Consider the following 72089-nt stretch of genomic DNA (forward strand, 5'->3'; position numbering starts at 1 on the left):
GAATTCACAACTATGATTTTTGTGAATTTTCTTGTGAGGAATAGTTTATTTTTTCTATCCGATTTACAAATATTGGAAGTATTCTGGTTAGGTAGAGCTCTTGGCCATGGTAATATCTTTGAGAAATAGGACTATATGTCTGAACTTTATCTATATTTCTCGACTTATTATGGTCAAAAACATTGAGGTTTTTTTTTTTGGGTGAAAACCGGTGGAACTGCAAAAATAATGGCAGAAGCTAGCCTCTTTCACTGATCCCAATTCAATAACAGGTCAACCCCTGGAATAGGTTTTAGGTATTACTCAAATTTTATTTTTGCTGGTGTAAATAGTATGGATAGAAATATGTGAATCACGTACATTGCTATAAGGACATATGAATCAAACGGCACGTTTATGTTATAGTTATATGTGTTTACAATCAGATTTAAGGGATGAACCGTGGCTGTAAATGTTAAAAACCGCTGGCCGTCTCAAAAATTTGGTAATCTATTGTGTCTATGAACATGAACAATTACCACTAAGGATAACTGCACTAAAGACAGTATGTTCCAAATTACATGAGAATGTGATCTTTACCTATCAAACATTGGATTCCATACTATAGAAATACAAGAATCACTAATATATATAGCCTGATCTAAATTTTGTTGAAGGAATTCTTATGAATATTACATACTAACATTTGGGATTTCACCTGATGTAATATAATTGAAATCAAGTCCTGACCCATTACAATTTCTCCTCCTTAAAACACGTAATCAAAACTGGGCTTTACAGTTCGGACTTAAGAGTAATGGACGGAAACACGAGTATTTATAAAGTGTAATGCGGTTTTCATATTTTTTTAAAGTAATAATTTCATGTTCGATAATGTTTGAGGAGGATCTGCTTCATGCAACAATTGTTAATACTATCAATGGAGTGAGTATATGGATAGGTAGTGATAAACTGCTGAACTTAAGAGGTAATATCTACTCAACAAGTTCATTTTAAAAGCGTTCTCATATATGACGTTAACAAAACTTAGTTTGTTTTCATTAAACATGGATGGTGCTGTTTGTTTTTTTGGCTTCATTTGGCTTGGTTTCATTTAATAATTTGTTAGAATTATTCTATCAACCGCATAGATGATCTGCTACACTTTTTACAGTTCCTGTGTATGCAACTACTGGCGCAATATCAAGCTTTAGCAGTATCTTCATTGTAGGGCAACTACTGGCGCAATATCAAGCTGTAGCAGTATCTTCATTGTAGGACATGCTAGAGGACATCCCACTAGGGTCTCTTGCCTCTACCTAATTCCCTTACAGACATGAGTACACATGTACAAATTAAATCTTTAAGACTACGTTGATTCATCCAGAGCATCCCGGTTTTCTGGTACGCATCTGTTTTTTTCTTTTTTTTGTCAGTACATCTGTTGTTTTTTTTTGTTAATTTGAACTCATTTTTAAGCAGGTTATTGTGTCACTGGAAAGACAGGCTCTCAACCCTGTCCATATTATGAAGGTACTCTCATTTTGTAGTTTCATTGATTGTCATTGTTGATAGTTTTAGTATTCTATGTTTCTTGAGTGACATATTCTTTAGTTACCACAATGATGTCAATTGTCAATAACAGCCAAAGAAGGTTATCTAAAGGGATGCCTACCGAAGTATAGTATAGTTTTATGACTTCGTTACATAGGTTTGCTATAATTTTTATTTTTATTTTCTCGATTTCTCGCTTACTTTGGCTGATTTTTTTTTGCTGATGTGAAGGTACCACTTACTCTTTGAAACAAGTATTCAATGAAAGAAGTCCAAGGTGCATCACAAAAGGGGAAAATGGTGTATCCCTGACATCCGAGGCAAGCATAAGTACGATAATGCTGTATTTTTATTAGTTCTTAGCGAACGGTTTTGCTTCTCTGATTGTTAGGCGTAGCACTCACCAATTCTACCTATAGGTTTGTTATTTGATTTTCTAGAAACTTTTTAGTAAGTACTGTTTTGGTTAATATAGTGAAGCTATAGGTTTAGAGGATTTGGTGTTCAGTCGTTTACTTAGAGTTGATAACGAAAATTCTATCGTTTATTAATTTACAAGTTCTTAGTTGAGATTAATTTGTTAGTAATTATTCGAAAATTTTGTAACTTTATTAGCATACTAAATTTGTAAGTCGAACTTAGTTTGTCACTAAAAGACTAAGTTTGTTGTTAAAATGTTTTAGGTTGGTTATTTTTGTATCTCGCTTCATATTAAATACTTCGACTAAGTTACTAGGTATTCTCAAAATGCTTTCTGTTTTGTGGTACCAGAGGCCAATATAAAAGAACCATGGATTACTGAGAGGGATTTGCTGATAGCTATTGAAGAAGTTTGAGTTGTATTGGACTACTGTAGCGTATGGGAATGTGTTCAGGTTCTTCAATATTTTTTGGGAATTTTAACAAACTGCCACACTTGCAAATCCCGATTCAAGAAATTGCCACCGTTTTTTTCATAGTTTATTTAATGCCACAACCGTTAGCACTAACGCCTTGGACCCACATGATTGGTCAAATTTTTTTGACTTCATCAAGATTACTTACACGTGTCTTATATGGACGGCTCAAGATGTCATGCACGAGATTATTACACGTAGCATAGGCTAAAGGACTACTTTATCCTTCGTGGGATTGAAAACAGTTTGTAATTCATTTTTCTTCTAGGGTTTGAGTCAGTTTTCAGCGGGATTTTGCTTAGGTTTAGTGTCTGAGTAAAGGGTTTTAGTAAAGATCGAGATTCAGAACAAGAAGGGGAAGGACAAGCAGCAGATATGGTATGATTGCAAACCCTAATTTCGTTTTTCTGGGTTGAATTAGGGGTCGAGAAGAAGGGATCCGTTTCTTCCCCAATTCTTTCTCCTCTTACGCATGTCTCTCTGCTGCTGTTATAGATCGATGAAGGAGGCAGATGGGGTTGTTACAGGATTGAGTTTGAGAACAACACAACATGTTAGACATGGGGCTTGGATTAAAACACGATTTTGAGTTCAAAAAGATAATTGAATCTGATTCTGTTGTTGAAGAAATGGAACTGAGATTCCAAGTTTACAAGGAATTGGAGAGATGGGTTATGTTGGCAGCAACAGATCATGTGTGAGAACACGGCAAAGCTTGAGTTGGCATCTGAATTTGATGAGAATATGGAGAAGATGAGTCTGCTGTTGATGAATTGGCAGAATTAGGTTATGTGAAGCTCAAGGGTTCGAACTAAGTGAAAATTGGATGGATGGAGGATGAGAAATAATGGGTTTTGGCTTGGGATTGAACTGAAACAAGAGAGAATGATGAACTCAGATGAAGATTTTGCTATACATGAAAGAGGGATGGAGTATGTGCTGGTGAAGGGTGGTTGTCTTATTGAGCAGCAGGAACCGTTAGATGCATGTGTTAGGAATTATAGGGATTTGAATGAGTTAATGGGTTTATGAATTGTTGGCTGGGTGAACTGATGCTGTTGGTATGAACTAGTGAATGGTTTCGAGCTGAGTTTGTGTGGTGATGTTGGTAGAATGGATGCAACAGTACTGCAATGGAGTGTTGGTCTTGGCTTGTGTTGTCTGTTATTCAAATGGGTTTGTCTCGGACTGGGGTTTTGTTTGTGTTGCTGAGGAGATGAATCTGGAATTCAAGAAGAGCATGTTGCAGATGATGGCAGTTAATAGAGGGCTTGAGACTGAAATAGTGCAGGTGGTACAAGTTGATACTGCATTTGGGAGACAATGTTGATGCTGCTTCTGCCATTCTGATGCTGTGAGCTGTAAGCTGAAGGGTTTGGCGACTACTGGCGAAGCAAGGGAATAAAGCTGGTGAAATGTTGTTGCTCCTTGAGTTCAAGATTGCAGGAGGTGGCAGCTGATGTTGGTTGTTGATGCAAAGAAAGCTAATACAAGAGCAGAATAAGCTACAGGTTGCTGCTGTTGGATTGGGGTTTGTTACAGCTGGTCAGATGGAATTGAAGTGATGCTGGTGAAGAGTGACTGGTGGTGGATTGAAGACAGAGTCTAGTGAGCTGTTTGTAGGCTTGTAGTAGTGATGCAGCTGAAACTGGGGTGCTGCTATGGAGTGAGCTTGAAGCAATGATGCAGTGTCTAGTGATGCAAAGAAGGGTACCAAGTGGTTGGTTCTGACAAATGCAATCCTATTCAGAACATGTGTAATATAGTATATCCTAATTGATAGTTCATTTTGATAGTACCCGGAGGTTGTTGCTTCATTTTTATTGTTTAATTCATAAATTGTGTCATGTTGTTGAGTGGAACTGATTTGTATTATCTATGATACAGGAAAGTGGAACTGAGAACCCAATAGTAGCATTTATTGCCGGTCTTACATCTCCACCCGGTCGTCGTATGGGTCATGATGGAGGTATGCCTGTTAGCTATAGATGAATTTCACTAAAAACGATAAGCTTTAACATAATCATGCATTTTTTGAGTTTGCATTATACGACTCTAATTTTGTTGTTGTTGCAAATGCAGCTATTGTGTCAGGAGGAAAGGGTACTTCCCAGGACAAAATCAAGACCCTGAGGGCAGCTGGGGTTACCGTGGTCGAGTCTCCAGCTAAGATTGGTGTTTCCATGCTAGAATGTTTCAAGCAGCGAGGCCTCTTGAAGGATTAGGTTCTGCACCCAATCTCTTTTTTCTTGTTACAACGGGGTGTACGGATTTCACAGAATTCTGGAAGCAGTTTTTGTTTCTGAATTTGCTTTGTCAATAATTGGAGTTGGTTTTGTAAACACACCTAGCGACAGTCCTTCAATTGCAAGCCTGTTCTGGAGGAAATTATACCATTTTTCATTTTTAGTATAGATTGTTTCTCTTAGATTGATCCCACGTGTATTCCGACCGTTAGCAAATCTTGCACGTGTATCTCACGTGCACCGAGTCGCGAGTTAACTCACTACTCTATAGCCGGTTAACTCAATCCCAGTTAACTGATTAACTCAATCCCTGTTAACTGATTCAGGGGCTTCTATGTAATTTTGTACGGGTTATTTAATGCCACGTATGCACTAACAGAGACTAACAGCCGTTAACCGTTATCTCAAAAAAAACGGGATGAAAAAAGTCAAGAGTATGTCATTTAATAAACTCTGAAAAACGGTGGCATTTTCAAAAACTGCATATTGGAAATGTGGCACTTTATTAAAATCCCCATATTTTTTCAAGTAAGGGATTTAGAGTTGATTTTTGGTCATATATGTACATGTACGTATAGTTATCCCATTTTAGCCTCATGGAATGTCAAATCTAAAGTTTTATTATGATGTTGATTCTATTTTCTGTAATCTCAGATTTCAATTTGTAAGCCATACTAATAAAAATGCAGGACATGAAATCTGATAACTGGTGAGAACATGAGCATATATGTTGGTAGATAATGAAGGATTTTAAACAGAAAGGTAAATTCTACCTACGACTGAACGGGTTCAATATAGTCTAATCTGATCAAAGTCCATTTGCTTGGTGCACAGACAAATCTTAATGAAATCTTAATAAATTAATTGAGGCCATATACAAAATCTTAATCAAATCTCGAGGCCATATGTAAAATCTGTCATTGGACTGTATGAAAGAATGCTCCAAAATACAAACGAAAAAATAACAGACAAGTAAAACAAGCGTGCATAGCTGATCACTCCCTGGTATTCTTGCTGCTGTCATAGACTCATAGAAACATGAGACATGTCTAAACAGGAAATCAGGCTCCAGTATATTACCTTCCACATGGTATTAAAATTTAGATGATTGTTACTATTATACAAATATAAAATAAAAAACGACTAACTTAAGAAGTTGTTTACACAAACATAATTCACTCTAAAATGTTGGAGTTGGCACTATCTTGCTTTTGCGCCTAATGAAATTCGCAATCTCTTCAAAAATACAAGTCATCATATATTCACTGAAGTCATGAAATACATTGAGCATTCTATGACTATTGACATGCGCGTGATATATGTACTAAGAGCCAAAGTTTAAAAAGTATTAAAAATTTGAAGGAAGGGGGGAAGACTTAACTTTTAATCGATTTAAGAAATTGGGTAACTACTATAGGCTTTGAAAGATGTTGGGCTGCATGCTAATGAGTTCTTAATTTTTCCTATCGCGTTAGTTTTTTGTTACTTTATCGAATATTTTGTGTGTTTCTACGGTCATGAGTAAGTTTTTATTAGTATTTTAGTAATATGATTTATTTTTAATGATGTTAATTTTTAAACATGCATCCCCATTTCATAAGAGGGAAGCAGACGATAAAATAATACTCGGGTTAGTGTTCACGGGTGATAATATAATACTCGGGTAAGAGGGAAGCAGACGATAATGATGATAATATAAACATGCATCCCCATTTTTAAACATGCTTCCCCATTAAACATGCATCCCCATTTCACGGGTGAAAAACTAGATAATATAATACTCGGGTTAGTGTTCTTTACTTTTAAATCCTGATAAAATAGCTACGTGTAATAAATAGTCAGGATTCTTTCTTTATGATTTTATGCTATAATAACACAGGTGATCAGATGTCGTTTGGATCTTTCATTCTCAATCTCGAGTAGTAGTTTCAGGTTACAATATCAATTCATCTATTCCTCAATTCCAACGGATCATGATTTTATTGAAGCTATTGCTATTGATGAATATCTGTGTTGTTACCTGTAATGGTTTCTCTATAAAAGAAGCAACTATCAATGATATCCAACAAGCGTTCAAGAGTAATACCTTGACATCTAGGAAACTCGTCGAGTTCTACATCAAAGAGATTCAAACCCACAATCTACTTACAAAGGCAGTTATTGAGGTGAATCCAGACGTGCTAATTCAGGATGACAGGGCTGCACTACACCAAAATAAGGATTTTATCACAGTGTAACCTGTCACAGTTTATTTTTCACTCACTGATACACATATAATAAATCCTGCAACAATTGTAATTGTTAATAAATTTATTATTCGTGGTAATGATTAAGAATATTAATTTTTTTTATTAATAACAATAATATTTGTTGACAATTTTACAGACAATCACAATTATAATTTAAAATGATGATTCTACCCAAATATTTCACCACATCTAAGGCTGGGTTTGGTAATGTTTTTTTTTTTACAAAAGCACTTTCAAAACCTATATATGTCAATAATTTTTTACATTAGTGTTTAGTAAAAGAAAATTAAAGCGCCTTTATCCAAAGCACTTCCAAAATTCTCCAAATTTTAAAAGCTGGGGTAGAGAAGCTTTTAAAAGCTACAAAAGCATAAGCTTTGGTTCCACCAAAATTTAATGCTTGATTTATTTTTTTTATCCCTATTTAATTTTATAAATAAAAAAAGTTACCCTTAAATTTATATACAATCAATTTTTATTTCTTATATTTTGTTTTCTAAATAATATTATTTTTTATTTTCAAACTATTTTATATGTCATTTCATTTAATTTTTCAATAATAAAAATAAAAACAAATATTAAATAATCACTTTATTTTAGTTTGATTTTTTATTTGAGAATTATATATATTAAAAAGTGGCTAAATAAAATAATTTTTTTAACGATCATAATAATAATGACAATTAGTAAATTTAATATTATATGTATTTATATTTAATAGTAAAAAAGTTAATTATAATAATCCTAATAACATTGAATAAAACTATTTTCAGAGAGGTGTCTGTTTTTGTCATTTACTACAACAACAATGGTTGAATATCATATTTTACCAAACACACTTTGATTTCTTTTTTAATCAGCTGCAACTTTAATTAATTTTTTAGCAAACGTTTAACTGTTTTTTCTCACAGCACAGCACAACAACGCACAACATAAAAGTGCTTTTATAAAAGCTGCAGCAACTAAGCCTAAAACAACCCCAAAATTACAACTCTTTGAATTTTACTTGTCACTACTTTTCCCACATTTGTACAAACTAACAATTATATTTCATTTCTATAAATCAAAATAACATTTTTTTTTTTTTTAATTTTCTTAATATTAGAAAACAGGATCAAGACCAAGTCAACAAGTCATGACTTTGTAGGAAATTTGACTTTGACAAATACCAACCTTTTTCTCTTGATTTTGTCGACAAAAGCACAACAGAAATATGTGCTTCTTCCGAAAATGGTGAAAATTACCAGACTACCCTTATCTGAATAAGTGCAGCAAAAATTCCGAAGATTGTGAAAATGACCAGACTACCCTTTTTCGGAAATAAGTAAAGTAAATATTACAGAATGTTAAAATGACCATATTACCCTTAATGGAAAAAAAATGCAACAAAATATTATGCAGACTATGAAAATGTCAAGACTACCTGTATCAGAAATAAGTGAAGTAAATATTACAGACTGTGAAAATGACCATATTACCCTTAATGGAAATTAGTGCAATAAATATTATGGAAACTGTGAAGATGACCAAACTACCATAATCGGAAATAAGTAAAGTAAATATTACAGACGTGAAAATGACCATACAACCCTTATCAGAAATAAGTAAAGTAAATATTACAGACTGTGAAACTGACCATCTTACCCTTACTGGAAATAAGTGCAAAAAATATTTTGGAGACTGTTAAAATGACCAGACTACCCTTAACGAAAATAAGTAAAAGAAATATTACACATTTTGAAAACGACCATATTACCCTTATTGTGAAAATGACCATATTACTCTTGCTAGAAATAAGTGCAATAAATATCATGGAGACTATGAAAAAGAACAAACTACCCTTATCAAAAATAAGTAAAGTAAATATTACAGACTGAAAATGACTATATTACCCTTACTAGAAATAAGTGCAATAAATATCATGGACACTATGAAAATGACTAAACTACCCTTATCAAAAATAAGTAAAGTAAATCTTACAGACTATCAAAATGACTATTTTACCCTTATTGGAAATAACTGTAATAAATATTCTGGAGACTGTGAAAATGACCAGACTACCCTTATAAGAAATCAGTAAAGTAATTATTATAGACTGCGAAAATGATCATATTACCCTTACTGGAAATAAGTGTAATAAATATCATGGAGACTATGAAAATGACCAAACTACTCTTATCAAAAATACGTAAAGTAAATATTACATACTGTGAAAAAATGACCATATTACCCTTACTGGAAATAAGTGCAATAAATATCTTGGAGACTATAAAAATTACCAAACTACCCTTATCAAAAATAAGTAAAGTAAATATTACAGACTATGAAAATGACCAGTTTTCCCTTATTGGAATATATGCAATAAATATTATGGAGACTGTGAAAATGACCAAACTACCCTTGTCGGAAATAAGTAAAGTAAATATTACAATATTACGTACTATGAAAATGATCATATTACCCTTACTGGAAACTAGTGTAACAAATATTATTGATAATGTGAAAATGACCAGACTACCCTTATAAAAAATAATTAAAGTAAATATTTCAGACTGTGAAAATGACCATATTACCCTTACTAGAAATTAGTGCAATAAATATCATGGAGACTATAAAAATGATCAAACTGCCCTTATCAAAAATAAGTAATGTAAATATTGTAGTATATGAAAATGACCATTTTACCCTTATTGGAATTAAGTGCAATAAATGTTATGGAGACTGTGAAAATAACCAGACTACCCGTATCGGAAATAAGTAAAGTAAATAGTACAAACTATGAAAATGACCATACTACCCTTAATGGAAATTAGTGCAATAAATATTATGGAGACTGTGAAAATGACCAGCTTATCCTTATCAAAAATAAGTAAAGTAAATATTACAAACTGTGAAAATGACCATATTACCCTTAATGAAAATTAGTGCAATACATATTATGGAGACTGTGAAAATGACCTAACTACCCTTATCAAAAATAATTAAAGAAAACATTTCAGACTGTGAAAATGACCATATTACCCATACTAGAAATTAGTCCAATAAATATCATGGAGTTTTTAAAAATGACTAAACTGCCCAAATCAAAAATAAAAAAGTAAATATTACAGTCTGTGAAAATGACCATTTTACCTTAGCGGAAATAAGTGTAATAAATGTTATGGAGACTATGAAAATGACCAGACCACCTTTATTGGAAATAAGTAAAGTAAATATTACAAACTGTGAAAATGACCATATTACCCTTACTGGAAATAAGTGTAGTAAATATTATGGAGACTGTGAAAATGTCTAGACTATGCTTATCGAAAATAAGTGAAGTAAATATTACAGACAGTGAAAATGACCATTTTACCCTTATAGTCTCCATAAGGGTAAAATGGTCATTTTCAATAAGGGTAAAATGATCATTTTCACAGTCTCTAATATTTACTTTACTTATTTCCGATAAGGGTGGTCTGATCATTTTCACTGTCACCATGATATTTATTGCATTAATTTCTAGTAAAGGTAATTTGGTCATTTTCACTGTCGGTAATATTTACTTTACTTATTTCCGATAAGGGTAGTCTGGTCATTTTCACATTCTCCAAAACATTTATTGCACTTATTTCCAGTTAGGATAAAATGGTCATTTTCACAGACTGTAATATTTATTGTACTCATATCCGATAAGGGTGGTATGGTTATTTTCACAGTCTCCATAATATTTAGTGCACTTATTTCCAGTAAGGGTAGTATGGTCATTTTCACTGTCTATAATATTTACTTTACTTATATCCGATAAGGGTAGTCTGATCATTTTCACTGTCACCATGATATTTACTGTATTAATTTCTAGTAAGGTTAATTTGGTCATTTTCACTGTCGGTAATATTTACTTTACTTATTTTCGATAAGGGTGGTCTGGTCATTTTCAAATTCTCCAAAATATTTATTGCACTTATTTCCAGTTAGGGTAAAATGGTCATTTTCACAGACTATAATATTTACTTTACTCATATCCGATAAGGGTGGTATGGTCATTTTCACAGTCTCCATAATATTTAATGCACTTATTTCCAGTAAGGGTAGTATGGTCATAACTCTGGTAATATATGAAACCTGAGATGATAAGATCAGATAGAATCCATCTTCAGTTCATCCGAATGAGAGACTCAGGTCTAACTCTAGTAATATATGAACCCGAGATGATAAGATCAGATAAAATCCTTCTTCGATTCCTCCAAATGAGAGACTCGGGTCTAACTCTAGTAATATATGAACCCAAGATGATAAGATCAGATAAAATCCATCTCCAGTTCATCTGAATGAGAGACTCAGGTCTAACTCTAGTAATATATAAATCGAGATGATAAGATCAGATAAAATCCATCCTCAGTTCATCCGAACGAGAAAATCAGGTTTATCTCTAGTAATCTCTGAACCAAAGATGATAAAATATGTTATTCCACATTTTCGGTTTATCGGAAAGAGGGACTGAAATCTATATCTATCGGTGTCAAGTTGATTTCTAAATATATTTTTGTATGTTTCAGAATTCATTTTTGTCTTAATGATTTCCAAACATATTTTTCATTCTTACTACTCATTTCTCATACTTCCCAAAGCTTTAAACAATATCACATGGTGCTCCACCTATTATTGAAACTATGAGAACCGTTTAATAAATTTTTCTTTTGACACATGGTAAGAAGCTAACCATTATATATTCTTGGACCAATTACATCGATGTCATAGGGAATTATCGTCTAGCTATACCACACAATAACTGAGTTAAGGTACTTGTGCGAAACGCACAAATAACAAACCGCGTCCCTACATCTACTTGATTAGTTACTCGAGGTAGGTTTTCTTATACTCCGTACACTAGTGGAAAATGAATTTTTATCCACTTCCTGGGATTCATAAAAGCCACTGTTATTGGGCAGATGTAACCATTGGTGCTGTGAGCCACAGTAGTTTTACTAAAACTTTCCTCTGAAACAGTTGTTTTCTTGGAGGGTATTTCCGTAAAAATACATAGCTCCCTAATAGCTTCTATCGGACTTGAAAAACGTCTGCAAGAGAAAGCAACTTCTATAATCCTCTCTCTTTATCTCTTTGACTTATCTTTATCTCGGTCTGCACTTCTTCTGCTTCCTTCACTTCTCTCTCGCCACCTATCTCTCACAACTTAATCACTCTCTATCTTTTGTCGATTTTTTCTCAATCGCAACAGTAAGTCGCTTGTGAATCAGTATTAGGTGTTGCTTTTCTTCTTCTTCAAAGAGATCCATCACAAATAAAATTCTTAGACCTATAGTTTTGAGATTTCTCTCAACCTATTTCTCTTAACCGAATCAGTATGAAGAAATCTAAGGTTTCTAAGGTTCTTAAAGAGATTTTTGGGAAAGAATTACATATGGGTATTATTAACTTTCTGTTTTGATTCTCAGATTTGGGTTTTAGGGTTTCTGATGCTGATAAGTTGATGTTTTTTCAGTTTGGTTGATGATGAAAAGGGTTTTGAATTAACGGCTTAATTAAACAACTTCATGAGAAATAACTTCTAAGGTATACAAAAACTTCCTCTGATTTCAATTTCTCAAATTAGGGTTTTTAATTTTAACATGTTTTTCTTATTTGGAGTTCAAATTCGTAGATTTGGGCATTTTTATTGATTTTAATTGTTTATGTAGTTGGTAGACATTCAATTTTGGTATTGGTTTTCATTTTTTCTCCTCTTTTTCAGTTCTGGGTTTTCTTGAATGGATAAAAGTTGTTCTTGAATGGGGTTTTCCGGCCATTTTATTTGTATGTTGTTGTTGTCGTGGTGGTGTTTCTTGTTAGGTGGTTGTTCTTCTCACTACATCAGTTTGTGTTGCTGGATTTTTATCGGCCTGCTGACTTTTGGATTGCTCTTCTAGGCAATGAGAACCACCTGTGGAGCACATCTGTTTCTTGCATCATTGAATGTAAGGTCTAATTAACTTCTATTTTGTTTTGCATTTGGTTTGGTGCTTGCGAGGTATCCCCTAACATGAAACTGTTTTGGATGTTTCAGCATATGCAGATGTAGTGATGTGTGATCTTGGACTAAGTTCAGAGCTGAAGGTGGCATGTAATTCTGCACTAAGGAAAGTCGCAGGGGGAGTGTAGACTCTGTTGGCCATGTTCGTATAGACTGTTTTGGTGATTTATCTAGAAATTTGGTGTTTCGGCTAATGGTCCGTTACAATTGATGTAACTACTGAAGTTGTTTAAATTACTGTGTCCTAGCTCTGAAGCAAGTATGTTGCACTTATAGTTACAAGAATTAACTGTAGTATATTGGTGTTGCTTACTGTGGTAAACTGTATGACAACTGATTGAATAATCTTACTTGTTTGTAGATTACGAGAATCAATCTTATACGCACTCCAAAATATCTGGGATTATCAAGGTAAATCAATGTATTTTTGTCTTAAGTGAGCTTATCTACTTGAGTTTTGCTGTGACATAAAAATCATTTGGAAGATTGAAATTTTGTGCAGATTGACAGTATACTTTACTTATAGCCATGTAGTTTTACAACTATGGTTTGATGCCGATCCTTTGGATATGCTTATGGCATGCAGGTACGGTGTATGATTCTCACATCTTGTCACCACCTCTCCTGTTTTGAGGACCTAATAATTTTAATTAAGCAGTTAAGTTTGTAATATTTTGCTTCTTTTGTATGCAGGATACTTGGTGCATCCGCCAAAGTTTCTCCAAAGCCTAAAGTCTCTTTAACAGAAAAGTAATATATCAGTAATAGACTAAGTGTGTAATTTCAGTGATTTTTGATAAGCTAACTGCTCATTCATGTAATTTAGATGCCACTATTATTGTTACTCTAGGATTTGATGGTCTCATCCTTGTAAGCATTACATTCTCTTGATAATTTTTTACAAGGGGCTAGAAATATGCAAAATGCTTCTAAGGAAGCAAATGAAGAGCATCACCAACCATCATCTGTGACGATCTATGTATCATACCATGAACCCTATTTTTCATTATGCCCTGTACCAATTCTATATGAGTAGCATGTTATAATTTTATACTTTGTTGCTGATTAACAATACAAGCTAGAATTAAGCATCATCATTTTTCTTCTTTTGTATGCAGGATAGTTGGTGCACTCGCCAAAGTTTCTCCAAAGCCTGAAGTCTCTCTGACCTTAAAGTAATATTCCAGTAATAAACTATGTTTGCAAGTTTAATTAATGACTTTCGATAAGCTAACTTCTCATTCTTGTAATTTAGATGCCAGTATTATTCTAACTTCGGGATTTGATGGTCTCAGCCTTCTAAGCATTACATTCTGTTGATAATGTTTTACAGGGGGCTAGGAATATGTGAAATTCTTCTAAGGAAGCAAATCAATAGCAGCACCAACCATCTCCTGTGGTTTTCCTTGTATCATCTCATGCACCCTATTTGATTGGTAACCAGCTCCACATAGTGAATTACTTTTCTGTTATGTTTAGGTACCGGGTAGATTTGCTTCTTCTTATAAAGCATGTATGGTTATGACAAGTTCTGTTTTATGTGGGAATGCTAGTGACAAAAATAAACAATTCAGTGGGGCAGGGTTAATGGACTTCAAAATTTTACTGAAGTAGTCTTTCTTGACAGCATGTTTAACCTTATTTTCCTTTCTTACGAAGCCTTATCACAACATCTTAGGATGGTTGACCTAACTACAAAATCCTAGGCTTGGTTTACTTCTGAAGCTTTTTCCTTCCTAAGCATATTTGACCTTGCAGGAAGCATGTTCTATTTGGAGGTGCTCGACGTGTGAATTTGCTGAAAGACTTTGTAGTTGACAGTAGTACCCATATTTAAATGATCAAAATAGGTTTATGTGAATCCTTTTTTTTGCATGTCCTTCTAATGGTTTATAAAGACCAGTAACTGATTGCTTTATAGTTTATACCACAGTACTTAGTAAGATAAATTACTGAGATTTCTTTATTGATTTTCAGGTTACAGAAAACAAGCTTTACCAATATATCTTAAGGTTGTCAAAAATTCCTAATCTAATAGCTGGCTCAAGTAAGGTAAATCTCTCCCAAAAATATATCTAGTACTAAATATGTATCTTAATTTTTGTCTTCATGAGTTTGAGAATGGAAAAAGTATTCCCCAGTTCATGATTTCAAAGTGATGGCATATACTGGACTATTGGATATTTGAAATAATGTCGAATCATATTATCTTTAGTACCCCTTGGCATCCAGTACAGCCTATATGTCTCTCACTCTTCATGATGCTATGTTGAGTATTATTCTGATCTAGTTCATATTGTTGAGCCATGTTGTTCGCTGTTTATTAACTGGCAGGTCCGGAAGAGTGTATAAAAATGATGCGATAAAAACGGGCCTACAGTAATACCGCAAGTGCACGGTCGTCGGTTGTAGCTCGTGCAAGTACGGGTCGATCCACAGAGATCGGGTGTGTTTTGGAGTGTTTAGCTAATTGGGTTCCTAGATTTGCTTTGGGCTTAGAAGCCTTTTGGCTTAAATTGGGCTTGAGTACTAATGGGTTTGAATGCCCTTTGAATGAATTGGGCTTAGTGGGTTTGTTAAAAATAAAATGAACTGAGCTTGGGCTCAGTTATCTTTGAAGTGCAAATGGGCTTTGGTTCTGGAAACTGGTTTGAGCGTTAGGCTTAACAATTCACTTGTGAGTTGGGCTTAGTAGTGAACTAGGCTTTGGCCTTAACTGGGCTTCAGAGGCTTTTGGGAGTGAACTGAGCTTTGGGCTCAGTTGGTTGGGCCTTTAGCCTTTGGTTTCACTGAATTGGACTTGGGCTCAGGAGTGAAGTGAGCCTTGGAGAGCAAAGCAAGCAGCAGGAGTGCAAGAGAGGCAGCAGCAGCTGAAGAAGCTACAGCAGCAACAGAAAATGCACAGCAAGTGCAGTAGCAACAGAGCTGTAGCAGCATTGCAGTAAATGCAAAGCAGAAATGCAACAGAGTTGCAGGTCAAACAAGTAAAGAAAGTGCAAAACAGAAATGCAAGTAGTAATGCAGCAGTGCAGGTAAAGCAAATGAGAAGTGAAAGTAAAACAAATGAAAGAAAACAAGAAAGCAAAGTTAAACAGTAGAAGATGGAATTGTGGATGAGAATGAAGGTTGATGGCAAACTAGGGCATTGATTCCACCTCTTAACCTAGACTAAGTCGGATATTCCAATTGCAACCAAATTATCCTCCCAAGGTACTAGCTATCTGATTAGAGCATAACTAGTCTGAGGTTTGGACCATAATCAATTAACATGGGCTGCTGCACTTTCAATCACAGGGGTATCCTAACTACAATGTATGCCTGACATACAATGTGAGAGCAAAGTGATGAGAGGCCAAAATTGTAGTCTCCTACACAGTGGCATTAAGGTTTCATCTTCACCCTAGTGGTGAATTAGAACATGCTAACACCTAGAACTAAACAGGAACAATTACAAATGAACAGGAGCATTAAACTAACAACACATCAACAATTACACAACATCAAACACAACACAGTGAACAAGAAGAAAAATATGCAAATGATGAAAATTGACAATGAAATTAAAATCAAACCTAACCCAATTAGGGGGAAACTTGGCTAGTCCAAGAACAAGTTTTTCATTCATCACACACCTCCTTTTATACCCAAATTAGCAAATTAGGGTTTACACATTTTCCCCAAATCACTACACAGTACAATTAGGGTTTAATTATTACAAAATTTGCTTCAATCTCCAAAATTTGCTCGACCCATGCTTCTTGATGTCCCTCTGATGCTCTTCCTGCTCCTATTGTCCCCTAATTTCTAGCTATTTTACTCACCCCAAAACCTAGGGTTTCAGAGGTTGTGAGATGAAGAAAATAGCTAGGCTAGGGTTTGTCGGGTGTTGGAGATGGTGGTGGCAGTGATGGAACTGGTGGTGGTGAGGGAATGGTTGCGGCGAGGACAGAGGGGAGGTGGTGTTGCAGAGCTCTGCAATTTTTTTGGGAAGAAGGGGAGAAGAGCTCGATGGGATTAGGATTAGGGGTTGTTTGGTTGGGAATAGGGTATGTGTTGCTATGGTGTGAGGCGGATATCAATTTAGATGTTGGCGAATCTGAGATGTTGGATCATTGGATCTGAGTGGAATCGAACGGATAGATGGAAGGATGTGTGAAGCGACCGTCGGATTCTGAGGTGCAACGAAGTTAACGGCACCAGATGGAGTTAGGTACTGTAGTGTAAGGCGGAATCATCGGATTTGATGCACAGGCATAGGAGCGACCGTTGGATTCAACTACCATCTAATCTGAAGGCTTGGAATTTCAGCGCTGTGGTGCTTGGCAGAGACTTCCGATTTTGATGCTCTATGAAGGAGCGACCGTCGGATGCTCCGAGAACTGATCTGATGGCTGAGAACGGAGGCGCTTTTGTGTGTAGAAAATGAGGTTGTGCGCACCATTCTTCGCGGTTCCTTGCGTAATTTCTCCCGGCTTTTCACTACTTTTCTGCTCTTTTCGCTCCACGACTCATCCGAACTTTATTTATTACCTAAAAATGCAAAATTAATTAATAAAAATATTTATTCTTGAAAACAATGAAAATACAGAATATGGGATAAATGTAGAATTAATGCAAAAGATGAGTTAAATGCCAACAAAAAGGGATAAATATATACAATATTTGGCACTCATCAAATACCCCCAAACCTGAATTTTACTTGTCCTCAAGTAAAACAAAACTAAGGAAATCCTACCTATACCACTGTCGCTGGTCTCTCGAATGCATTTAGCGTATGCACTAAGCCTTTTAAACCACTAAGTGTCCCTAGTGGACGAGTTGAAGTCTCGTGAAGGTTTACCAGAGGTGTGCCTACAAAACCTAAGGACAAAATATAAGCTCATATTCCATCAAACGTGACATGTGCAAAACAGTTAAGCTCACAGCAAAATGGAGATGTCAATCTAGCTATCGAAGGCACAATCCTAGCACTGATAACAAATAAAGACATGTGATAAGAGTGTAAAGTGTATCTACACATGTGTAAAGAAAGATCTGAAGTTATGACTACTAATCACCAAGAGATAGTTTCTCAGGCTAAGAACTGAGGTCGAAATCTAGCTAGCTGTCCGGACTTTACGAGAATTGTGAATGAGTTGGAGGTATTTCACAATTACTCGCGTTGTACATCAATGGCATACACCCTCCTTGCTTATTACAAAGAAACAACAAAAGATGACTATTTACATGACTCTTATTTACATTGACATCTCTTTTATTTTTGGAACAAGAGATGATGGAATTGATAAATACTTGATTTTTTTGTATTTTTCTGATATTTTTTTTTTTTTTTTTTTTTTTTTTTTTTTTTTTTTTTTTTTTTTTTTTTTTTTTTTTTTTTTTTTGAACAGGAAACACTTTTGATACATATACAAAAGGAAACAAAATTACATGACACTTTGCAAGAGGTAGCCCTTTTTGATGCACCCAGTTAAATTCGATGGTTGTCTTTCTTAATGTAACCTCCACCTTCTATCCCAACCAACCAAAGAACAAGCTAGTCAGTTTCGTTCAGTATTCTAAAGTGATTGGCAATCGTAACTTCCTATCCAACACCTTGAAGATCGAGGCCATACATGTATTGGTAGATCGTGCGCGTGCAAATTTCTTATCACTATGTGAATTGTGCTAGAATCAGGGTGCCTAAATATCTAGACTAAGACTCCTAATAAAAATACATATTTGCACAAGAGTCAACATTTCAAGGTAAATGAGCTCCATTTTTTATTTTTTATTTTTTTAATTTTTTTTTTTTTTTTTTTTTTTTTTGGAATTTTTCAATTTTTTCAAAAAGAAGGAGTTCGTTTTCAATTATGCAATTATCGTGGTATCTACTCTATACCCCCAAACCTAAACTAAACATTGTCCTCAATGTTTCAAAATATGGAAAGAATTAAAATGCAACATATGGAAAGGGACATGCTGAGTAGAGTAAAAGGAGAGAGAATACCCGATTTCGGCGAAAGCAGAATTAAAACTCCGTTATTCAAGGCAAAAATCCAACATATTTCAGCCGAGATCATATTGGATTAGCAAAATATATACAAAAACAAAAGGGTTTTTAAAAATTTTATCTACTGGATTATATACAAAAAATTCACCATACACTAACAATCTAAAGAGTTGAGGATCAACCCAAAAGACAAGTGTAGACATTTCAACAGCTTCACACAATAATAGAAGGCGCAAGTGAAACTGTGAAACAAAATGAGCTACCCCCAAACCTGGATTTTACAGAAGATATAATTTTGAAAACAAAATCGCGCAGTTTCGGGGGTTCATCATGCAAAGGTCTAGCTCAAATGAACTGTGCTAGGGACGGGCAAACATGCTATTTCCAACTGTGGTTCCTCAAATGTATTATATTTGGAAGCAAAATAGTCCAAGAGGACTTGGGAAGCACACAGTTCCAAACCTAGGTTGGGCATTCTCAGAAATTGGTTTTATAATATTGGTACAAACCAAATCTAGGTTGGGTGGAAGGCCATCAGATTGTGACTTAGGTAGAAGAATAGGCATATCATTATCAATCAAATCAAAATCTTCTAACTCATCTACACATGTCACATCATGCTCACAATCATCACTCACATTGGCAAGTTCACACTTAGAATCATCAACATCATCAACAATTCATTCTCATGCATCGGCAAATCAGGAGAAATATCACAATGTGACCTAGGTAGAGAATCAGACACATCAAATATATTTTCATGCATATTAGTGTCTACAGAAGATTCAACTATTCCTATGTCATGCTCATCTTCACAGAATAATTGTACGAATCCCATGTCAATATCAAAATCATATGAATTACAATGAGTATTAGAAAACAACATTCATGAAGGTCGAGGGCGAGAAGCCATATGTTATTGAACCAACAGGTTCCACAATATTTTCATGTTCTTCTAACATATCATCATAATCATCATCATCATCATGGTAGCATGCATATTGGTCCTCATTAAAAGTGGTGGTGTCGTTAGTCGATTCATGTTCCTCTAAATTAGGTTCATATTCAACATCATTTATGAATGGGACTAGACACTTCATTAGGGACAACATACATTTCCTCATGAATTTCCTCCTTTTGTAGGTGAAGCAAAATCTGATCTAAATATGCCTGAATTCGTGATGTAGATCTATCGAAGTTTTGCTCACTAAGTCTGAAAGCTTCTGTGGTGGAGTCTAAATTCATGGGAGTACAAAATTCTTCATGTTCAAATTGTGGTGATTGGTACATGTGTGCATGGTCATTAGGTTTATAAAAGATTGATCGCAACCCTCAAAGGATTGATTATGGTCCCAATGACTACCATTCTCACAATTTATGGGCATTTCATACCTTGGATTTTCTCTAGATTGCCTAAAATTATGCAAAATATGACAATTCTCAACAGGGTGGTCTAAACTACCACATGCGGGACATGCATAGATTTCAGGTTGCCTAAGAAAATTAGATGTGACAGATTCCTCATGTGATTGCATTTCTAAAGCTGTGATTCGAGCTTCTATTTGATCCATAAGTGATGATTGGGTGAGTGAGGCACTAGCAAAATGTTCATTTTCACGTTGTGGCGAATGATGCATGTATGAATAGTCATTAGGGTTCATGTATTGCGGCTCGGGACTTTGAAAATGTCCATAATAATTCCTATGACTATTGACATCATGGTCCGTGGAAGGTTCATAACGTGGCAATGCCCATAAGCAAGTTCTCTAAGAGTTTTATTTCCATCCCCAGGAGCAGACCAATATCCAGACATGATTGGCTCAAAAGCTAAGTAACTATGTTACAAAGCTCAGAATTTGGTTTTTAAAGGGTTTGGATTTTTGGGAAAAATTTGGTTTTGGTGGGAGACATTTGAAAATTTGGTTTAAAATGGGAGTAAAAATAAAAATTTGGTTTAAGATGGGAGCAAGTAAAAATTTGGTTTTAAAATTGGGAGCAAAGTAGAAATATTTTTTTTTTTTTTTTTTTTTTTTTTTTAAAGAAAATAAAATTAAAAAAAATAAAATTTGGTTTTTGAATGGGAGCAAGCCCACTGTGCAAGCCTCTAATGAAATGGAAGGAAGGCTGCGGCCCACAATCGGTTATCAGCTGGGTTTAAACCCAGAGTCCAAAATACAAGTCCAATGGAAAAATTTAAACAAGCCCACACAAAATAAATACAAGCCCACAAATTAAACAACAAGCCCACACATAATTATTACAAACCCAAAATAGAAAAATAAAAAGCCCAAAAAATTGGGTTAATTATTACAAGCCCACAATTAAAAAATTGGAAGCCCACAGGTTGGGTTCTCTCAATTGAATGGGTTTAGGCTTACCTTTTTAGCACAGCCCAGCTGCTCTGATATTGTTGCAAAAACCCAGTTGGGTTTTGGTTCTTTTCCTTGGTGGCGTCCCAGCAGAGGAAAAACAGGTTCAGAATCAGCAGGTCCAACCGCAAATGAAATGAAGCAGATGCAGATGCAAATGCTATGAAATGAAATACAAAATAGCTAAAGAAAAACACAGATAAAACACAGCACCAATCCCCGGCAGCGGCGCCAAAAACTTGATGGCTCTCTAAAAGAGTCACGGAAACACAGCTTGAGTTGCAGCTTATCAGCAGCTCATGAACCTAACTACAAAGCATACTTGGCATACATTGTGAAAGTGAGGTGATGATGAGCTAAGTTCAAGTTTTTCCTAAACTTGTTTAGCCTTCTAGAGCAGTGTGATCAATATACTACACAATAAGACATTAGATATTCATCAAGTCCCTAGCAGGGTGATTTAGAACATGACAAACAGCATAACAGTTGAGCATTTAACAGTGAATAGAAGGTCTAACATGAACACACACAAACAAACATTGAACTGAAATTAACATGTGACACAAACATCTAACATACTAACATACTAACAGGATACACATACAACAAGAACACAAGCATTACAGGGATATCATACATTGAACAAGTGCAGGAACAATTATCCTAACCCAAACAGGGGGAATGAAAGTTAACAGGAGCATCAAAAACTAACAGTGCAATTTAACATTGGAATTAACCTAACCCAAATTGGGTGGAAACTTGGCTAGTCCAAGAACAAGTTTTTCATTCTACAGCACCTCCCTTTTATACCCAAATTAACAAATTAGGGTTTCAACACATTTTCCCCAAAAATATCACTACACAGTACAATTAGGGTTTAACTTATTACCCAAAATTTAGCTTCCAATCTCCAAAATTTGCTCGACCCATGCTTCTTGATGTCCCTCTGATGCTCTTCCTGCTCCTATTGTCCCCTAATTTCTAGCTATTTTACTCACCCCAAAACCTAGGGTTTCAGAGGTTGTGAGATGAAGAAAATAGCTAGGCTAGGGTGTTGTCGGGTGTTGGAGATGGTGGTGGCAGTGATGGAACTGGTGGTGGTGAGGGAATGGTTGCGGCAGAGGAGACAGAGGAGGAGGTGGTGTTGCAGAGCTCTGCAATTTTTTTGGGAAGAAGGGGAGGAAGAGCTCGATGGGATTAGGATTAGGGGTTGTTTGGTTGGGAATAGGGTATGTGTTGCTATGGTGTGAGGCAGGATATCAAATTTAGATGTTGGCGAATCTGAGATGTTGGATCATTGGATCTAAGTGGAATCGAACGGATAGATGGAAGGATGTGTGAAGCGACCGTCGGATTCTGAGGTGCAACGAAGTTAACGGCACCAGATGGAGTTAGGTACTGTAGTGTAAGGCGGAATCATCGGGATTTGATGCACAGGCATAGGAGCGACCGTTGGATTCAACTACCATCTAATCTGAAGGCTTGGAATTTCAGCGCTGTGGTGCTTGGCAGAGACTTCCGATTTTGATGCTCTATGAAGGAGCGACCATCGGATGCTCCCGAGAACTGATCTGATGGCTGAGAACGGAGGCGCTTTTGTGTGTAGAAAATGAGGTTGTGCGCACCATTCTTCGCGGTTTCCTTGCGTAATTTCTCCCAGCTTTTCACTACTTTTCTGCTCTTTTCGCTCCACGACTCATCCGAACTTTATTTATTACCTAAAAATGCGAAATTAAGTAAGAAAAAATATTTATTCTTGAAAACACTGAAAATACAGAATATGGGATAATATGTAGAATTAATGATCAAAAGATGAGTTAAATGCCAACAAAAAGGGATAAATATATACAATATTTGGCACTCATCATTAACATATATTTATGTTAGTCAAATACGCTCTCTAGAGTTATGTTCTGCGGAGTTCATCTTATTTTCAATTTAAATGCATGGGAATAAATTTGTTGACAAAGATTTTTTTTTATTTATTTGTGAATGTGGATTTTTAATCTTCTTTCTGATCGATTACTAATATAAGTTCTCTTCTTTGTAGGTGAACTCATTGGTGCAGATATTTCTAAATGATCAAACTACTGATGTGTTGTGAAATGGCAGCTTATTAACATTCGGAAACACCTTATTTAACAAGTATCCAGGTATTGCAGTTCTATTCTTCATGTGCTTGTTTGAGTTCTTTTTCTCGTCTTTTTTTCATTTTGCGGCTGTTAGTTGAAATAGTCTTGGGTTTTATTTGTAGCTTAAGGATAGAGTGATGGACATGAATTGGGCTAGTTTGTCAGGAAATGATGTCTTTTTAATTGGTAATAAGCTGCTAACTTGTATGGAAGATTCTGTAGTTGGTTTGTTAAGTTTGTAGGAGGAATATCTACAGGTTAAACTTATTTTTCCTTAATGTTGAAATTTTCAGATTTGGAAGATTGTAAAAGTTGTAATTGAGAACCCATTTTCATACAAATTCAGTTGAAAGTCGTTATCAATTCAATCTTGTAAAATTCAGTTCCGGACTCATTTTTAATCCAATATAGCTGATTCAGGTTAAGCTTCAACTGAATCAGGTTTAGATTCAGCTGAATCAAATACTTTTTTTTAATAATATATAATCAAAATAAACCACTGTGTCTATCAGAGTTAATAGTTACACTGTGAAAAGAAGTCGTTTTTTTAAAGAATTCAACGTTTGTGAGACACAATCGTTTTGGAAAAAACCACTTCTAAATTAGAGCTGATGGAAACAGTCGCTTTGAACGATATTACCTCTTGTCCCAGCAGTGGTTTAACTTCCATTTTCCACTAGTGGTATATCTCTAGAAGAATGAGAATATCACTCAACCTTATCTATTTTTCATTCTCCTATTCCTATCACCCTCTCACCTCCCTTTCCTATCGTTTCTTCATCCCTGATCTCTCTAACCTTGCACCTCCCTCGAAGAAAACAAACCCTAACTCAAGATTTGTTGATATAACAGAGGAATCAGCTTCCCTTTGAAGCAAATCAGAAACCCTACATCCTCATCACTGTACGTATTTGTTTGCTGAAGTTTTAAGTATCATTCTCCTACCTAGTATTACATAGATTCAAAATTCAATCTCTGGTAGTAATCGCTTTATTGATGAGGTTTTGTTTAGTGATTTTGATGCGTTTATGAGTGGATCTGGTTCGTTTTCATTAGTCTTTATGGACAGATTTGAAGTAGATTGAAATTTCGGAATTATTTCGAAATTTTTTTTTGGATTTTTTGAATCGATTAGCGTGTTGATTAGTGTTTGTCAATCACTTATTTGAATCATTTTTTGTCATAATTTAATTTTGTGATTTTTGCTAATATGATGAATGAAGATTTGTTTTTAGAAGTGATAATAAACCCAGATTCGAGGGTTTGAATTTGTTTTGTTTATTGATTATGTATAATTTATGGGCAGATTGAATGTTCTGCACATGTTCTTAGTTGTTTAAATGTTTATACGATATATGAAATTTGATTCATTAATAGGATATCCACTTTCAAGCAAATCTCTATATACTTGGTTTAGTTTTGTTAGCTTTGGAATAATATGTTTGTTCAAAAAATAATTGGTATTTACTAGGATAAGAAATCAAAACATATGTATGCCTATTATTTCGAATGTTCATTTTGTATCATGTTTAGCTCTCTGTACTTGCTTCTTTGTATCCTGAGTTAGTATGATTGTTCTGTACATTGGGTTTGGTTTCGGTTTGTCTATTTTGCTTCTTTGTATGAAGCATGTTGGGGTTGTTGTGGTATGTTGATTGTCGATCTTGTGTCTAATATCATTCGCCTGTCATGCAGTTGCTACAACAGAGAAGCATGACCCAAAGGTACATCCTTTGAAATCTGCCAAGGCAGTCAAAGCTGGAGCATCAACGATAAAGAAGAAGGTTAAGAATATCCGTACATCAGTCACCTTTCACAGGCCAAAGACATTGAAGACAGGGAGGAAACCCAAGTACCCTCGTATTAGTGCCTCTAAGGAACAAGCTTGACCATTACCGTATTTTGAAATACCCACTCACAACTGAATCAGCAATGAAGAAGATTGAAGACAAGAACACCCTAATATTCATTGTTTGTATCCGTGCTGACAAGAAGAAAATTAAGGCTGCAGTCAAGAAGATGTATGATATCCAGACTAAGAAAGTGAACACCCTTATCAGGTAAGCTCCTAAATTTTTCTTGATTATCATCTAAATTTAATTGTACCTGAAAACTATAGCCCATGTACTAACTCAATTGTACCGGATATCCTGTGACTTTAGGCCTGATGGAACGAAGAAGGCTTACGAGAGATTAACTCCAGATTATGATGCTTTGGACGTTACAAATAATATTGGTATTATATAGATTGTAGCTGTGTTGTATGCATTTTTGGCCGTAAATTTTCAATAGATATTAGACTCAGTGATGTTTAAATTTATGCACTAGTTTACTATGACCAGCGTTATAATTAACCTTCAAAAGTGCTAAACTTATTTGTTTTTCTTTTTGTTTTATGTGAATGCAGAATCATGTGTAGATTCATTCCACTTATTAGTAATTAAGACGGATTGGATTTCTTATGTTTGCAAGTTGCAAGAACTCTTAAATTGCGCAGAGTTTTCTTATATTCTAAAGATATTATTTATACTAGCTCTGTTTCTCTTGACATATGGTATGGGATCTCTCTATATTTGTTATTTAGGGACTGCGAGCATCTCCATGGTACTGGGTTCCTGTTTCTTAATGGTCACTTGCTCTGTAGACTGCGCCAAGTCTAAACCAAATCCATCTTTACTATTTAAGCAACAACTTAAGGGTTCCTTGGGAAGATATATGACATAATCAGAGATAATTTAAAGACAGGGATCTTTTTTTTGCTTGGATTGTGCATTCAGGTAGATGCTTTCGCACAATAACCTGTACTGTATATCCTTTGAACTTTAAGACATGCTCCTAGAATATCCTTCGCATGTCTGGTGAAAGGATCACACTCACATGCAAATTTAGTTGTTCACTGGCAAAGCATCGTGGAAAAGTTGGATAACTACTTAAAGACATTAAGGGCCAATCTTGTGTGTTTGAACTTTAAATTATGGTCGTCCTATCAGAAAGGTTATCTTGGAAAAAGAAAATTAAAATGTGAAATTTCCTTTTTTTTACAGGTTCCTCCGTTCTTAGTCCATAAAGTGTTCTATCACATATTCTCGCTCTTAAATGGCCAGCTTTTCAACAGGTAAATGTTGTCAAAATCCTTCATTCTTTCTCATTCAATAAGGGGTAGTATGTAAAAGCTGGACTAGCTGAGTTAGAATGAAGCTGTCTGCGTATTGGTAAAAATTGATTATAAATATTACATATGTTCCCTTGTTGTCCAGATCTCAAATTCACGACTTCAGAATGAAGCTCCGTATGTTGATTGTTCGTGGTCATGTTGTTCTCTGCAAATGTAAATCCTCCTTTTGCCCTTCTTATTTCTTTAACATTAGCTTCAGTGACTTTTTCTTATTCATAACTTCTTGCTGTTAGAATCCTATTGTTATTCTTTCTTTCAAGTTTGTTGGTTCTTTTTATTCCGCTTTTGTGAAGATTCCTCGATGTAAAAAGCTGCAGTTCGAATAACCTACTGAGGCAAGACTACTTCGAATTGCTTATATGGGATTCGCTACACTCTTCTCTATAGAAAAGAGTGCCAATAACCTTTGTGAGTCGTGTAACTATTTCAAGTCTGTATGTTCTTACACCGAAGAGATTAGAGAACTCATTCCAACTCTTAAAAATTAGGGTGTGGGTGTCTGATTCAATTTTTTTTTTAACTTCTACTTTATCTGTTTTGGTGTAGCCAAAGAAACAACTAGGTGCATCCATTCTTGATCTTGGTTGTGCTCTTTAAGTATGGCTACTAACCTTTTCCTTTCTTGCAATGTTCCCTATTTTTCTAAATTCAATCATTCCTTGAATTCTTAGTCAAATATACGGTGTTTCGACTCCTCACTTTCTCTCTTTTAGTGCAGTCAAAGACAAAACTAGGTGGATCAGTTCTTGATATTGATTGTGCTCTTTAGGTATGTCTGCTGACCTTTTACCTTGTTTTTCTTGTAATGTTCTCCATTTTCTGAATTTTACTTCCTTGAATTTTTTATCAAATCCATGGTGTTTAACTTTTGAATTGAGTATCCAACTTTCAGTTGTTATGAGATGAAGTTCTTGTATTCATTGCAAGTCATATAACAGAGGTAGTTCGTGTGAGTACAAAAATCTGGCAAGTTAATAGTGTTATAACTACATTTCTAGAACTGAAGTGTTGAATTAGTTTTAGTATTTATTGGTTACAGGACGTGAATAACTGTAGGTGTTAATGTTGAGTCTGTTTACCTACACCTTAGGAAGTGGGAGTTGTGTGAAGTGGAACGCCACTTATTCTATGTTTCGCTTTATATAACTAAGTTGTAATTTGGAGTTTGTAAAGAGAGATCGATAATAATGTAGTTTCTTACATTTCTTTATTCTATTTTTCTTTCCACTCATCTCTTGATCCATGAAACTCCAAAACTTGTCATTAACATGTTCAATTTTTATTATTTGTAGGTCATGCGTTTTTGATGCCAATGCTAGAATTACTTGAAATGATAACTTTGTCTATGCTCGCGTTATATGGTATGATAACAAATATTATTGATTCATTTGTATATTTTTATTCTCTTGCAACTTCTTATCTCATTGTGTATTAATTAAGTTAAGCTTGTTTTTACTTGGTTGCGGCTCACAAAGTGTTGGCTTTGAATTGTGCTTGATTAAATTTCGTAATGAATAAAATAATTTTTTGGTTGTAAGTATCATAATGAATAGACCTTTGTGCTTGTGTTTCCGCAATGCATGTATGAGCGTTGAAATGTGTATCGCAGGCCTGTGTTTCAGGATAAATTGTGTCGTAGGCCTGTAAACTGGAAGACCAGGTCCGTTATAATGGATTTGGACTATCCATTTTTTTAATTGTAATTTAAAGAATTGTCACGGAAATAATTGTTACAAAAAGTGTTAGTTAAAAAGAACATATGTCATCATCTGAGTGCCGATATAGGAGGACGACACGTGTTACTAAAAGATTTGTTACAAGCAATAGGTAACACTTATATGTGTTACTGTAACCGTTACTACAAGAAGACATGTGTCTTCAAATGAATCGTTGCAATAATATACTCACACCTAAAACTGTTAAAATTTTCGGGACAAATGAGTCACGTGTCGCAATCCTAAAATTAGGTCAATTGTGACTATTAATTATTGTATGTTTTTTATATGTGACTGTATCTGGCTATTGTCACAGATAAAACCGTTACAAAACACCATCACAATTATTAATAACGGCATATTTATAACAGGTTATAATCGTTACAAATTCAATAAGTAACAGGTATAACCTGTGACAAAATCCTGGAATGGTGTAGTACCGATCTTTGGTAAGCCTTTTCAAATTGCTAAATCAGGATGACAATGCCGATATTTAGTAACCCAAGTATGGTGGACAATCTGGAATTGGACAATCTCGAAATGATTTGGGATTCATCTCATAGTGGTGAAGAGTTTGCTTTGTCGTCCTAGTTCAAGCAGTCTCTAAATGCATACTTAAAAGATCTAATGTCTTCTCCAGTGAGGTCGTTGGGTAATGTAATCGCATTCAATAAGGATAACCGATCTTTTGGTAAGCATTTTCAAATTTCTAATGAAATTGATTAAATTAGTGTTACCATCCCCATTATAGATGTTAATTTTACTTAACTAATGCTGCCAACTAATCATGCATGATGCATGATTGATGTCTATAATCAAAGTTTGCTGGTAGAAGATGATAAGACCGCTAGAACCAAGGCAGAGAGAAATATATCACTGCTAAATATGAAAAATCTTGACAATGATGGGTTCAAGAGTTTGATGAATGAGTTGGATGCGGTCATCATTCCAGAAGATGGGTTTTCAGCTGTACTCGCGATAGGTGGACACCCTGGAATTGTTGTTCCAGCAGGGTATAAGGATGATGGAATGCCTATTGGAATATGTTTCGGTGGATTAAGAGGTTCAGACCCAAAGCTGATCGAAATTGCTTATGGGTTCGAGCAAATTATACTGATTGGAAACCATCTCCCTTAGTAATATTTGACAAGGTCCGAGTGTAGAAATCCACTCCTTTCTCAGGGAATCATATGTGAGACTTTCGGTGTTCTCTGTGATTTTTTTAGTGAGACAAACAAAGTAGTATGAATTTCTAATGATCCATCCTTTGCTGTCAAATTTTGCTATGTTTTAACTACGATACTTATAATACGAGGATCAATAAAAAATGTAGGAATTACTGTTTAGTCCAGTTTTTCATGACTCAGTTAATGGCTAGTCCAACCGTGAAAAACATTTATTCCCTAGTCCAAAATTATTTACTCGCTAGTCCAAAAACTTTGTGGAAATTATAAAATGTGTTTTTTAAATGCCTAAAACACCCTTCCAGATCTAATTAGTAACAACACATGTAAATATTACTAATAGTATGTTACTACATACTAGTAGTATCAATATGGTGATACTACATATTAATATGTACTGTACTGTACTAGTAGTAACAAAAATATGTTACTAGTACATATGTTACTACTAGTAAAGTAAAGTAGTTACCTAATGTAACTAGTCAAATTTTACTACTAGTATAGTAAAATAGTTACCTAATTTACTAGTAAACTAGTATACTAGTAGTACAGTAACTAGTAGTAAATACTACTAGTATACTAGTAGTAACTAGTATTAATATGTATTACTAATATTAATGTGTAATATACTAGTAGTAACTAGTATTAATATGTAGTACTAATATTAATGTGTAGTATACTAGTGGTAACTAGTATACTAGTAACTAGTATTAATATGTAGTACTAATATTAATGTGTAGTATACTATTGGTAACTAGTATTATGTAGTACTAATATTAATATGTAGTATACTAGTATACTACTACATATTAATACTAGTTATTATTATACTACTACATATTAATACTAGTTAATACTAGTTACTAGTATACTATTCCCTCCATTCCGATTTACTTGACGTTGTTGAATTTTTCACAGATATTAAGAAATATCAGAGAGAGTAAAATCTTTCCAATAATACCCATATTAATTCCTACTTAAAGAATTAAATAACCTAGTTTGTGTTTCTAAAACATAGGGAAAGTTATCAATCCCATAGTTATGTACTTGGGATGTACAAGATTGAGTATATATCCTCCATGGGGTATATTTAAAAATTATAGAGTAATTGTTTTTGTATTGATTACCATGAGAATTAATTCTCTGGTTTGATTCCAAAGCATGGATAGATTAGTGAAAATTGGGAAAAAAAACTAAAACTATCATCTAATTTGGAGCACAAAAGAAACTCTAAAAAAGCAAGTAAAATGAAACGGAGGGAGTAGTTACTACTAGTATACTACACATTAATATTAGTACTACATATTAATACTAGTTACTATTAGTATACTAGTAGTATTTACTACTAGTTACTGTACTACTAGCATACTAGTTTACTAGTACATATGTAACTAGTATACTAGTAGTAACTAGTATTAATATGTAGTACTAATATTAATATGTACTATACTAGTGGTGACTAGTACTAATATTAATATGTAGTATACTAGTAACTAGTATACAAGTATACTAGTATAACATAACAGTATTAATATGTAGTATCAATACATAACATAATAGTACTGATATGTAGTACAATACATATTGATACTACATATTAATATGTAGTATCCATATGTTGATACTATATATTGATATGTAGTATCGATACATAACATAACAATATTTATTTATATGTATTACATAACATATTCATACTACATATTGATATGTAGTATCAATACATAACATAACAGTATTTATTTATATGTAGTACATAACATATTGATACTACAAATTGATATGTAATACACTAGTATAACTAGTATAACATGTATAGTATACTAGCACTACTAGTACTATACTGGTAACATATGTAGTATGTAGTAATATATGTAGTAATAGTAACATACGTAGTATTATATGTTAGGTTTAGTAGAGTAATTTTACTCTTTTTAAAACTTTTTTGGACTAACGAGTAAATATGTTTTCCCGCTGGACTAGCCATTAACCCGGATCTGGTTTAGTGGACTAAACAACAAAGTTCTCATAGAAAATTAACGTTTTCATGGGCCGGAATTAAAAGAGTCATCGACATCATCAGAAGCTGCCAACAAAAAATGTGCTAACAAGCCGATGGGTTAACTAACAGAAATCGACAACAAAATTTGTTAATTAATCATCAGAAGCATATATAAGGTTAACTACGTAACACGGATTGACTTGTTAAAAGCTTAAGAGATAAATCAAGAACGCGCGATTGGGGGATATAGGAAAAGGACAAAAACGGGATCTAAATGTCAAATCAGGGTCACCCCTTATCTAAGTATTTTAAGTAATTTCTAATCTACCCCTCACTAATCAGGATTAGTGATTAATAATAATTAGTAAAATATTAAGATTATTTGATAAATGATTAGTGTGTATTATTATTTGTATTTGGTTGAGTGAGGTGAGAGTAGAAGGAGGGAAAGAAAATTTGAGAGGGAAATTATTTTGATGAAAATGGATGATGATTGTGAAGAGATAATTGTTGCTAAGAGGTTGAAAATTTGATTTTTTTTCTTTGAATCCACCATTTTTGCAGCTGAGAAAGCTCGGTGCCGGCGTGGACGTGGTATGAATACCATGCCGGAAGCAGCCATACCGGCATGGTATTCATACCATGTTCATGCCGGAACCAAGCTTATCCAGGCGTAGCCCCTCCCGGCTGTGTTAAAACCTATTCCGTTTTGAATTTTTTCTGGTTTTCATCACTTCCGGCACAGTTTGTTAATACTCGAGCATGCCAGCACCGTTTTCCAGCATAGTATGTTGCTTAAATTTCTATGCAGCCACACGATGTAAAGTATCCAGAGAATTGATTTTTTTTCACTTGACTACCGGCATTGATATATTTCTATCGAACATGCCGACATTTAGTTACGACATTAAATGTTAGTTACCAAGCATGCCGGCACCGTTTGCCGGCATGGTTTTCATCAATTCCGGCATGATCTTCATCACTTCCGGCGATTGTAAAAAATTATTTCCTGCATGGGCTTCATCACTACCGGCATGGTCTTCATCACTACCGACATGTCTTTATCACTACCGGCATGGTCTTCATCACTTCCGGCATGGTATTCATCAATTCCGACATGGTCTTCATAACTACCGGCATGGTTTTCATCACTTCCCAATGTAAAAAAAAATCGTTTTCAAAGTGAGGAGCCGACAGAGAAGGAGAAGAAAATTTGAAAGGGAGTGGGGAAAATTTATAATTTGAAAGGGAATGGGGAATATTTGGGTTTCAAATCCTTAACCCTAAAAGAGATTAATAAGAACCAAAGATGGAAATGGGGGATATGATTTTGTTTTTTGATTTTTATTTTGAGGGAAGGGTATTTTAGTATTTGCTTACCCAAAAATCACCCCTTAACAAACACTACTGGTTGGGGGAAGTAATCTATATCCCCCAATTGGTTTTTATATCCCCCAATCGCGCGTTCTCAATCAAGCACTGCAGTTTCCTCATCTGGTTCTATCAATGACAATGACGAACCCGCAACTAAACCGTTGTTAACACCTTCTGACATGTCGGTCATCCTAATTCATAATCAAATATTATTGTATTGGATATTATGTTGGAAAACTATAACTAAAATAATGTGTTAGATCATAGCTCGGTTGAACCCACCTAGCGTTGGTATGTCAAGTTTGGTTGTCATATTTTAGTGAATCAAAACTCATGTTAAGAGTCGCTTGATTATGTACTAGAGTCAACTTCGTATAGGTTAGCTTGAAAGTATTAGGATATGAGACATTACAAGTATTGCGAAGACTTGAAGAAGTGATGAAGTAAGAAGCTACAACGACAACATCATCCTCCCACTTGAGGTTAGTGATATTTGACTTGAACTATTTCATTCCCTAACGTATCTTTCAAGTCGTGCATATTGAAAACAAAAATGCGAAGCATGAACACTCTAGATAGACATAATATTAAGGAATACAATACGAGGTTTATTGCTTAACCATTAAATTTTGTAGATAAGACATCGACATAATCGTTTAAATTCTATTGTGGTTATGTATGGGTATGAGGTGAGGATTTCGTCCTACGAAACAATGTTTTACATGTGTTTTAAGGAAGTAAGTTCATAAATTTTTTTATGAATCGAAAAGGAAATCGCCAGGCGTTATTGGTATTGTTATTCATTGCATATCTTGTGAAAAATCAATATGTGTGATTTAGTATAACCGCTCATGACTTGTTTGTGTTCTTGGTAAAACTATTCACAAAGGCCTGACTTATGTATTGGTATGACTTTTATTAGTGAAACCGATCTTAAGTAATCACCTGAGATGGTATTATCGAGTTTGTGATTTGTGTATGACTAAATCTGGGTAAATGGGAACCGATCCTAGTAAGAGGTGCAACACATCACAAATGGGAATCGATCCTTGTATGAGGTGCAACAAGTTTGTAGCAGAAAGGGGAACCGATCCTATGGACATGTGCAACACGTTTTTAGGCAAAGGGGAACCAATCCTATGGACATGAGCAACACATATAAGTTAGATACCATATATATGTGGGGAACCGATCGTAGTACCTAGTCAACAGAATTTTGGAAAGCTAGAGTGACTATGCACAGTACTCACATGGAGGTAGAACCGAAACTTGTTTTGGTAGAACCGTTAAATCCATGATTTGTGATTGAGTGTTCTTGATCAATCACATAGTTCTTGAAAGTCAGATGAACCAATTCTAAACTTGTTTGGAAGTGTGACAAATCGATTTAAAGGTTATAAGTATGAAAGAAGACTGACAAAGTAAGGATGTCGACACACTTTGAACACAAGCAGTAATGTTTATCTTTAGTTGTTTAAAGTTATTCCTTAATAGCTAAAGGAAGAAAATCCCAGGATCGAAACATAAATAAGTTAAGAATCTTTTAATTAAGGTCTTAATTTTATTTCAGGAAAATGATAATTAGTAATGTGCATTTACTAGTTAAAAAATTTTCAAAGAGATTTTCGGTCAATATTTTGGACAGAGCATTTCCAGGAATTATGGAAACCGAATTTGTGCTTTAGTGAATATCTTGAGAATATTTTCGGTTTTGGAAATTCCTTGGTGTCCAAACTTCCTTGTCTATAAATACTTGAAGTTTTCATTTCTAGCAAACTAATCCTTCGTGACAACAAACTTCCTCGGTTGTGTTGTTACTGGTGAAGCCACCTATTCGGAGAGGAGAGTAACCTAATTAGGATAAATATCTTACGACCGCTTAGTTTAAAGTCTTCTTTGGGATTGAGAAGCTCTATTAGTATCGTTGATGGGAAGCTAGATAATTGCGGTTTATCTTGTGTTTTCGATTGATTTGATTGACTAACGGTGGTTGAACTTTGATTGCACCTAGTTTATTTATGCTTGAGAATATTCTCTTCTGATATAAGATTCACTCAAACTAGATCGAAGTTTCGAAAGGATCTTTTGATTGTTGTTAGTGCTAAAGACGATCTCGTGATAATTCATTGTTAACAGACTCCGTTCTGTGCATGATTGATCACAAGAGATTCAAGTTGTTGTGTGCAAGTGTTTATTGAAGATCTAAGAAGATTTGAAGACAGAGAAGATATTGAAGATTTCTTATTTTGGGTTTATAATCTTTGGTGTGCACAATACTTGTTTCTGTATAAGAGGATCCAACTATAATCGGTTTATCCTTGTGGTAGATTGGATTGATTAGTTGTGTAGATCAACATCAATACATTTCTTTGTGATTAAAAGTATTGATTGAAAAATCTTAACAATTACTTCGATACTTGAGAATAAGATAGATCTAAGAACCTCACGAAGGAGTTTATTGAGATAAACAGAAGAGCCTTTGTCGAACTCACATCACTTGGTTGAAGAGAGTTGATACCAAACAGATTTGTTGTTCCTTTAGTTTTTGGAATACGAACCAAAGGAATTGTTCCAAGTACGTGACTTATTCATAGGTTGGAGGCGTGGGAATACAAACGGAACTAGGTGAACTATAGGTTTAGTTGCTTGGTCTCAACTATACGAAGTTGGTTTAATTTTGTATAGCGGATTAATCCTGAGAGTATTCAATTTTGGACAAGGTCCCGTGGTTTTTCTGCATTTGCGTTTTCCTCGTTAACAAAATCTTGTTGTGTCATTTACTTTCTATTTCCGCATTATAATTGTTTTATTATAATTAAAGTAAATTACACAAATGTTAATTCCTATTTATTTGATAAGCAATCCTATTGTGTTTGATTAAGTCCGAACCTTTTTATCAAGTAAACACACTTCGTTGTTATATTGTCTTGATCTCGTATCCATAGACGATCACACGAAGTGTGAACCGATTAGTTGCAATTTATCGACTCAGTCCATAGACAATCATTTTCGAAGAAAGGACTTATAGGTAGGAAAAGTTTTAGCTTGAGGTATATTTGGGTACCCTCGCCTTTTTATAATGTATATATTTTAAATTTTTTGAGAAAGTAATTGTTTTGATTTGTGAATGATTAGTCCCACATCGGGGAGTTTCTAGTTTTAAGAGATTAATATAAACTTTTTAGTCCCATGTCGAGGAGCTTAAGTTGATTAAATAAACAAGTTTTTCTCATATTTTTGAGAAATCCAAGGAAAAGGGTTTTTTCTATATTTTTATTTTTAGAGAGATCTAAAGAACAATATTTTTCTATTTTGTTCTTAAATTTGCGTCCTTATGCTTTCGCGATTTTTTTTTCCAGAGTTTTTTCTGTGTTACCAAGCTCAAGCTGGGCATATACTACCTATACTAGTAGTAGGTGTAGTAAGAGTTTTTTTCCTCCAAGATCGAGATGGACATATATTGCATATGCTAGTAGTAGTTGTAGTAAGGTTTTTTTTCCTCCAAGCTCAAGCTGGGAAAATGCTACATATCTCCCCCCTCTTTAATGCAAGCAAGCGAATTTGGTTAACCAAACGGGAATGTGAACCAAAATGCTTAACGGAATAAGGACCATTTGGTTAAGAAATCTCAATAGGGACAGAAATGCCTAATAGAATAGGGACTTAAAAATAATAATATGTGAAATCGTTTATTTACAGAAATGCCATTTTTTATAAAAATGATGATAAATATTTTAAAACTTCATATCTTCCAAATGGTACGTCGGATTTTTTTGAATTTTATATATTTGGAAATCTCTTTGGATCACCTGTGCAACGAGTATAAACAACTATATCAAAATTTTAATTTTTAATATATTTGTAGTTCTCCAAAAAAAAATAGCTATAATTTAAAGGTAAATTGAAATAGCCTATATATATTTCTTACATGTTTCCTATATGATGCTCAAATACTTCATTGATATACTGTAAAATTACTTATAGATTTTAGTTTCGGATACGAAAGATTGCCTATGTTTCATTTAAAGTGATATTTTCATTTCTTTCATTTTTACCTAATAATAAACCAAATTGAAAAATAAAATGAAAATACTACTTTTCCAGAAATGGAAAGAAAAATTAAGAAAAAATAATGTTACCGATGTGCATCGCACGTGCTCACTACTTGTGCTAGTAGTAGGTGTAGTAAGGATTTTCTTCCTGTATACATCCGTTCCGTGAGGGTTGTAGCGATGTAGTCTTGCGGCTTGCCAAGCCCAAGTTGAGCATCTACTATATATATATGCTATTAGTAGGTGTAGTAGGGTGTTTTATCCTGGAGATATCCGTCATGTGAGAGATATATCTTTACTGTTTAGTATAGCTGGGCGCACAAACATGTTAGGAACAAGACCCTAAACACCAGTTAGAATGCAAACTTTAAAAAATAACATGTACTCATAAATGTGTTTTTGATTATGGGACACATGTTAGAAGCAGGACCTTTAAAAGTATCAGCTAGTATAATCAAAATCGCTCTCCAAGGTGAGTAATTGCTACTCGCTATATCGCCTATTCCAAGAAATTTCCTAACTTTAGCGATTAAGACGACCAATTTTGCCGATTTAGGATCATTTATAGTAAAACAATTTGGAAGTTTTTCCGAGTTGGCCTTACACGCGCCCAAAATCTGAAAAAAATAAATCTTGTAACTCTTTAGATGAGAGTTATCAAATGAAAATTCCTCTAAAAACGTAATTAATAGGTTCAATATAAGAATGTTAGACACTTAATTACATGATAATGTTGAAATTTAAATTTAAAGTATAAGTCATGACTCATGAGTAGCAATACATAAGTTTCTAACTAATAAATAGGTTCCGAGAATTAGGTCGAGTTTCACGATTTCCAAGCCGGAACTCATGGCTCCTCATTCCAAGCTCCCCCAACCGAAGAATATGACCATGAGTGACTTCGACTATATTGGTATTAGCTACTAGATAACATACATCATGTTGGATATCTGGTTGTTCTTAACAACCTTCTAATATACAATGATTAAAATATCCAATCACATTAATTACGTATAGATAATAAGTGTGCCAACACTGAAACCTAAAACGGAGTTACTAAATAGAAAAAGAAAAGGATTTTTTTTTTTTCATCTGCACCTCGAACAACATTAAGATTTCTCCATGAGTGTTATTCATGTAAAAAACGTTAACATTCTTAATTAAATTCATTTATATTTTTAATCTAACTGCATATAAACTATAAATCAAAATATTTACACACCTATTGCGAAGTCTTCGAAATAAAACATGTGTGTAATATACCACCAAAATTCTACCAATACAAACAAAAACTTGTTTTAATGTTTCTTCGCATCAATATGATACAAAGTAAATTAAGGAAATTTATCGACAATAATTTTAGCATACTTAGATAGCTCTGCAAAATTCTTTTTAATTTCATACGACCCACTCTCTTGGTTTTTCAGTAGAGCTATCTCGCTAAATTTTTGTAGATATATATAACCTTGAGATCTGGCTATTTCTGGAAAGGAAAATTGTTTGAGATTATTATCTTTATTTGAGATCTGGCTAATTCTGGACAGGAAAGTTGTTTGGGATTATTCTCTTCATTTGAACTTGATTCATCCCTCGGTAGAGGTATATTGGGATTACTTCTAGGTGGTTTTTCATATATTTTTTCGCCTGAAATCTTGAGATTGAAACATTTTTGTTGAGAAATTTAGAGAAGTGGAATAAGAATTAGAAGGATTTTTAGTGGAGAAAAATTGTAAAGAAGATTGAATTTGGCGATGAGTGGTTGAAAGATGGTGTTATTTATAGGTTATAATAACTAGCAGTTTTCTGACAGTTGAGAGAGAGTCATTGTCTTTGGAACTTGAACAAACTATCTCATGGTTGGACGATAAGTTCAATGTCTTCTTCAAGAAACTATTTTCCCCACTGTGATAAATCGAGTTTTCCCATCCACGTGTACCATCAAATAAGAAATTCTAATAAGCCATTTTTACCTTTTGTTTTTGGAAGTGTTATGCTTAGGATGTGGTAAATCTTACAGAAAATCTGTTTGTTTTAAATCCCTAATAAGCTTGGGTCTCTTAGAGGTAAAAGGGTCTTCGTTGTGTTTCTATTATCCGAGGCTAATGAGCTCCCCAGTATGGGTTTTGCTCTAAAAAGGAGGTTAATTTGAAGTTGGTGTAAAACAAGTAAGTGATTTTTAATGAAGGTGGTTATATTAAAAAAGTCTATAGCTTTACTGCGATTAGTCATAGTCAGATTTGAAAGTCTGGGTTTATTATGATCTTGAACTTCCTTGTTAATTTAGGATTCTTTATGATAGTGTTGTTCAGTGAGGATAGGAATTGTTATCAAGTGATCATCCAATGTGAGTTGTAATTGTAAGTTGATTGAAATCTCAATATGAGTGAAAAGTGAGTCTTATAAGAGAATGGTCTATGTTCGGAGGCCAAATTTTCCTTGTCTCTGGAAGTGTGGTCCCCTTGAATGTGGTTAAAATTTTAAGACAATCAGGTTGTTAGAATCCTAAAATCTCGGGTCTTTTAGAAGTAAGTGTTCGATGTTGTTTCTTCTTAGCTAAGGCTATTAGGCTCCTTAGTAGGGTTGTGATCGAGGTAGGAAGTCTGGAGATGTAGTAAAACAAGTGAGTGAATTTTAATAAAGCCGCTGGCTTAGATAATTCTAGAGATTTTCAGCGTTAGTCATAGTCAGATATGTAAGTACGGGTTTAATTTCTTTTAAGAGCATCCATGTTCAGTTAGGTTTCCCTTTTTATTAGGGTTGTTGGATTAGGAAATGGATTTGTGTCAGATGACCTTCCAATATGAGCTGTAGTTGTAGATGAATGTAAGCTCCCTATGCTCTTGGTGAGTAAAATGTTGTCTTGTTTAAGAGTGGTCAGAGTTCTGAACGTTAGGTTTGGTGTCCCCTTTTTCATCTGGGAGTGCTTTGGCATCCTAAATGATTTTTTAGTTTTGAATTTCTTCTACGGGTTATTAGTGTTTGAGAATTTTAATAGATTTATTGACGTTTTTTTTCTTTAGTTTCTTTTAAGGGTTTCTATATTTTAATCTTTCTTTGTTAGTTTTGCTTGGAAGGTCGTATTGATTAGAAAGGAAAAGTTTAGTCTAAACTTTGGTTTCTTTCATTTGCATAGAGTCATAACATCTTTTCTTTTTTCTCATTAGTTCCTTGTCTGTTAGGAGTTTTTGGATGTTTCTAGTTTTTTCTCTCTAGTGGTGACTAAGCTTTCCTTGTTTTCTAATTTTTTATTTTTTTGTTATTTTATCGTCACATCTATGCAATTATGTCTAGGTCTAGACCTATGATCTGAAAATCTCGTAAGCTAGCTACTTCTTTCTCTTGGTTTCTTCCTATATTTTTCCTCGTTTTTTTCTGGTCTGTTGGGTGCCTCTTTTTTCGCAAGCAAAGAAGGGTCTTCAGAACTTTGTTGGTGGTCAGGACTAAGGCGCAAGATGACTTCGTTTCAATTTCAGTAAAAAAAAATCGTTGAACATGATTAAATTTGGGGCTATACAGGGGTCATTATTATTTTAATTTTTTAAAGATTATCTGCTTTTATTTAAGTTCAATAGTGGTTTTTGCCTTTAGCATACATAGGTTAGATCATCCGGTTTCTGCATCATTAGGAATATCGTCTTGGATTAATTTTGGGAGCTTGTCGAGATTGTTTGGAGGTTACTAAAGTATCAGTTAGTCACTTAGCTTAGGGACCTTAGATATACTTAATAAAACAAAATCAATAGTTTAGGGTTTTATTAAATTGGGTTCTTGTACAAGGTTTTATATTAATCTTCTTATTCTTGTTTGTATTTTGTCTTAATGCTTTCTTATTTAGTGAGTATTATAGTATTTAATATAGCCATTGGTAATTCTTCCTTTCAAGAAAATATGATTGATCCTGTGAAACAACATGATGTTGAAATCATTGTTTGTTCTGTATTGTCTTGGTTCGGTTTTGTAAATAGTGATTATTCTACTTGTATTTCTTTGGAGATACAGTACTGATTTATAAGTTCTTGATTGCAGAAAAGCCTAAAATGACATCTTCAACCGGCAAGAGGACGGATTTTTATCCTGTACAAGCCATCGTGACACTTCTATTAGTCTTCCTATTTATAAAATGGCTTAGGACCATACATTGATAGTTTTATCACGAGTGAAGGAACTTATCTTCCACAACTTACTTGTGGCGACATATACATCCAACATTAGAAGACAGTTCATTGGGTACCGATGGAGAACAAAGATTTTCAAAGAATTTGAGGAATTATAAATGTAATTTTATTACAGTTTTATGGACTCTCGGCGTTGCACTCTTTTCCTTAGCCAAGGGTTTCCCACAATGAGTTTTCTTTGGCAAGGTTTTTAACGAGGAAACTAAAGCGAGTCCTACTTTTTACAAAAGTCTTCAAATTTATTCCATGTGTATTTCTTTTTTGCTGGTGATCTGGGATGACATTGGAGGCATATCCCTTCCTAGGGAAACCTTTAGGGATCAAGTCCAAGTCATTTAGCCGGTTTATTAATATAAATCGATTTATTCTCAAAAAGATAAGAATCTGAGATACACTCAATATGGTTAGTTCGCCAATTTACTTCCCTGTGGAGTTTTTAATTGGGCCAACACGACCTTAGCATGAACATGCCTAGAAAAGTATGGTAACCGGACAAAACATGCATCTGACACTTGTCTAATTAATACGCGGTGGACATGCCACATCACGTGTCATGTAAAGGTTGATACTGGACACTGATTGAATAATTGCAGACACATCATAAATGATCAATTAAATGTGATGCTCACTTATTTTCATCGTAGTCAAATCCAGACATTATTCATGAAAAATTTGATGATTATTTCCTATTATTAATTATCAAGTATATGAAAATAAGAACACATTATAAAGTGAGTTGTTATAAGATCTCACTTTAATTTTGTATAAAAGCATACGTAGCGTGTTTTGTAACCTTTCTTTTGTTAGATTTGACGCATGGTTTAAAAAACACTCGTTTTTACTGAAAAACGACCGTTAAAACGGGCACACTCATATACCATGGCCGTGAGGGTCCTCAAACCCCATGCCTTTATAATACGATAAATAGGAAATAACGTGAATTTTTTAGGACCGTTTTTCAGTTTTCACACACGTTATAACCGTTTTTCTAAAATTAGTTTGAATATTTATTTTCTTTTAAATAACATTTTAACGTGCGTTTTTTAGAACTGTTTTCCTGTTATCACGCAGGTTATAATCGTGTACATAACTTTCTTATCATTTTTTTTTGAGTTTTTTTTCTTTCTCCGAATTGAAAGCTTAAAAGTTCGAATTAATTTTTTTTAAAATAATACAGGGAAAGTAAACTACACGACTAAAAACTTCAAATTTAAAAAACATAAGATTGTTAAACTAGTGTTCATCATTTAAAAAGATACGCGAACCAACTACCACTACAAGAAAATCTAGCTATTGCTACACCATATATTGCCACACCTTCAATACAGGTGTTGCAAAAGCAAATTTTTAGTCACAATACTTTTCAGATGCAACTAAAAGCTACAATTTATTGTTGCAAAATGAAACTTTTGCCACACAACTGTAGCAATAATATGAAAAGAATGTGGCAAAAAAGTATAATCTCTTGCTGCAGCACTAAAGATTGAGTGCAGCAATAGAATTCTTGCTATATAGGTTATCGCGACACTAGTAGGGGTTTATGCCATAACCACTGGGTGCTGCAATATATTAAGTTTCTTGTAGAGTACGAGCAACACCTTTTTTTGATTTGTGTAGTTTTCATTTTCTAGGCGGTTCTTTTCCTCATCATAGTCATCGTCGTGGGAGCACTGGATATCTTCGTTCGCATAAGTATCATCATCATAATAGCCTTCATTATCGTCATCATAACCTCTTTCATTTTCATCATCATTGTTACCTGCTTCATTATTGTTATCAATATTAAAATTATATTCTTTGTTCATATGTTGTACACCATGGTCAGAGCGATCGAAAGTGTAATGAGAATCATATATTGGATTCACATTCTCATAACCTTGTGTATTGTCTCCAATGAAAGATTAACAAAGTCATAACAAAGTCACTTTGGTAACCTTTCGTATGGGATTTGAACTTCGGGATCATGCCAGTTGTATGGTAAAGGGACATGCTCTGGATTATTAACGGCTTCCTCTTCTAGCATATTTAACCATTGTTCTTCTTGAGGTAAAACCGGTGTTTCGTCTTCCCCCGCTATCCAGTGGCAGTGGGGGTACATGACTTGGGAGTCTTGGACATATAATCATATCATTTGATCAGAAGTGGAATTTTAGATCGAATCTATTCATGGGTTGATTGACTCTACCCGAATGACCATGCACATGCCTACTTTATTATGTTTTTAAACATTCAATGATTGAGTTTTAGAAATTAGTACCCTATTGACGAGTTAAAACCCTGCCTACTTGTTGGCATCTGATTGAAATTCTACCATCTAATAAAGGGGCAAGTCTACCTAGCTAGGTTATGGATTGTTTGGTTCTTTCTTCATATTACTTAGTATGCATTGCATAATTGCTGCCGACACAATTTTAGTGGCTATAATTAACCGTCACGAATTTTATCAGACTTTCGTAATTTGTATAGTGAAAAGCCTTTTAAAACACATACGTAAGGAATATAAACATGATTATCGAACTATACATATTTCTTATACTAACGATAATCAATTAAAATGGTAGTTTTAGAAATATCTCATTTTTTAATGATATATGTCATCTATTAATGAGACAAAATTTGAAAACGAATAGGTTATCTATTTAGGGACGGAGGGAGTATTAAAAAAGAAAAAAATAATAATTAGTCACAACGTTTTTTAGATACGTTTTAACGTTTTCAAGCACGTTGTAAACGTTATATTTTTTTTAAATTTTCTATTTAATTGTTATAACGCTCGTTTTTATAAAAAACGTACAAAAAACGCGTTTTTTTGGCCAAAACGTGTTCACACCCGTCAAAACGCATTATAACGGTCAGACCTAGTACCTGTGACCTGATCCATGACCCGTTTTTCAAACCTTGATTTGACGTGTGCTATAACGGTCTAATGTAATTGTGACTCGTGTCCGTACAACATAGACCACGACTAGGACTGTCGATGGATGTGATTCCTCTTCGATACACAGGACCCGGAACCGTTAATAGGAATCGGGTCCGGTTCCTAACTTAATTTGGGTACCCATTTCCGGCCCTAAATTTTAGTATCCACGACCATCTTCAGTTCTCCTTCTCCTTCCTCTCTGGCAGAAAGAAAACCCCCAAAAAATCTAGGGCTTCGATTTGAAATAATTTTTTTTTTTACAAATGGTGATTAGTGTCAATTTTATAGAATAAAATGGTCTCAATTATGCTTTCAACTATAGTAAATTTATAGTATTGAGCTCCATTTGAATGGGGACAGCTGATTGTTCTGTGATCAAGAGAAGTTCTGGAAGAAAGAAGCTGGTTTCAATAGCCGTAATTCCAAAGGGTAAGCAACTCTTACTTGATTATAAGATATATCCAGATTATGTCTTCCATATTGATTGAAATTTGAATTCCTACTGCCAGGGAATTGAATGAAGCATGCATGAAACCCTATGAAGAAGAGACTTGACGACGGCAAGATGACCGTAGAAATGTCACTGAGGCTCAAACCTCTCTTACAGGTTAATTATTTCTTTTATTTACCAGAGAAACTTGTGCATAATCATCTTTGACATCAATATAGTTGTTTGGTTCAACACGACCTGCTAATTCTTTGACAAAATGACTGGATTTTTGTGGTGTAATTAAATTTACTTCAGGGTGGATAATTCATGCTTAGGGTGATCTTTTAGGATATTTAGAATAAAAAACCTTAGTTTTAGTTGAGCAAATTGTGAAGATTAGCGGAAATGGGGGCCGAAAAACTGCGTAAGCCAACAAACAAAATAGACAAAAGACAACCCAAATTTAGGAAGTTCTGATCATCTTTCTTAATTTCAGTGCTCACTGACTGAAATTAATGAATCTCTCTGTTAATGTTATCTTCGTTAGTCTCTCTGATTATGATGAATGGAGACAAAGAAATCTTGAAAGTAAAAATAAAAACATTATGGGAGACAATCCATCAGCAGAAGTAGCAGAACAACAACAACTCTTGAAGAAGATTCAAGAATTTGAAGCAGAACAATTATCTCAAAGAAGAGATCTACAAATTAACCCCTTCTTACAACATACCTAGTAAATGAGGTTTCATTAAAAGATCCAACTGTGCACGAAATGACAGTGTTTCTGGTGATTATGATGAGGGAAATAGTTGTAACTCTGATAGTTGGAAAATGGGTTCTGCTTCATTTGGATTTTCATCCCCTTTACAGAGTCAGAGTAGGAGGAGAAGACCTAGAGCCGAGTTTTCATACCCTAATACAGGAATTGAAACTTCTGTTCTGAGTTTTACTGATAAGCAGTTTCTGAATATCTTGCAGTCTATGGGTCAGTCTATGCATATTTCTGATACTACTGGTTGCATAATTTACTGGTAATTAACTCGAAATATTTCCATTTATTGCTGTTCACTTCAATTGTTTGTTAAAGACTGTTTCTGATAATGATAATTGCATTGTGGTTTTAGTAAAAAAAAGTTTCTCCTAATTACTAGGAATGGGTTGTTCTCAGATTGAATAGCTTTACTGTTGGGATTGAGCTTTATCATATTTTTTGGGATCTTGTATTATGGGCTTCACTTTTTGAGTTAGAACTTGTAAGATTGAGCTTTATCATATTTTCTGAATCATACATAGGAACAAATTCAGTGTTTCTAACAGCAGTATTGATGAATCTGTAAAGTGGACATTGATTCATTGTTTATTAGGATTTTTAGACTGATCTAAATTTTGCTGGTTGAGGTGTTAGTTGGAATAAATCCGTTAATTTAGAGTTTCCGGACTCATAAAATCTTAGTTTATTTGAATTCCATAGGAATCGCATGGCAGAGCTCCTCTTTGGACACTCTGCATCAGAAGCACTTGGCCAGAATGTCTGTGAGTTACTCGTACATTTCCAAGACGCTGATGAAGGAAATGAAATAGTGGAGAGGATTATCGCGGGAGAAGATTGGACAGCACAGTTCCCAGTAAGGAATAAAGCAGGGGAAGCTTTTTGTATCATTGTGACCAGTACCGCATTATATGATGACGATGGTAGTTTGGTAGGGATTATTTGTATATCAGGTGATGCAGATCCCTTTAGAGATGTTTTCGCTCCATCTTCTGGAAAAATTTCTTCTAAAGGTTGTTCAAGCACTAGATGGCTTAGGAGTTCTAGCTCTACAGTTAAGCCTGGTGTTAATACTCAGCAACCTCTGCAAGATATGGTCGCCTCAAAGATATCGAATTTGGTAAGCTTAAACTTTTATAAAATTCAATTTGATTATTTTTGATGGACCCAAAAAAAAAACGGAAGCTAGAACTATGAAATATTCCGTTAATTTTGAATAAATTCATTTGTTCAATGATCTTGTTCCCATGAGCCACTCTTTATTAATAGAACCATGGAACAGGCATCTAGAGTGTCCAACAAAGTTCCGTTAAAAATGAAGACTAACGAGAGCACTTTGGGGCCGGAAGTGCAGTCTGGAGATAGCCATTATTTTGATCACAGGGAGGATCTAAGTTCGAGTAGAGATAGCACGCTTAGACGAGGCATACTCCTATCTCCCTTTGGTGTTCCTATCAAAGATACCCTAGAGAGAAGATCCCTTGACCAACCTGTTAGAGATTCTGGTCGTGATGATGGTGATGGGATGATTGGGACGTACAAGAAAATAACCTCTAAGGCAGAGGCTTGGATTAGCAAAAAGGGGATATCATGGCCATGGATGGGAAGTGAGCAGGCTGTGTTGGTAGCACAAACTACCCATGATGTCATTCCACTCGCGAATCGTGATGGCGAAATTGACTTTGATCGACAGAATAATTCTGATTTTAATGAAAGGCTGGGGTTCCAGGTTGTTGGCAATAACCAGTTAGAATGTGAAGCCCCAGGTTGTTGGCCTCCTTCTGTTGTCAAATGTACAAGCAATAAAAGAAGCAGTGGTATTCGAAAAGGAGACATGGAAACATGTTCCTTGGATTATGATATCTTGTGGGAAGACTTGAAAATCGGGGAAAAAATCGGTCAAGGTATTATATATTTTTCACCGTTCCTAATTTATCAGAATCTTATTTCAAAATGGCGTCACTTTTGTTTTTGGTTTTTGAGGGTGTGGTAGTAACTTGTGTTGTTATGAATCTGTGCATCTGGTTTAAAAATTAAGAAGTCAATTCAGCTTTGCAGAATTCGAATTTTGGTTAGCTAAAAGGATGTGTCAAGGGTAATCCAACCTGCATAACTAAAAGGATGTGTCGTTCTGTCCCCCATTCCAGAATTCCAATTTCAGTGTTATTTTAATCCCGCATGCTTTTCAACTGTGAAGTGCTTTGTGATATTTAAATTCTAATTCATGGTCCCAGGTTCATGTGGAAGTGTGTATCGTGGTCTGTGGTGTGGCTCGGTATGGTTTCTTTTCTCCTGAAAAATATCTTTCACCAGCCCCCTCAACATTAGCATGGTGTGTTGACCAGACTAGAAAAGTTATGCAGAGGGGAGACTGGAGAGAATGTCGTACATTTGTCATTGTGTTAACAAGCACCCCCTTTCACTTTCTTGCAGGATGTTGCATTAAAGCTATTCTCAAAAGATGGTTACTCAGATGACTTGCTGCATTCCTACAGACAAGAGGTAGTTTCTGAAATTAAGCTAATCTTTATAATTAAAATGCACCTGAAGCTGTCAATAGATGACATTTCCTCGACCTCACAAACTCACAAATTCAGAGCAGATTGTTCAACTTATACAAGTGGGACTTCTTTTTCAAATTATATAAGTGGGACTTCTTTATTGTACAAAGAGACATTACATTCCTGGAGAAACTATATCTCAATGCATTGGTCTAAACTTTTATTTTCTTCATAGGTTTTACTTATGAAGAGGTTCCGACATCCAAATGTACTACTATTTATGGGGGCAGTAGCATCACCTCAGCATCTCTGCATTGTTACAGAGTTCCTGCCATGGTGCATTCTTCATATTTCTTCTTAAAACTTCCAATATCAGTACTCTGTTTCATTTTTGTTGTGCTTCACGCATGTAATGTCATCTACTGTACTCAACAAGATGTATGTCGCTGGTCTTATTAAGTAAAAATGTGGTACCTTTATTTTTGTTGTGCTTCACGATGTAATGTCATCTTAATCTTTCAGCGGGACACAGAAATTAGATTGCAGGCGACGTTTTCTCATGGCTTTGGACATTGTGAGTACTGCTGTAAACAGTTTCTATAGAAACATCAAACAGTAGTTTACTTGGAATTAGATTGTGTAAATTAGGTACACTCTAATTAGGTACATTCGATATCAATATTCGGTACACTCTTTTCCATTAAGGGTAACACCATGTCTCTGGTAATGACCCAAGGGTCTGGTATTCAGTCTTAATTGCGGCGAATGGATTTAATGAACATCTTGAACTTGTTAACTATTTAAAGGAGGTCTTGCTATTGTAAGAACTCGGGATGAGGCTATCTTTCTTTACATATCTTTTTTAATTGTAGTATGCGTGCGTGTTACTTCCATAATCTCTTTGGTGTTTGAATCTGTCCTACAAAAGTAGTTTCTCCTACAACGGTTGATTTTTTGTGTGACCCTTCTATAGGCACGGGGTATGAATTATCTTCATCTTTGCAACCCACCTATTGTTCATCGTGACTTGAAGTCATCAAATCTGTTGGTTGATAAAAACTGGACTGTGAAGGTTGGTTTTTGGGTATCATCTTAATCTTTCTATCTGCAATGCTACGCAGAGAAGCATCACATGCTCATCTTCTATTCATTTTAAACAGGTTGCCGACTTTGGTCTCTCAAAATTCAAGCAGCAAACATTCCTGTCAACATTGACCGGACGAGGAACAGTATATATTTTAACATAGTCCTGAAAGACTACTTGGTTCATTTTCTCTTTACCACGGGCTGTTTGAATCAACTATTGTTCTCTTTTGTTTTTAATTCTTCCAGCCGCAGTGGATGGCTCCAGAGGTTCTCCGTAATGATCGGTCATATGAGAAGTAAGTTCAACTACTTTTGTTTCCTTTGCATTGAGTCTTCAACAATGGGGTTTGATTGTTTTAACTTGTCTCATGTCTCGAGCTCACTAGCTAATCACTTTTGGCTTGCTTCTTGGAATATTTAGGTCTGACATTTATAGTTATGGAGTAGTATTGTGGGAAATTGCCACACAAAAGATCCCTTGGGATAACTATAACTCAATGCAGGTATTTCCAAATTTGTCCAAATTTGTTTATTACTTCATCATTCCAGTCCTTTTGTGGAACATTGTCCTGTAATTTGCTGTCACCGCTTGTACCAAATGTCAAGAAATTGTCTTTTTAGTGATATCTTGCCTCTTATCTGTTCACTGCTATTAGAAAAATAGAAACAGCATAGGAGCGCGGCTGTCCAGGTCGTATTACAGTTGGGGAGAGGTTCTTGCCTCAATCTATGTCTCGATGTTCTAACCTATACCTTGTCTACTACTATTGAATGTGTTCTCAAATGAACTTGTATGTTATTACTTGGTCATTCCAGTTCTTCGTGGAACATTGTCCTGTAATTTCGTGTCGCCGCTTGTACCAAATTCAAAGGAATCGTCTTTTTAGTAATTTCCTGCTTTCATTCCAAGCAATTGTCATGTAATATCCATTAGATAAATAGGAACAGCAGAAAAACGCGCATTGTACTACAGTTATCTAGTGGTTTTCGCTCCAATCTTCGTCTCGATGTTCTAACATATATCTAGTCTACTATTGAATGATTTCTCAAATGAACAGTATATTTGCCTAGAATAGAATGTGTAACTTGAAAAATCTGGTGATTTACGCAGGTAATTGGAGCTGTAGGATTCATGGACCAACGACTTGACATTCCAAAAGAAACGGATCTAGAATGGGTCTCTATAATTGAGAGCTGCTGGCAAAGGTGCTCATCTTCTACGTGTTTCTTTATCACTGTATGAATTTTGCTCTTCCTGACCCATGTAATTAACCAGTATTTCAGTATATCCCATGACCCAATTTCTCACTCACGTTTCTTTGTTCTGTTTGGAAACTTGTTATATGCAGTGACCCTAAACACTGACCAACGTTTCTAGAAGCATCTGCAGAGACTTCATGCCCAAGCATCCCGCTTAGCACAAGGCAGTGAAACTACAACGTCGGCACCAGATATTTGAATTCGTGGCGCAACATCAGCACCAGAAATGTCTGGTTGGTTTGATTCATGGTCATCATATTTCGAGGTTGTGTTTCAACCTCTAGAGCTCAGATTGGAGCGTAAAACTTGAACTTGACATGACATTATGCTGCTCTTTCCGGTTGGAAGCAAAGCATCAAACTTTTATGCTGTAAAGAAGGAATACACTTATTTTTTTTCTTTTGTTTTGTCGCCATTTCCCAGTAAACTTGTTTTTGCTGAACTCTCTCAATTTATTGGACTTCAAATTTAGATAATTAAGGGTGACAACTAGTGGTGCCATTTAGTATTCTGCAGTGCATTGCCCTGAAAGTTGCACTAAGAGTTTGTGGTCAATGCAAACTTTGATATCAGTGGAAGCTACAAGTGTCATCGACATCAGATGCTGCCAACAAAAATGTGCCAACTCATAGGTTATCTACAAGGTTGGAACAGAGAGCGTGCCACAACAAAATTTGTTAACTAATCACTAAAAGCATATAGAGAGTTAACTACATAACACGGACAATTAATGACCTATCAAAGCTTAAGAGACAAATCAAGCATTGTTGTTCCTTCATCCGGTGGCATCACTGACAATGACAAACCCGCAGCTAAATAGTTGTTAAACACCTTCTGACCCGTCGGTCACCTGACATGTATAATCAGATAGGTGTGCGGCTTGCTGTAATGGATACTGTTCTTGATTCATGCATAGATGAGAAGAGCCCCGAGCAGATGATGGTAATACATAAAATATTGGTTTTTCTACAGTAGACCGATCTAGAATACCCAACGATGGTTTACTGATGGCAGGAAGAGGTGAACAAAATAATGATGAAGAACTCATATATGCTTGAGAATGCATGGTTGTCGCCGTGGCGGTCTGGTGGTGGCGGCGGCTATGGTTACTGTGGTGACGGTGTTTATGATACCCAGAATTAGTGAGTGCAGCTAATGTAGCCGAACGTTTACGTTTGTGAGCATTCTGATGCCCACCTAATGCTTGTGCACTATGATATTTCCGGTGACAATAGCTACACAAAAATGTATAAGTTCTCATTCTATCAAAATGACTAGTCTCCACAGATTTTCTTCTTTTATTATCTGAATCAACACTCTTGTCGAAGCAATAATCTCTGAAAGACATGGTTTTGTCTTATGTTTTTCTGTGTGAAACCATATAGCTATGCTAGTGAAGTTAGTAACTTAGTATATATAAAGGACTCTGGTGTGGGCATTCATTACAGTTTAAATTGCTAGCCAGAGTCATCGTTTTTTATGATACAGTAGAAGTAGTTGGATACACTCTCTATCCAGCTAGGATTTACAACTTCATACATGTTTAAAATTTTCAAGATGTGGGTCAGAAGTCTTAACTGAGAGAGATTTATGATTATATAACACCATGCAGGTGGTCTTAATATATAGGACAGACGGGCAGAGGATAACATTTGCCGTACATATAAACTGAAGGCCTTTTAAATAAATGCTTTCAGAAGTGCAATTTGCCGCAGAGTGTTATGGCTATCATAAGACAACATGGGGAGAGGAGGATATTGATTAAGAGCAAAAAGTAAAGGACAACTGTTAGAATTTCAGCAACTAAACATGATCTCTTTTGTCTAAGCATGATTGTCTTTGCTTAAGTATGATTTGACACTACACTTAACATGTTTAGAAAGATCTACTTTATGCTGACTTTCCTGTATGTTTAGGATCTTATATTCTGTAACTAGATAGCTCTCAATCATAACATGACATAGGTAGGTACATACCTTAGATTATTGAATAGATATGATGTTAATTAAAAAGCAATGAAATTTGTAAAACCAGAGAACTTTTCTTTCTTAGTAAACTTCCAATTCTATCTCCTCTTATCTTTTAATGATGGTATAAACTTTAGTTATACAAGAGGCTAGAATGAAGTCCACCTCATGCTTCATAGGAACAAATGTCCTTCAACCTGCCATCATCAGTTGAAGAACAATCCCACAACAACACATACAATCTTTTATGCCACCAGTTATAGTCAAAGAAATATCATTCCTTGACCATGACAAAAAACTTTCATGCATAATCTATGCCTTAAACTTTCTGATTAGGATTACACTAACCCAATTTAGTTAAACCAAAACTTAATTTGTTGCTTAACCAAAATAAAGCTAACATTCTCCCACTTTTGGTTAGCAACAAATTTTTTCTGAGTTTTGAAAACATTAGATAGCAGTACAAGAATGTAGGTGACCACCTAAATTTTAGAAAACTTCAATCCCAATCAGTGAGGTAAAAGGCCATGAAGAACTTTATCCTTAATTTAAATGGCACGTTATAAAACAACTATAGATACTTAAGCACCACTTAAACGATGCATACGCCATTTCTATAATCTGAAATCCAGACGGTACATTCTCATTAAGTTAATATTTTTAGCTGGCATACACCTATAGTGTTGTCATCTGCAAAACAGAACCTTATCATGTCGCAATTAAGAGACTAAACCGAAGCATATAGTAAGAGCATATAAAACAAAGACACGTTGATATGCCAAACTGAAGTAGTTGATTATATAACATATTACCACAGCATACAAGCTTCAGTAAAACTCAAAAGATATCAACAACACCCATAGAAAATACATTCCCTTTAAACACTTTAGGATTCAAACCTTTCATCATTGGATCTGCAATCATACGATCAGTCGAAATATGAGAAATATCTATTTCCCGTTCCTTGATTTTGCGCTTTATCAGGAAATACTTAACATCTATATGTTTTACTCTTCCTGTTCCTTGATTGTCTTTCGCAAAACTTATTGCAGCTTGATTATCACAGTAAAACTTCATAGGTCTGGATATTGAATCTATAACTTGTAAACCTCTCATGAAGTTTTTTAACCATACAACATGAGTAATCGCCTCATAGCAAGCAATATACTCTGCCTCCATTGTAGACTGAGCTTGTATTGGTTGTTTAGCACTTCTCCATGAAACTGCACCATTAGCGAACATGAAAACATAGCATGAAGTAGATTTTAGACTATCTGAACCCATGAAATCAGAATCAGAATAACACACAACTTCTAACACTTTTGATCTTCTGTAAACTAGATGAAAATGCTTTGTTCGCTGCAAGTATCAAAAAACTTTCTTCACTGCCTTCCAATGAGATTCACATGGATTGTGTTGTTAACGTCCCAACATACCAACAAAAAAACTCAAATCCCGACGGGTGCAAATAATGACATACATTAAGCTTCCGACTACCGATGCATACCGTTTTGAGTCAATTCGACTCCTTTCCAGATTTGATTTAGGACACTGTAGTTTATTGATGATGTCACCTTTAACATAGGTGCTTCACCTGCTGCACAGTTATGCATGTCAAATCTTTTCAGAATCTTCTTCATATAAGCTTCTTGAAATAAGCCCAATAAACCTCTATTTCTATCGCGACTTATCTTAATACCTAGGACATAGGAAGCTTCTCCTAAGTCTTTCATCTCAAAATTAGTTGAGAGGAAATTCTTAGTATCATGTAGCATATGAATATTATTAGAAGCCAACAATATATAATCGACGTATAGAATCAAAAAGATAAACTTGTTCACACTAGTTTTCAGATATATGCACCTTTCAAGCGCATTTTCAACAAAACCAAACAAGGTTATCACTTGATCAAATTTCAGATACCACTACCTAGAAGCTTGTTTCAACCCGTACATAGATTTCTTTAAACAACTGACTTTTCCTTCTTGTTTCTGAGACGTCAAACCTTCCGGTGGCAGCATATAAATATTCTGATCTAGTTCACCATTCAAAAATGCTGTTTTGACGTCCATTTGAAATAATTCTAGATCAAATGAGCTACCAAGTCCATTATTACTCTTAAAGAATCCTTCTTAGAAATTGGAGAGAAGGTTTATTCATAATCGACACCTTCTTCTTGTGTATAACCTTTGGCTACAAGTATGGCCTTGTATCTTTCGATCCTCTCATCAACATTCCTTTTTCATTTTGAAAATCCATTTACAACCAACTGTCGTGGCACCTCCTGGAAGATCTGCCATATCCCAGACTTCATTCTTGTTCATTGATTGCGGCTCCTTATCTATGGTAAGAAGCCAACAATTAACATTCTTGCCATTTACTGCCTGTTATGGTTCATCTTCATCATCAGCTGTAGAGTCTCATTCAATCATGAATGTACTGAAACCTGGTTTCGTAACAGTTTTCCGCGGTCTTGATGATCTTCGCAGAACTGGTTCACCTTCTTCAGTATCTTTAGAAGATTCTGGAATACCAACTTTAGATTGCTTGTGAACTGAAATTTCATTTTGTTCACTAGGAGTGCCTTCTTCTTCTTCTTCAAATACAACTATTCTTGATTCTGAACTCCCACTAGTTTCATCATGTTCTAAAAATATAGCATTGTTAATTTCAACAATTTTGAAAGGCTTAGATGGACAGTAGAACATGTAACCCTTTTATCTATTTGGATATCCAACAAAGAAACATCTTGTAGTGCGAGAATCAAGTGCCTTTTCAAAAGGATTATGAACTCTCGCTTCAGCTGGACAACCCCATACATGAAAATGATTGAAACTAGGCTTTCTACCTGTCCACATCTCGAAAGGAGTCATAGGTACTGCTTTATTAGGAACTCGTTTCAGAATGTATGCTGTTGTCTTAAAGATTCTCCCCAAAAGGATTCAGCAAGGGTAGAATTGCATAAAATAGTACGAACCATGTCCTTGTAAGTTCTGTTTCGCCTTTCTGCCACTCCATTCTGCTCCGGTGATCCAGGAGTAGTGAATTGAGGTACGACTCCATGCTCTTGCAGAAAATCCATCAATTTTCCATGATTTTCACCAAAAGAATCTTACTTGCCATAGTATTCACCTCCACTATCACATCTCAACACTTTAATCTTCTTGTCAAGTTGATTTTAAACTTCTGCCTTGTAAGTTGAAACACATCAGATCTTTGATGAATAAGATATGAAAGTAATGAAGTATCTATGTCCGCCTCTAGAAGCAATAGTAAAAGGACCACATATATCTGTATGCACGATTTCAAGCAAGTCTTTAATACACATTGTTGTCTTCTTTCTGGTTTTAACAAACTTTTCCTTTAATACATGCAATGCATGTACTGAAATATGAAAAATTCAGTTGTTGTAGAATCCTTTGCCCTATCCGTCTCTTCATACGTTCTCTAGATATGTTCCCCAAACACTGATGCCATAACATTGAAATTTTTTCTAAACTTCTTTTAGTACCGTTAACAGATGAACTAGAAGCATCAACATACATATACAACTCTGAATTTGTAGCACAAAGATCGACATACAAATTGTATAGATTATCAACAAGCAGCGCAAAACCAACAAGTTGAGAGTTACGATACATACTTATAGATCCACAACCAACAGAAAAACAAAAACCTTTGGTATCAAGTATACCAACTGATATCAAGCTTCTTCTTACACTAGGTACATAAAACACATCAAAAACTTCCAAAATATATCCAGATTCCAGAGTTAGTTGCACGTTTCCAACAACTTCAACTTTCACTCCTTGAGCATTTGGCATATATAGACACCGCTCTCCCTCACTTAGATTCCTCTTGCTTTTGAGCGCCTGCAAGGAATTAGTGATATGAATTGTCACCGCGGTGTATAACCACCAAGTATTCAAAGGAGTATCCAAAATATTAATCTCAAAACATATCATATGGAAATTTGTACTTTTTTTCTTTTCCTCTTGCTTTTCCAGCCAATTCTGATATTTGAGGCAAAACTTCTTAATGTTGACAAGATTCTTACAAAAGAAACACGCCATATAAGTTGAGTTGTTTTCCTTCTTGGTTACTGGATTATTATCCTTCACCTTATCAGCTGCTAGATTGTTGTATTTATTGATTAACTCATTTTTCAGGGCTTCTTTTTTCTGCTCAGAAAGTTTGTTGTTGTCAGCTGACTTTTTGAAGTTCTTCTTACTAGGACCAGCAATAGACAGATGTGCATACTCTGTAGTTTCACGACACTGCCTTTCTTCTTCTTGCATAAAATAAGCAATCAGTTCATTTACATCCCATTTTCTTTCAGCCATATTGTAAGCAATCTTGAAACCCTCAAACTATTTCGGAAGTGAGTTAACAGTATGCTGAACTAGATATTCATCAGTAAGATTCATGTCCAGACCCCTTAACTTGTAGATTAAATCTTCCATCTGAAGAACATGATCTCGAACATTACCATCCCCACTATACCTCATTGAAGACAACTGACCCATATATCTGCCAACCATAGACTTTGAAGAACTTGTGAACTGTGATTTAATAACCTCCATAAGTTCTGTAGTTGTATCTGTAACAGGAACACTACCTTGTATAGCAACAGGAATAGCACCACGCATAATAAGAAGACTCATCCTATTTGCCTTTTCCCATCTGAGATAAAATCCCTCTTCTCACTTTTTTTGGCAGTATCAAAAAGTGTTTCTGGTTTAGGTTCTCTCAAAGAGATATCATAATCCAAATAACCCAAGGCTATTTCAAGATGTGACTTCCACCTTGTGTAATTTGTGCCATTCAACGGTTCAATACCAGCTATAAACCATTGAAGTTGAACATGATTCATGGTTGTAACTGTCATACGATTTAAAACTTTATTCTATTTCACATGAATGATATATAAAACATTGCAATACAAATCATTTAAACTTTATGAAATGATTATGCATACATCATTAAAATATGTGATAACATATAGGTATAACAAAACATAACATACATATTTTAGATTCGATATCCCACAGCTTCACCTTTGGGAGAAAACTACGATATATAGAAGCCTTCAACCATGACAAAGATAATCATCTCATATTTGGTGTATGATAATCCTTTTTTACCTTTGGGTTCGAAGAATTATCGTCTACCACACGCAAGCAAATTATTTTGCTCCATTCAAGATGTCATAAGTTGCGTTCTAGAGGTCACTGGTATAATTCACTACAAAAAACCTGAGGCAACTAGACTAATTAATTATACCAGTGACCTCTAGAACGCAACTTCATGAAGTCCCTTAACACAAAACATGCTCTTTGTTTCCTCTTCGAGTACCACTTTGGCAATACTCAACTTTAGAACAAAGATATACAAGAACTGCTGAAGCAAAACAACAAATAATATTATTTGATTATAAGGGTCAGAACCTAGCATGTTAATTACTAAAGGAACATATACTAGTTGTAGAATATTGTTTAAACCTATAGCTCTGATACCAATGTTAGAATTTCAGCAACTAAACATGATAACTTTTGTTTAAGCATGATTACCTTAGCTTAAGTATGATTTGACACTATACTTAACATGTTTAGAAAGATTTACTTTATGCTGACTTTCTTGTATCTTTAGGATCTTCTTTTCTGGAACTAGACAGCTCTCAATCATAACATGACATAGTAAGGTACATACCTTACATTATAGAACAGATATGATGTTAACTAGAAAACAATAAAATCTGTAGAACCAGGGAACTTTTCTTGCTTAGTAAACTTCCAATTCTATCTCCTCTTATATTTTAATAATGGTATAAACTTTAGTTATATAAGAGGCTGTAATGGAGTCCACCTCATGCTTCATAGGAACAGATGTCCTTCAACCCGCCATCATCGGTTGACCAGTTATAGTCAAAGAAATATCAATTCCTTGACCATGACAGAAAACTTTCATGCATAATCTATACCTTAAACTTCCTGATTAGGATTACACTAATCCAATTTAATTAAATCAAAACTTAATTTGTTGCTAAACCAAAATGAAGCTAACAAAAACATCTCACCTGAGTTTTGATATCGGCTCAGGAGGCTCAGTGATCTAGTGCAGCATGCAAATAAAATAAACATGACTATAATACTTTTTAGTAGGTGAGAAAATAGACCAAAAATGGACAGCTCCGAGGAGAAGGTTCAACATGCATGCATATAAATGTAGAAGAACATCCCTTTAAATCTCGAGGGACATATCCCTATCCAATTTTTTTTTTTTGACTAAATGCATATAAATGTACAACACACATCATTTTGGTTTCACCGTACAATAAATTGACCATGTACGGTCGCAATCACATTCACGCATCAATTTGTTTGGCCGGTATGCTCCAGAAAGAAACATGAGAGGTAAATTTATTTGCTTTTTAGGGCACGTCTAATAAGAAGGTGACTACATGGTGCCTGTTAAGGGTCATTTAATCTCCCCTAAATTCGGCCAAAGATGTCGTTGTTTTTCGTGTCGAATATTGCAAAATGTGTTTGCTTCTAACCATTAAGTCCATAAGCAAGTTTGGCAATCATGGTCTGCTGTATCAGGATATGCATGGTACAGTATCATCGTTCGTGCTGAAGAGTTCAAGATCTTTATTGTCATAATTCATTAGTAATCAAGCATAAGGCATTACTCCTCACACTTGATGGTACTTCTATTACTTCTATCAGTATAGACCATATTGTCAGGCTAGAGTTTCCAATGTCTAACCTCCCAATGTCTCTCTCTTTGTCATCAACCTCACCATTTAAAAACTCAGATTTAGAAGATATTAATCCACTCTATTTACACTTAGTGCTATGTCATGGATGCATGGGCCGACTCATATCCAAAAACACAACCAGCCAAAACACACCAGCTTAGCCCCAAATGGGCAAGATAAAATATTAGTGATTGCAGCTAATGTAGCTAACCGTTCTTGTCTGTGAGCATTTTGATGCCCCTCCTAATGCTTGTGCTCTATGATACTTCCGGTGACAATAGCTGCACGAAAAATGTACAAGTTTTCATTCTATCAAAATGAGTACGTAGTTTCCACAGATTTTCTTCTTTTATTATCTGCGTCCACACTATCTCCGAAGCAGTCTCTTAAAGACATGGTTTTGTCCATGTTTTCCTGAGAAAACCCTAGAGCTACGTAGGTATATATATATATATATATATGTATAAAAAGTTATCTGGCGTGTGGTCACCGTTACAATTTAAGTTGCTACAATTGTCGTTTTTTATGATACAGTTGAAGTAGTTGGACAGATTGGGATAGTATCTCCATGTTTTAAATTTGCAAGTTGTGTGAGATCAGTAGTCTTAATTGAGATTCATGACAAGGTGGATAACGCAAGTACAACGGGCAAAGCAAATAATCAAGGTGGATAACGATACTTCATAGCCGTATTAACTGAATGGCCTAAGCAAATGCTTTATTAGTGCAATTTGTTGTAGAGTATCATCATTATCATACAAGCTTAAGAGTTAAGACCATAGTTTCTGAGAAGAATATAGGACAACTTTGGCGCCTGAGTATTTGATACGGATTTGATAAAGGGTACTGAATTGGCTCTTGGCCGGCTCAGTGAACTAGTGTACCATGCAAACAAATCGTTGGTATTGTACTTCATTTCAGTAGGTGAGAAAAAGAAAGAATAAAAGTACGATATAGTATAAGAGGCTGAATAAGTGACCTTTGCCAAATTTGGACAGCTCCAAGCAGAAGGTACACCATGTTGTCAACATGCATATAAGTATAAAAAATTCTTCTCTATGGACCGTGTAGTCTAACTGCACAAAAGCTACCCACTCACAATCTTTCAAATGGCGGGGCTTAAATTCGGCTCAAAAATGCCCCCTGCTAATCTTAAATGGGAGCAGCCCACCCCATATGAGAGGTAGTTTTTGGATAATTCTTTTGGTCGGCTCGTCAAGAAATATATAAATTACATAAGGCAAGGACAACTCGGTATGGACGTGAAATGGGTCCCATGCCGTTGATACTTTACTTTTTTTTTTGAAAAAGAGGCGAACCTCATATATTAGATAATAGCGGATTCAAATCAAATTTGTTACATTTTACATGATCATAGAATCTTACAATAAATTTGAAGTTACATCCATCCACACAATGAATTCTCCATACATACATACATACCACAAAAACCTTCCATTACAACCAATACACCCATTTTTTCATGACAAGAACCAACACAGAGGACTAAGTTAAATGGCCAAGGTTGGATTGTGAGAAACAAAACCAAACAATTTAATGAAACTACACAAGGTAGAAGTGTTAGGATCAGCAAATGATCCATCCATTTCTCAAGGTTTTTCATATTCTAAGAAGAATTACAGGAAACTAGGTTAAATGGCCATGTATGAAGTGTTAAAAACAAATCCAAACAATTTAACAAAACTACATAAGTAGAAGTGTTAGTATCAACAAATGATCCATCCATTTCTCAGGGTTTTTCATAATCACGAAACTTAAAGCACTAACTAAACTAAAATTGTAGAGGTTAACTGGATCGGTCTGAATCGGTCGGAAACGGGTTGAATCGGTCTGGATCGGTGTCTTTGGTGTCTGAAACGGAGTCTGAAACTGTGTCTTTGGGGTAACTTCTGTTGATGATGTTGCCATTGTAGCTGCTGCTGGTGTTGTTGGGTGAGTTGTTGTTGTTTTTGTAGTTGGTGTTGATACTGAATCTGAAGATGAAGTTCTTTCACGCAGGATCAAAATCTTAGCCTTTACTTGCATCACCATTAAAAGATAAAAACACCACAAAACCACCGGAGAGAAGCCCTATTACCGAATTGAAAACGAGAAAACAAATCTAACCCCTAAGCTAGAAGTACTGATTCAAACAAGTCCCAGAAAGCTATTACCGATTTTGGAAAAAAACAAATCTGGAACTGACTCAATAAAAAAGAACAGAACTTGAAGAAAAGGAAATAAATATCTATTGAATCAAGATTTAAAGCAACAACAAAGAGAAGAAAGGATCAAGTTGTCTTTGCTCTGCTCAGATCTGCTCCTTTGAGCGATGGTATTTTTGCCGTTGATACCTTAATGAGAATCATTGTGTAAGATTTTGGGGAGGGAAACCGTTTTTTATTTAAATGTTGTTCTAGAGATTCTCAATTTGATTAATCCATTTGGTTACCTAATATACTATATATAGGGAATATGTGAAATCTCTAAAATTAAGAAATAATTTAAATTTCACAAATTTTTATTATTTTTTTCTGCTTTTGATTTTATCCCATCCCCAATTCCATATACACATACTAAATTGTATTTAGTTTCAATATCATCACTACCGATTAAACCTTCAAAAAAAAAATGGTCGTGGACGTTGACAGAGTCAAGGAAATCCAAAAATCTTCATATCATCACTATCTTTGCTTTTGAGTACATAATTATCCATCCTTCTTCGAGTTCCAACACAAATCCGCTTCTTTGAAAAGAATTGAGAAGCTCCAGAAGATATATTCTACCCAAACTAGATAGTGGCTGAGTTTCTGAGTTTTTTATTCCTCTCTGCACCTCCGAATTCACCAATGGAAAACCAGGCACCTCCCTCCACCACCAATGCATGCTGTGACAACACAACACCACAACTGCATCAACCATTTCTTCACTCAAATAACGCTGAAAAGCAATATCGATCTACGAGGCAAACAACATGCGTGTATCAAACAGAAGATGCGTTCTCGTTTAAAGAAACCTGACAAAAGAAGAATATAAACCTTTCTGAGGATTCTCAATAGACCTTCTTCTCCTTTTCTTCAACATCAGTCTCGAGCAAACCTGAAGTACTTTCTAAAAAAGTAGAAGAAACCAACCAAATCTTTTTTACTTAAACAATCAAACCTACATCAACCCAGAAAAGATATCAACTCAAATCATCAAAAAACCCAAAAAGATACAGGAACAAAATCAACCTTTCCAAAAAAGCAAAAAGATCATCATATTCCTGTCTTTCAACTTACTGAAAGGATGCAGAACCTAATGCAATCCCATAACGAACATAGTGTAGCAGTAAAAGTGGTGGGAGGATATGAAGATTTTTATCAGATTAAGAGAGCGTTGAGCAACAGAATATTCCCCATTTTGATCCATCATATCGAAACAAATGCTACCTTTCAGGTAATCCAGATGTCCCTCAAATACAAATCCGACAAAGAATTCATCCTAGCAAATCAACCGTGGATTGCGGGACCTCATGTGATCCTCTGTGAAGATTGTAATTTTTTTGTGCAACACCCCCTCAACTTCTTTAAGTTTTCACCCTTTTGGCTTCAAGTTCTTAACCTGCCAAGACTCTTCGATGACGAAGAAGTCATTAGAGACATCATCGAGAGATCAGGGAATGGAACGATGTTACAAATAGATCTGGAAATCTCACTACCAAGAGCACTCGTCATGATGAATCGAAACAAACCCTTCATGCCAGGAGTCATGCTAAGTATGGGTAAGGGGTTCTGGGTCCAGTTTGCATATGAAAACATACCAGTACTTTGTTTCTTCTATGGTTTCCCAGGACATGTCTTCAAAGATTGCAAAAACAGCGCTGCTCCGAGATTGTTCCCAAACTTTCCTTATGCAAAACTCAATGCAAAGATGAAGGCTACAACCTCCAAAGGAACTAGAACAAACTGCATGCTTGAATACCGAGATACAAACATAACCCTAGGGGATTCATCATCTACAATAAAAGAACTAGCCAAGAAACTCAAAGAAGGTAAGCAACATCCAGCTGCGCAAACGTAAAAAAAACAACACCGAGCCGATCCAAGAAGTACAGAAAAAGATGGCTCAGGAGGTTAGGGTCGTGGAATCGACTAACTCACCACCGCAAAATAAATCTGACAAATTCACTGCAACAATCCAGACAACGCAGCCGCCGAAGAAAAGCAATAAAGACTGTAGCCATGAACAAAACCCTGGAAAAGCACCTGCAGCGGAAAAGAATGTCGGAATAATATCTAAGGAACATGGCCCACATACTACCACGTCATTTGCGCCAACTCAGACACCAAGTGGGCCACCTACTTAACTGAACAACAAAAGTAACCAATTGGAGAGCCCAACCCAGCCAAAGCCCAGTACCAAAGGAAAAGAAAAAACCCACCAGGAACAAACTAATGACGCGGTTACTGGACCCATGGATCAACATCCACAACCAAACCCGGAAGCTTCACCACAACCGAAAACCAAACCCGGTATCAACAAAATGTTAACCCTTTTCACTTCTGAGTATACTAATGTTCTTTTGAATGAATTACATAACAGGAATATGCAAGTGAATCTGCTGGTTCATCTTGTCAATGGAAAGCCAGAGGTTACGGTATCCACTTCGGCTGCACCAACACTGAGAACTTATATGAGAAGGACTGCCAGAACACCTTCAAGACTACCAGCACACTTGATGATTCCAAACACCCCTGATTTTGGAGCTCAACCACCTCCAGCAAAAGTACACAAATATGCCTCCATCGCTCAGTTGGAACTGCAACATACAACAAGACCGAGACAACCAACATTTGAAATACCAACTTTGAGGAATAAGAAGATGAGGACTGCTGGAAACATCTTTCAACAAGCACGGAATGTCAATGTTGCATAGAACTCAACAAACTCCAGGAATAGCTCAAATGTGGAGAGGAACAATAATGAAGAAAGCAACATTCCCTCAACTTCAGTCAGACCAGCTTGGAGATTCTCCCTGGATGAAGGAACTATCAGAGAAGCTGAACAAAATCTTGCGCGTGGTGTTGGCTTGAACCAACACACGTGTAGGAAATGAGTTACTTGGCTTGGAACTGTCGATGCATTTATAATTCCTTGACAGTCTCTAAATTACGTGACTACACACGTAAATTTAGACCTTCTTTGCTTTTTTTATCTGAAACTTTAGCGACTGTTTCGCATATGTCTTTTTTGGCAACTTCTTTAGGTTTTTTTGGTTCATACACTGTACCTTGTGAGGGACATAAAGGTGGCCTCTGCTTGATAAGTATACTAATCCATATACTGTACAAATGGATTTCACGGATATGTATACATATCCATATACTGTACAAATGGATTTCACGGATATGTATACATATCCATATACTTAATTTTCATACATGATTGAAACCCAAAATTAATTAATTTTTTTTTATTACAAGTGCGTGTAACATTCGAAATCTTAAAACACGACAGTGAAATACATCCTATGCCTCAACATCATCATCATCATCATCATACATACCCGCATCATCGTACGGAGCATCATCGTCATCATCTGAATCCTCATCATCGTCCTCCTCCTCCTAATCATCATCCTCAGAATCCTCATCATCATCGTCAGAATCCTCCTCATCGCCAGAATCCTCATCGTCATCTCCATCATGTTGATATTCGTCTCTCACATGTCCGTACGCATGAACATGTTCATCTCCATGTTCAAAGTCATCTGGGATTTGATTAATGTAATCTCCATAATACTCAAATGCTCCATCCTCGTTTTGGCCGGGAACAACTTCTTCTTATAAGTCTATATCATTATAATCTTCTGATGATGATGGAAGTATCACATATTTCATATCTGAACCCTCCAAACTAGACAAGTCCCCTTCCGCGCCTCCTCTACCAGGATGCACGACAATGTGCTTGACAAGATCATTTCTTAATTGTAGGTGCAGTTCTATGTTTTTCAGAGATGACATAAATATACGACCATTAGCGGTAGGTTCCGGAATCGGAACAGGAACAACTATGCCTCAATCCGTATCCCGACGTTCATGCTCGATAATCATGTTGTGTAAAATAAGACAACATTTCATAATTAGATTCAAGTCATATTGGTTCCAATACTTTATCTGACAATTCTGAATTTACCATGAAGCACTCCAAAAGCACGCTCGACATCCTTTCTTTTATCCATTTGATACTTGTTGAACCTCACATAGTCGAGAATGTCCAATGTATGAGAAAAAGCTTGTACAATTGTAGTCAACTTTGTATAGATACCATCGTCTAAGAAATAACCCATATTGTAGTGGTGACCATTGATGACATAATTGCATGGAGGTGCTACCACTACGAGAAAAATATACATCTACAACTGGAGATTTACAACACTTCGCTATACATCGTAGAAAGTCCTATGTTTTACAACTGGTTTCAAAGGAAGAGTTGTCGTATATCATCACTACCAACCCTTAGGAACAAGGGGTTGCGCTAAGAAAACAAACGACAACTCCTTTAGCAAAACTGTTGTGACGACATTTAGGTATAACAACTTTGTTTCATAAGTGTAGTGACTTAGCCTATCACAATTCTTACAAGTGTTGTTGAAGAACACAAAAATATGATAATGAAAAATACGTTAGAGGGGAGATTCGAACATGAACCTAATGCATGGATGTCTAGCTCATCAACCATCCTTACAGTTCACAAGTTTAGGTTTTTTTTTTTAATAGAAACATATAACAACACTTATAAGTGTTGTTGAAGTTAAAATATAGAATGTGGGAAAAAATGAGGTTTGGGGGATTCGACGGCCAGGTTTCGATCTTGGATCCGGGTACGCATACAATATGCAGAAATAGGATTTTTTTAATGTTTCGTAGAATATCTCGAAGGAATCTTACCTGTAAATGGATGAATTCGTCGTTCTTACCAAGTTTCTGACTTATTGTAGTCAACTCGCGGACAGGTTTCGATGTTTGAGCCTGGTATGCATACAATATGAAGTAATAGGTTTTTTTAAAGGTTTCGTAAAAAATTTCGAAGGAATCTTACCTGTAAATGGATGAATTCGTCGTTCTTACCAAGTTTTTGACTTAGAGTAGTCAACTGACGACCAGGTTTCGATCTCGGATCCTGGTACGCATACAATATGCAGAAATAGGGTTTTTTTTTAAGGTTTCGTAGAATATCTCGAAGAAATCTTACCTATAAATAGATGGATTCGTCGTTCTTACCAAGTTTCTGACTTAGAGCATTCAACTCGCGGCCAGGTTTCGATCTCGGAGCATGGTATGCATAGAATATGCATAAATAAGGTTTGCTTAAGGTTTCGTAGAATATACCATAGGAATCTTACCTGTAAATGGATGGATTCGTCGTTTTTACCAAGTTTTTTACTTAGAGTAGTCAACTCGTGGCCGAGTTTCGATCTCTGAGCCTGGTATGTATACAATATGCAAAAATAAGGTTTGTTAAAGGTTTCGTAGAATATTTCGAAGGAATCTTACCTGTAAATGGATGGTTTATTCGTTCTTACCAACTTTTTGACTTATAGTAAACTCGCGGCCAGGTTTCGATCTCTGAGCCTGATTTGCATACAGTATGAAGAAATAAGTTTGTTTAAGGTTTCGTAGAATATTTTGAAGGAATCTTACCTGTAAATGGATGGATTCTTCATTTTTACCAAGTTTCCGACTTAAAGTAGTCAATTTCGATGATGTATCATGCTAAGTTTGAAGTCAGAACCCTCTCAGAGCTTCTTGCTTCATAGATTGTATGTTATTATACCAAGTTTGAAGTTCGAATCGACATTGAGCTTCATACTTATCGATTTTGATGATGTATCATGCTAAGTTTGAAGTCAAAACCCTCATCGAGCTTCTTGAGTAGTCAACTCGCGTCAAGGTTTCGATCTCGGAGCCTGGTGTGCATACAATATGCAGAAATAAGGTTGGATTACTCAAATCAGAACAAAGATTACTTATTATTCCTAAAATACCCCTAAGCCTCTCTGATACACTAACTCTTTCTCAGCTGTCACTTCTTCCCGTACGATTGGACACAAATTCAAAACCTTTCAGAAGCAGTTCATTGTATGTTGTATATTAGCACCCGCATCCGTTTTGTTGGTCTAATCCAACTATGCACATGTAACACGTGGCATTAAATGTTTGAAATTTCAAAATGGTTTGGGGGAATATTCTAAAGGAATCTTTCCTGTATATGGTTGGATTCATCGTTCTTACGAAGTTCCCGACTTATAGTAGTCCACTTACGGCCATGTTTCGATCTCAGAGCCAGGTTCATGCCTCGAAGTTGACGAAAAGGGGTTTGTTTAAGGTTTGGGGGAATTACCTGAGAAGGTCCGAAACTCTTGTTTGCATACCTAGTATGCGAACACAGTGGTTAAGTTCTAGAATCGGTATTATATGATTCTCATACCCATGAACTAAAACATTTAAGATCTAAGGAATGCAAAGTTTGCAAACAGTGGCTTAATGCAAAGTTTGAAACACAATTAGATTCATTTGATTATCTTTCATGATTGACTGATCATCATATTTGATTAAGTGTTAGATAAATATATGGTTAAGTTAAAAGTGTTCATGTGGCTAACTTCGGTTAACTATATGGTTGGATTCCTCGTTCTTACGAAGTTTCTGACTTATAGTAGTCCACTTACCGCCAGGTTTCGATCTCGGAGCCAGGTTCATGCCTCGAAGTTGACTAAAAAGGGTTTGTTTAAGGTTTAGGTAATATTCCAAAGGAATCTTTCATGTATATGGTTGGGTTCATCGTTCTTACGAAGTTTTCGACTTATAGTAGTCCACTTATGGCCATATGTCGATTTCGGAGCCAGGTTCATGCATCGAAGTTGACGAAAAAGGGTTTGTTTAAGGTTTGGGAGAATTACCTGAGAAGGTCCGAAACTCTTGTTTGCGTACCTAGAATGCGAACACAGTGGTTAAGTTCTAGAATCTGTATTGAATGATTCTCATACTCATGAACTAAAACATTTATGATCTAAGGAATGCAAAGTTTGCAAACCGTGGCTTAATGCATAGTTTAAAACAAAATTAGATTCATTTGATTATCTTTTATGATTGACTGATCATCATATTTGATCTATAAGTGTTACATAAATATGGTTAAGTTAAAAGTGTTTATGTGGCTAACTTCGGTTAACTATTATTGAGCCAACCCAATATACACGTTTAGTTACGGTTACTCATATCTAAATGAAAGTATATTTCATTTGTGTGTAACAAGCTAAGAACATATAACAGTGGAGATTGATATTCCTATGAAAGTATATTTCGATCTCGGAGCTAGTTTCTTTCTCGAAGTTGACGAATTTGTGTATGTTTAAGGTTTCAGAGAATATTCATATGGAATCTTACTTGTAAATGGTTGGATTCATCATTTTTGCGAACTCTCGAACTTATAGTAGTCCGCTCCTGGCCAGGTTTTCAGAGAATATTTTGATGTATCCTTCTAAGGTTGAAGTCTAAACCCTCTCGGAGCTTCTTGGTTCATAGTTTGTATGACGGTATACCACATTTGAAGTTCGAATCGACACCGAGCTTCATATTTATCGATTTCGATGATGTATCGTGCTAAGTTTGAATTCAAAACCCTCCCGGAGCTTCTTGGTTCATAGTTTGTATGACAGTATACCACATTTGAAGTTCGAATCGAGACTGAGCTTCATATTTATCGATTTCGATGATGTATCATGCTAAGTTTGAATTCAAAACCCTCCCGGAGCTTCTTGGTTCATAGTTTGCATAACGATATACCACATTTGATGTTCGAATCGACACTGAGCTTAATATTTATTGATTTAGATGATGTATCATGTTAAGTTTGAAGTCTGAACCCTCCTGGAGCTTCTCGGTTCATAGTTTGTATGCCTTTATACCACATTTGAAGTTCGAATCGACACCAAGCTTCATATTTATCGATTTCGATGATGTATCGTGCTAATTTTGAATTCAAAACCCTCCCGGAGCTTCTTGGTTCATAGTTTGTATGACGGTATACCACATTTGAAGTTAGAATCGAGACTGAGCTTCATATTTATCGATTTCGATGATGTATCGTGCTAAGTTTGAATTCAAAACCCTCCCGGAGCTTCTTGGTTCATATTTTGCATAACGATATACCACATTTGATGTTCGAATCGACACTGAGCTTAATATTTATTGATTTAGATGATGTATGATGTTAAGTTTGAAGTCTGAACCCTCCTGGAGCTTCTCGGTTCATAGTTTGTATTCCTTTATACCACATTTGAAGTTCGAATCGACACCAAGCTTCATATTTATCGATTTCGATGATGTATCGTGCTAAGTTTGAATTTAAAACCCTCCCCGAGCTTCTTGGTTCATAGTTTGTATGACGGTATACCACATTTGAAGTTCGAATCGAGACTGAGCTTCATATTTATCGATTTCGATGATGTATCGTGCTAAGTTTGAATTCAAAACCCTCCCGGAGCTTCTTGGTTCATAGTTTGCATAACGATATACCACATTTGATGTTCGAATCGATACTGAGCTTAATATTTATTGATTTAGATGATGTATCATGTTAAGTTTGAAGTCTGAACCCTCCTGGAGCTTCTCGGTTCATAGTTTGTATGCCTTTATACCACATTTGAAGTTTGAATCGACATTGAGCTTCATATTTATCGATTTCGATGATGTATCATGATAACTTTGAAGTCAGAACCCTCTCGGATCTTCGTTCTTCATAGTTTGTATGTCTTTATATCACATTTGAAGTCTTAATCCATCCGGAATTTCGTGGTCCATCTTTAGTTATCATATAACCCGAGTCTACCAGTATGAACGAAAGCTACTTCATGACATGTATGTCTAGTCAAAATTATTTCATGACCTATGTGACCAGTCGACATTCAAATCGGAAGCACAATGAAAAAGTACAAAAGCACAAAGAGAAAGCACAAAGAAACACACCAATTATCGAATTCATTTTCATTTTCCCTATTTATTCTTATACATTTTTTGGATTTTTTTATATCAAAATGTCGATAAAATTTCCTAAATTTATTAATATTTTTTTTGGATTTTTTTCGTGTCGAAGGTTGATGATAAAACCGAATACATGAGTTCGTACACATGTTTCTCAATCCGTATGAGCATCCCAAATGCAATCTCAACCGTCAAGATATTTTCTTAATCCGTATGAGTGGATCAAACGAAACATGGTCCGTCAACACTCAGAACTCTAATTCCTATCTATTTTTTCTCTTTCTTCCTCTCCGTCTCTTTTCTTTCTCAGCCTGCGCCTCTGACTCTCCCTCTCTTTTTTTTTTCTTCTGCAGATCTAATCCGTGGTCTTGATATTTACTTCTTCCATATGGATCTGCAGAGTTCTAATGAGTATTCATAAAGAGAGACAGAGAGATTAAGAAATCAGGGTTTCAGTAGATAGATGAAAAATTAGGGTTTCAAAAATCAGAATTTCTTCGTCTCTGACAAAAATCAGGTGAAGCATATGCTGCATCAAATCAGAATTAAAGGGTTAGATTCTGTAGGAGTTGTTCTTGCAGGTTGAGACCTTCAATTTTTGGAATCTGTTGAAAAATTTGTTGGAGATGAACAGAGAGAACAAATTGGTTCAGATTCAGGGTTTTCTATTGAATCCGAGAATAAATTGAGATTAGTAGAGGCACGATGATTATCATGGGTTTCTGATTAACTGGATTTTTTGATTAACTCTTTCTCCCATCCATGGTAAGTCCTTCGGATCCATCTCTTCACTCAATTATTGTTTCATGCTTGTTTTGATCTAATCGTTATTCTTTCCCATGTTTGATGATTCCAGAGTTTTATTTTGATTTTTATCTTCACTGAAACGAAAGTTTTTTCATTTTCTTATGTTTTGATTAGATTCATTGAAAACCCAGAATGGATTTGGGTTTGGAGTTTTGTTCAATCCTCGTCATATTCAACAACATTTTGATGTAAGATTATTTTTTAAATTTAATTTTTTGGATTTTTTTTTTTTGATGAATTTGTGAGTTTCTGAATGTGGGTTTTGTTTGAAATTGAAGGATTTCTATGAAGATTTGTTTGATGAGCTGAGCAAGTACGGAGATTGAAAGTCTTAATATCAGTGACAATTTGGCTGATCATATGGTGGGGCATGTTTATGTTCAGTTTAGAGAGGAAGAACATGTTGCTAATGCTCTTAAGAATTTGACGGGAAGGTTTTATGCAGGTAACCATTTTCCGAGCTATCTTGGTAGAATTATTTGGTTTGTGTGAACATTGGATGCCTGTGTTTGTGTGTACTGATTTGGTTTTATGTTTTCAGGGCGTCCTACATTATTGTTGATTTCTATATGGTGACGGATTTTCGTGAAGCTACCTGTAGGCAGTATGAAGAGAATACTTGTAATCGAGGTGGATATTATAACTTTATGCATTTGAAGAAGATTAGCAGGTTAGTCTCAGTTTTTATTATATTGCATGTGATGTTAGCATGTTAATTGATTGTAGAGATAGATTTTACAGTTTTTTATGCTTTTGTGATTTCTTGGCTTGGAAAGTTATTTTGCAACTGATGTATTTTATCTGCGGAATGTCAGGGAATTGAGGCGTCAATTATTTGGTAGGTATCGTTCAAGGCATAGCCACAATAGAAGCATAACCTGCAGTCCTCACAGGCATCGAAGTTATGAAGACCGTTCATATAGTGGTCATGGTTATGATAGAAGGTCTAGTGATCGGGGTATTAGGAGGACTAGGATCCGAAGTCCCGGAAGGTGAAACAGGAAGCTGGGATTGACAGAGACTGGTGTTGTTGATGACTGAGATGTGATAGTGTGTATGGGAATTTCAGTGATGGGTTGAGCTGGAACTGTATGTTAAGATGGGTTTATGCAGTTCAGTGTTTAGATTGTAGATCTTTTTTTGAGTGTTTTAGTGAATGTTGGTTTCTTTTTTTGCAGGCAATGCCAGTGAAGAAATACCAGCCTTCTTCAGCTGTTATTAGCTTTTTCACTGCAGTTGTTGTTGAGGTACTTGGTGCTTTGAAGGTTATAGATGTTGATACCGTGATAAATGTTATCCCCTTTGTACTTAATGGAGTTGATCTAAATGCGAATGGAGGCTCTGACCACAAGGTAAAAGGTTGCATTTATTTTATGGATTTTGAATTTGGATGAGTTTTACTTTGTGCCATTATTTGCTTTTTATGGATGTACTGTACATTTAACTTCTTTCTCT

At 35.3% G+C, this 72089-nt stretch overlaps 2 protein-coding genes and 1 pseudogene across 4 annotated transcripts; all 3 read left to right on the top strand.

Annotated features, from left to right (window-relative positions):
* Positions 1-24998: 24998 nt before the first annotated feature.
* On the top strand, positions 24999-25677 carry LOC113326460 (annotated as a pseudogene).
* Positions 25678-29118: 3441 nt separating this feature from the next.
* Positions 29119-29457, top strand: LOC113326461 (probable amidase At4g34880). The gene has a single exon (XM_026574185.1). The coding sequence runs from the start codon at positions 29119-29121 to the stop codon at positions 29455-29457; it is 339 nt and encodes a 112-aa protein (XP_026429970.1).
* Positions 29458-44232: 14775 nt separating this feature from the next.
* LOC113326826 lies at positions 44233-50549 on the top strand. 3 transcript variants are annotated; one of them, XM_026574499.1, is made up of 15 exons: positions 44233-44456; positions 44537-44634; positions 45436-45488; positions 45929-46346; positions 46509-47130; positions 47461-47501; positions 47660-47728; positions 47963-48063; positions 48250-48301; positions 48701-48799; positions 48888-48956; positions 49060-49109; positions 49235-49316; positions 49925-50050; positions 50163-50549. In XM_026574499.1, exons 2-15 carry the CDS (start codon positions 44566-44568, stop codon positions 50163-50165), a joined length of 1854 nt encoding a protein of 617 aa, XP_026430284.1. In that variant the 5' UTR covers positions 44233-44456; positions 44537-44565; the 3' UTR covers positions 50166-50549. The 3 variants fall into 3 exon arrangements, with proteins under 3 accessions (XP_026430284.1, XP_026430285.1, XP_026430286.1); XM_026574500.1 differs by having other exon boundaries at positions 49925-50019; XM_026574501.1 differs by lacking the exon at positions 45436-45488.
* Positions 50550-72089: the final 21540 nt, after the last annotated feature.

This window comes from Papaver somniferum, unplaced genomic scaffold (assembly GCF_003573695.1).
Source record: "Papaver somniferum cultivar HN1 unplaced genomic scaffold, ASM357369v1 unplaced-scaffold_10, whole genome shotgun sequence".
Lineage (NCBI taxonomy): Eukaryota > Viridiplantae > Streptophyta > Magnoliopsida > Ranunculales > Papaveraceae > Papaver > Papaver somniferum.

Excerpts from the sequence above, each read along its gene's own strand:
- LOC113326826 (XM_026574499.1), top strand. The coding sequence starts at position 44,566 with ATGAAGAAGAGACTTGACGACGGCAAGATGACCGTAGAAATGTCACTG. Across the intron at positions 44,635-45,435 it reads GGCTCAAACCTCTCTTACAG|TCTATGGGTCAGTCTATGCA; the intron begins GTTAATTATTTC and ends AATATCTTGCAG. Across the intron at positions 48,302-48,700 it reads TTCTCATGGCTTTGGACATT|GCACGGGGTATGAATTATCT; the intron begins GTGAGTACTGCT and ends ACCCTTCTATAG.
- LOC113326461 (XM_026574185.1), top strand. The coding sequence starts at position 29,119 with ATGATTGATGTCTATAATCAAAGTTTGCTGGTAGAAGATGATAAGACC.